This window comes from Bubalus bubalis, chromosome 15 (genome assembly GCF_019923935.1).
Source record: "Bubalus bubalis isolate 160015118507 breed Murrah chromosome 15, NDDB_SH_1, whole genome shotgun sequence".
Classification (NCBI taxonomy): domain Eukaryota; kingdom Metazoa; phylum Chordata; class Mammalia; order Artiodactyla; family Bovidae; genus Bubalus; species Bubalus bubalis.
The window spans coordinates 37102958-37175046 of NC_059171.1; the positions used below are offsets into that span (position 1 = coordinate 37102958).

At 41.6% G+C, this 72089-nt stretch overlaps 1 protein-coding gene and 1 long non-coding RNA gene across 3 annotated transcripts; one reads left to right on the forward strand and one right to left on the reverse strand.

The window, feature by feature from the left end:
- Positions 1-24204: 24204 nt before the first annotated feature.
- On the reverse strand, positions 24205-27016 carry LOC112579150. The gene is made up of 2 exons (XR_006544922.2): positions 26564-27016; positions 24205-25292 (listed from the first exon to the last, which is right to left on the reverse strand). It is a non-coding gene; the product is annotated as an uncharacterized LOC112579150 (long non-coding RNA).
- Positions 27017-27154: 138 nt separating this feature from the next.
- Positions 27155-60533, forward strand: MAL2 (mal, T cell differentiation protein 2). Of its 2 annotated transcripts, XM_044928644.2 has the most exons (5): positions 27155-27414; positions 43323-43493; positions 55471-55626; positions 57807-57898; positions 58251-60533. In XM_044928644.2, the coding sequence occupies exons 1-5, from the start codon at positions 27283-27285 to the stop codon at positions 58264-58266; spliced, it is 567 nt and encodes a 188-aa protein (XP_044784579.1). In that variant the 5' UTR covers positions 27155-27282; the 3' UTR covers positions 58267-60533. The 2 variants fall into 2 exon arrangements, with proteins under 2 accessions (XP_044784579.1, XP_006068114.3); XM_006068052.4 differs by lacking the exon at positions 57807-57898 and having other exon boundaries at positions 27161-27414.
- Positions 60534-72089: the final 11556 nt, after the last annotated feature.

Sequence of the window (72089 nt, forward strand, 5' to 3'; positions counted from 1 at the left end):
GAAAAGACATTCAAGAACTAAACGGAATTTCTAGAGATGAAAGATACAAATTAAAAATTCACCAAAACCCAAGAGAATTAAAAAAATATATTCACATGAAAAACTGCATATAAATCATCACAGGAACATTATTCTTAATAGATTCATTCATAATACACTCATTGAGTAGAAACAACTCAAATGCTTATCATCTAATAAATAAATGCACAATATGTGGTATATTTCCATTCAATGGAATAGCAACCAGTTATATAAACAAATGAAGCACTGATACTATGGGCTTCCCAGGTGGTGCTAGTGGTTAAGAATCTGCATGCCAATGAAGGAGACACAAGAAATGCAGTTTCAATCCCTGGGTCAAAAAGATCTCCTGGAGTAGGAAATGGCCCCCTGCTCCAGTATTCTTGCCTGGAAAATCCCATGGACAGAGGAGCCTGGCGGACTACAGTCCATGAGGCTGCAAAGAGCCAGACACAACTGAGTACTCACACGCACGCACACACACACACACTGATTCTATATACTACTACATGTTTGAAACTTGGCTATGTTATGCTAAATTAAAGAAGCCAGTTGCAAAGCTCATATTGATGATTCCATTTTCATCCAGTGTTCAGAATCAGTAAATATATACAGATGAGAAAATATAGATTAGTGGTTGTCTGAGGCTGGGCAGGAAGTGGGGTGGAAGCTTACGGGTATGAAATTTCTTTTTGAGACAATGGAAATGGTCTAAAAGTGATTGTGGTAATGATTGAAGGATTCTTTGAGTATCCTAAGAACAATTCCATGGTATACTTTAGGTAAAATGTGAGAGATACGATTTATATCTTAAGAAAGGTATTATATTAAAAATAGAGGAGCTTCCCTGGTGGCTCAGTGGTAAAGAATCCATCTGTCAATGAAGGAGACATGGGTTCGATCCCTGATCCTGGTAGATCCCAGCTGTGGGGCAACTAAGCTCATGCACCACAGCTTTTGAGTCTGTGCTCTAGAGCCTGGGAGCCACAACTAGTGAAGCCCAAGTGCCCAAGAGTCTGTGCTGAGCAACAAAAAAGTCCGCTGCAATGAGGAGCCTGCACACTGCAACTAGAGAGTAGCCCCCATTTGCTGCAACTAGACAAAAGCCCATGCAGCAAAGAAGACCCAGCACAATAAAAAATAAGCACAAAAATAAATACAATTTGAAAAAAAAATGGAAAGGAAAACAGCATTAGATTTCACACCTAGGAGGTAACTAGTGACCTTGGCTTGAACAACTTCAATCTGAGTTGGCAGAGAGCCAACATAAGGAATGTGTAAACAATGAGTATAGATCTCTCTCTTAAAAAGTCTAGCTGTGAAGAGAAAAAAAAAAAAAAGAAAACCCACAATATAACTCAGAGGAGTTTGAGCTAAAGGAAATGAAATAATAGGAGGGGAAAATACAAAAAAATGGGTTGTGGTTAAAAAAAAATTGACTGGGGAAGGTGTAAGAGGAGGTGGAATCTAGAGAAATAAAAGGGATTATCCTTCCATAAGAGACCACCACTCTATAGGAAGGAAGAATAAAAACTAATGCTCTGCCTTTGGATTTCCCTTAATCTAAGGGCAGCAGTTGTTGGGCTGTCTAGCTGAAAAGACATTGCTCAGAGATCCCCAACTCTCTCCAGTATTGTAGTACTATCTATCTTGACACCTGGTGTGGTGGTGGTGGTAGTGTGTGTGTATGTCTGTCTGTGGGTGACAAGGAAGATCACCTTTCTCAAGGAGGTTCTACTGAGAAGAAAGTGAAAATTCCCACAAGGAAATCTTCATTCTGTTTTGAACGTACTGCATCAGTGAGGGATGCTCAAGCCAGATTTAGAGATTCTAAAACAAGGTTACAGACTCAACCGCTACAGGACCAGGCAGTTAATAATGACACCCAATGTGTCTTAAGCAGCTATTATGTGCAGGCAACAGTCTAAACGTTTTAAAAAAATGTGGACTCAGTGTTCCCAGATCATAAGAATTTTTTTTTTTTTGAAGAGGAAGCTGAAATATGAACTTGTAAATAAAATCTCACACTTTTTAAACGTTGGTGATTTGCTTTTGTTTACATATTTCATGGCAAACATGTCTATGGGCCTTTATAACTCATGATAAGCTAATGTGTGACCCCTGCTTTAAAGAGACCAATACACTTCTAAGGTATCCAGTACATCCCTTCCTTAGCTTCATATAAAATATGAAGCTTGGTAAGGTCAGAAGTTCGATATGCCTACAAGTGGCATTTTAAATGTACAATGTAAAGGGGAAATGTACACACATTAAGAAACAAGCAGCCAATAAAATATGCATCAACAAGAAAATCAAGTAATGCCACCCACGATGCAAAGAAAAGAGGAAGCCACTTTGCAATAACAAACAAGAGCAGCAAAGACGCTGGGCTACCGTTACTGACAAGGGTGTTGGGATGAGACATTATCTTCCAGAAAAGATAAATGTGACCTGGAAGAATAAATCTCTGGCTGTAAAAATCCTGTCCCACTTATATCAGGCATGCTGTCTGCAAGTAAGGGACAAATCCATCACTACTTTCCAAGGTCACTGGAAGAAGAAAAAGTTAAGAGCAGTTATGTTTGGGCTGAATACATCTGATACAAATAGGTGCAGCCCTAAATACATGCCTTCTTTAGCTTAAATAATCACTTAAAAACGGTGTCAAACTTTCTCATAAGCAGATACAGCCTGAAATGTAAATATTTCTAAAAACCTTGATCTCCAAGTAGTTTAAAAATCAGTATAATTTTAATTTTTGCTACTTAGTAATAAGGGTGAATATTTTTCATCTGCTTTTTGTCCTTATTTTAGAAATCATCTCTCTTTACCCCTTCATCTATTATGCAATTCATCTATTTAAAATACCATTTTGACGATCAAGTTAGCAATTTGAAAAAATGGCATCATATAATACCAGTTAGCATACAATGAAACTGGTATTCTCATCTAAGACTGGTGAGAGTACATAACTCTTACGGAAGAAATCTGATTAACATATCAAGACAGTTTCATATCCTTTTGCTTAATCAATATCACTTTTAAGAATACATGCTAAGAAATTCACCTGAAACATAAAAATGTTTTATGAACAAAGATATTCAAAACATGAGGTATTTATAATAATGCAATACTGAAAACAGCCTACAGAGCCACAATAGGCAAAGTAACCTCCAGTGAGTTTTCTAAATAATATGAAAAATGGTTATATTTTATAAAAGGAAAAAGAAGCTCTTGAGATACTATTATCAGTACTGTGAAAATAAGCATCAAAAAGTGACTGCAATAAGCAAAAGAACTTTGCAAAATCTCAAACAGCGTAGAAAAATGCTGGAGAATAAGTCAAAGTAGCTGTTCTTGTTAAGAAATACAAACGCAATTATGAGTGTTAAAAAATTGCTATAGCCTCTATGTGGTATGTAATTCAAAGGAAACATTAAATTTCCTTGATTGGTATGAAAAAAAGTGATTGGAAAGAAAAAATAAAAATATTGCCTGATAGGATTATGAATGCTTTTTTCTTCTGCTCTAATATGTGTTCCGTAATGTATGCTCCATCTGCCTCCAAGTGAATGTGCATCATTTTTAGTCAAACACAACTTCAATCTTGAAACCTGAGATGCCATCACTAGAATTGCATTTCTTTAGATATTGTGGTATTTGATAACCAACTCGCATATTAAGATGGCTTAATGATGGATGGATGGATGGATGGGCTGCTTGAGTAGTATCAACGGAAAGTGGTAGGTGGTAGGTTAGTTGTAGAAATTTTGTGTTAGAGGATGTATCATTTAAGGACCCTATATGCCATTGAGAAAAAATACTTTAACTATTTTAAATATAAAATGGTTTTCTTAAAGGATACTGAGTAATTCACTAAATCTCCAGGAGAGTCCAAAGATAAAGATGGCAAGTGATACATCCAAAATGACAGTGAAAATCATTCTAAATACGTGATGAAGACACTTCTCCTGCCTCCATTGGTCTGGGTCACTGCCCTTTGCTTCCCATGATGAAAGTTTCCACTGCAGTCACTGCAAGTTCAATATTTATGCTATGGAAATGGTGACCCTCATCAGGATAGAGTCTGTGGGGTCTCAGTTTCATTTTGACACTTGTTCTTTGTCAAAGGTGGAAATGAGAACATGTGATAGGTGGATAGATGGTATGTAACTTGCTTAATCCCAACTGCAAAGGACTTTAGAAAGCATCTAACATTGTTAACTTCCGTAATGGGAGATGGGCTCTTTTTCAAGGAGGGAAGAAGTCCTGAACTTTAGGAAGGAGATTCCTGCACTGTAGACAAAAACAAGGACAAGTGTCCAAAACAGAAGATGGACATTTGAGGGAACAGTTCATCCTGGTGCCCTGGACACCTAGCATGCATACACAGAGGCAAAGGCTCAAGTCACGGCTTATCTGAGTCTTGGCAGAAGAACTTGTGCTTCCCCAGGTACACGAGGGGATGAAAGGTCTGTAAGAAACAGCTATGAGGCCATGGACCGCCTGCCTTCCTATCTCCCTCCTTGCCTCCTGGGCTTCAGATGAAGTGTAAGACTTTCGCTCCAGTCTCCTCAGAACTGAGATGCTGCATAGAAAACTCAATAGTTGCCAACTAAAATGGGCTCTTCAGCAACAGTGTATTTCACAACTTGGGTTTCATTCATCTGGCTCCTTTTGTTTCCATGTCATCCTTTCTCATGTGTGGGGCTTCCCTGGTGTCTCAGATGGTAAAGAATCTGCCTGCAATATAGGAGACTTGAATTTGATCTCTGGGTCAGGAAGATCCCCTGGAGAAGGAAATGGCAATCCACTCCAGTATTCTTGCCTGGAGAATCCCATGGACAGAGGAACCTGGTGGGCTGCAGTCCATTGGGTTACAAAAGAGTCAGACACAACTGAGAGTAACATTTTACTTTTTTTTTGGTGTGTGGGACAAAGACCGGTGTAGCTTACTCTTACAGAGACTTTTGGCTTACTCTTCTGATTGCTCTCTGTGTAAGTAATAAGCTGTCTAATTCTAGAAGTGGTTCACTGTGTCTTCACCAGTCAAATCACTTAGGCACCAGGCTTGGCTTTGCCTTGTGTTAAATGTGTGCACAACCAAAACCTACTCGAAGAGGAGGAAATGAATTGACCCTTTTAACTGAAAACTGGACCCAAAAGCTCAAATTATGATGCATTCTCTCTCCTCATTATAGACCACTTACTTCTTTGTTTGATGGTGCTTTCACACCTTCTAGTTCCATAAGATGGTCCCAGGCGCACCCAGGTTCACAGGATCTTTAGAGGTAAATTCACTGAAAGCAGGTTTTCTCTTTCCCATACATTCCAATAGGAATCACAAGACTGAACCTCAAAGGGCTGATTTGAGTTATGAATGAAATATGAAGATTGGCTAAGCTTCCGCCACATTTTTAACATTGGAGGTAAGAATGGTATTATCCTCGCCCAAGCGACATGGACTGAGATTGGAGACATATACCTCATTAAAGAAAATGTAATCACCTAATACCAAAAGGGGAAAAGGCATGCCAAACAGTCAAAAGTGGGGCTGTTCCAGGACTTCCCTCACAGTCCAGTGGATAGGATTCCATGCTTCCACTGCAGGGGGCATGAGTTCAATCCCTGGTCAAGGAACTAAGATCCTACAAGTCATGCAGCGAAAAAAAAAAAAAAAGTACAGGTGGTGTTATTTGGCCATTCAGTTCAGTTCAGTCACTCAGTCGTGTCCAACTCTTCGACCCCATGGACTGTAGCATGCCAGGCTTCCACATGGCCATTAAAAAGAGTGAAGTAATGACTTTTGCAGCACCATGAATGGACCCAGAGATTATCATACTAAGTGAGGTAACTCACACAGAGGAAGAGAAATATCACATGGTATCCCTTATAAGTGGAATCTGAGATACAAATCAACACATCCATTAAACAAAAACAGCCTCAGAGCTTCCCTGATGGTCTGGTGGTTGAGAATCCACCTGCCAAGGCAGGAGACACAGGTTCAATTCCTGCTTCAGGAAGATCCCACATGCCTTGAGGTAACTAAGCCTGTGAGCAACGACTACTGAGCCCACATCCTTAGAGCCCATGCTTTGCAACAAGAGAAGCAACTGCAATGAGAAGACTGCACGCTGCTGCATAGCAGCAAACACCCAGTGCAATTTAAAAAATTAAATAAATAAAATTTTAAACAGACAAACAAAAAACAGCAGCCTCATAGAGAACAGACCCATGGTTGCAGTAGGGGAGGGAAGGAATTGGGAGTTTTGGATAAGCAGAGGCAAACTATTATATATAAGATGGGTAAACAACAGGTCATACTGTATAGCACAGGGAACAATTTTCTATGACAAAGCATAATGGGAAAGAATATGAAAAAGAAGATACATTACTTTGCCTACAAAGGTCTGTATATTCAAAGCTATGGTTTTTCCAGTAGTCATCACATATGGATGTGATAGTTGGACCATAAAGGCTGAGCACTGAAAAACTGATATTTTTGAACTGTGGTGCTAGAAAAGACTCTTGAGAGTTCCTTGGACAGTAAGGAGATCAAACCAGTCAATCCTAAAGGAAATCAACCCTGAAAATTCATTGGCAGAACTGATGCTGAAACTGGAACTCCAATACTTTGGCCACCTGATAAGAAGAATAGACTCACTGGAAAAGACCTTGATGCTGGAAAAGACTGAAGGCAGGAAAAGGTGGCAACAGAGAAAGAGATGGTTGGGTGGCCTCACCGACTCAATGGACGTGAGTTTGAGCAAACTCTGGGAGATAGGGAAGAACAGGGAAGCCTAGCGAGCTGTAGTCCAGAGTCTCAAAGAGTCAGACACAACTTAGCAACTGAACAAAAACAGCAGTGTATAACTGAGTGACTTTGTGAAGAAATTAACACAACATTGTAAATTAAATATACTTCAATAATTTTTTTTTTAAAAAGGATCTAGGTGGCAGAAAATTATGATGGTCTAGTCATAGTTTTGTTGATGGTGAAAATCAAATCCTGCTTTCTGTTGTTACTGGTGATGGTCTTTATGCCAGGAAGCACACATCAGGTTGGGCAATTGTGGATCACATGGTCACTCCTGAGCCAAGGAACGTCAGTCTTTATATGGATGACTGAAAGGCAGCTCCTTAAAAGCAAAATTAGGCTGCTGATACTAGAAAGAGGGACAATGGATGCCAAATGGTCCTGCAAGGACCTAGGTAGTAAGGTGCTCAGGTAGCATCTGTCTCTTGCCCAGCTGCCAGGAGTCCCCATGTCTAGGAGCATGTATGTAAAACAGTGCTGCATGACCTCTTCACAGTCCATTTTCAAACACTTCTGTCTGCACTGAAAGGATTATAAGGCACCACCAAGGTTAAAGTATCCAGTTATCATTACAACAGCAATCATCAAGATAGGACCAAAGGCACCAGTGGCCAAGAGCCCAAGGTTATCATACTCTTCCCTGGCCTGTCCTTTAGGCTCTGGGCCATCTGGGAGAAGCTGTCTACTGCCTGGAAAGAGTTCCTTTTTATCCTCATAAGGCAGTTGTCTTTTGTCTCAGTAAAGAAACTTTTTGTGGGTTGATAGTAAGCTCCACATCTTCCTTCTTATTCACAGCTCTTCACCAAATTCCATGTCCCTTCTCAGCCCAAGGTGCCATCTGGCAGACTTGCTAAGACAACAGCACCTGTAAGAATGCCTCCTGGTAATCTTTGTGTGTATTATGCATAGGCGCTGCCCTGAGAATTCATTTACTCTACAATGTGGAATTTTGGTCAATTTTAGCTAAGCTGGAAATTGATTTCCTGGAGTCCCTCCCTTGTATAGTACCAGGTCAAAATTGGTTACAGGAAAGATCTGGGTGAGATTTGGAGAGACTGAAGTGAAGCAGCAGCCACTGTGCTCTGTCATCATTGGTTAGAGGTGATGAGAGGCAGGGGCACAGGTGTTGGTAGTTTCCAGTTTATTCTTGATTCCCCCTCTTCCATGTCCAGCTCTCCATCCCAACTGCTGCCCCTGCTGACCAAAAGTGACCTAAGCCTAAGGTTACCAGATTCAGCAAATAAAGATACAGAGACATTGAGCTGAATTTGGATTTCATATAAGCAGCAATTTTTAAAAGGTGTTTAAGTATGTCCCATGCAGTATTTGGGACATACTTGTACCCCCCAAATTATTTGTTGTTTATCTGAAATTCAAATTTAACTGGGCATTCTGCACTTTATAATTCTTAATATATAGGCCTACCTCCAGGGTCTCTCCTGAGAACTCACAGAGGCAGCCGTCACAGGAGCCAACAACCTCTATAGACTTCTACACAGTTGGAGGTGCCTAGCTTCTGGAAATCTCCTGCTCATTCACCCAGGCCTGGGAAGCTGGTTAAAAACTTTTTCCTGACCTTTACTCCCCAGATTCTTCCCACAGTGTATAAAGTTGAGTTCCTGCAATGTAGCCTTTAATCATCACTCATTGGGTTCTACTCTCTGATTAAACACTAACACTCATTCTGACATCAGGAGGAAGGTGCTATTATTATTCCTTTTCAACAGGAATAGAAACTGACACAAAGAGGTAAAGGTACTTGCTCCAAGTGACGCTCCTGATAAGCAGTGAAAAGTGAAAGTGTGTTAGTCGCTCAGTGGTGTCCAGCTGTTTGCAATCCCATGGACCGGGGCCTGCCAGGCTCCTCTGTCCATGGAATTCTCCAGGCAAGAATACTGGAGTGGGTTGCCATGCTCTCCTCCAGGGGATCTTTCCAACCCAGGGATCGAACCCAGGTCTCCCACATTACAGGTAGATCCATTACCGTCTGAGCCATCAGGGAAGCCCATTATGAACATCTAGTATACATCATATATACATATAAATATAAACTATATAGCTTATATAACATAAAATGTGAATTTCAAACATTATATTTCACATGCATGCAAACTATGTAACTAGTTACATACTAGTTACTAGATACTCAGATACTAGGTACTCAGCTTATATAGAGTAGCTTCAAAACTTCATAGAAATTGATTTTTCAACTCTTTTCACTTGTGGGTATCAAAATGTCACTTGTGTGCAATTGAAAATATATATACATGTGTACATTTTCTCAACAGTATACATTTGGTATTTTGACATCCATTAGTAACAGCAGTTGAAAAATCAGTTTCTATAAAACTGCAGAGCTAAACTGTCATTTATACAAAAAGGAGTGAGTGAAACTGCTTTTAGGGTAATACTGGTGACTACTGGTGACTCCAAAGGAAAAAAAAAAAAAGACTGAGCTCATTAATGTTCAAATGAGGATGCCTTGGAATTGAGGTTAATAAGTTCTTGGCGTGGGAGGATCCCTGAGACAGTTTAAGGCTGTGAAACAAATTCAATGTTTAGAACAAAATGATAGATAATTCTACTTAATGAGTACACAGCAGACTAATTATTGTAATGAAATATGTTTAATTAAAAAGACGTCTGCTTTCTAATGATTATACTGACTGTAAACTATTTAGAAAACCCCGAAGGTTGATAAAGACAATACACATAAAGGCTGCAGGGAACGTTTACACAAGGAGGGTAAATATATGTGTTTATCATTGTAGTTTAAAGTTAACATTATAGCACTCCTAGGTTCTTCTTTATTTTTTTTTCTCTTTTGGCTGCTCTGTGCAGGAATTGAACCCATGCCCCCTGCAATGGAAGCTTGAAGTCTTAACTACTCTATCACCAGGGAAGTCTCCTAGGCTCTTTTAATATAGTATTCTAGATTCTTTAAGGCAATGCTTAGCTCAACAGAGAAGAAAGTACTTGGAAATAAAGAAAGTTGTAGAAAAACCATTTTAATATATTTTAATATGATTTTGGAGAGAATACACTTTCATACACATTTGTAGAAAAATGTGAAATGCTGAGCAGTTTCATTCAGGATGTACATGTGTGCCTGAGTGCATGCTTAGTCACTTCAGTTGTGTCTGACTCTTGTGACCCTATGGACTGTAGCCTGCCAGGCTCTGTCCATGGGATTCTCCAGGCAAGAATACTGGAGTGGGTTACCAGGCCCTCCTCCAAGGGATATTCCTGACCCAGGGATCGAACCCGCATCTCCTGCATTACAGATGGATTCTTTATTGCTGAGCCACTGGGGAAGTCCTCATTCAGGATATCGGCACTAACGTCCATTCACAGAATGAAAAGATCAACCAAGCCCTTACAGCTCCAATTTGTGGTGGGACTTAGGAATAAGGTATAAAGCACATTTTCAGCACCACTGATGGTTCAGTGGACAGGGTGTACTTACTTAAAGCAGCTAGAGGATAGTAGAAATGAGAGTTTCAACCCAGGGCTACAAAAACGTGACCAATTCTGCCTCTTGATTCCTATGAGCATATATTAGTGTGCATGTGAGTATGGGTAGTGTTATCAGACAGACCTTCAAGAAAATTTAAGTGTGGGGGATAATCCATCATGATTCATTCTGAGCATTTCCTGTCCTGAAACCACCTGCTTCTCTTGCCTCTTGCTGAATGGTGGGATAGAAGCAGTATTGTTCTGGAAGTAAGGGTGTCCTGCTCATCAGAGCTGACTCAAATTTTTAAGAAACTGGCAAGCTGCTTATTGTACACAACCATCATTAAAATTTAACTTGTATAAGTGTACAGGTAGATAAATTATACCCAAAATACAGATAACAAGTACTCAATATTACCTAATTATTTGGTAGTCTTTTGTTATCTAAGCTCTTGGGGTTATCTCCACCTATTAGATATGTACCAAGAATATACTACCTACTGCTGTACATCTCTTTATAACTCCACTTTCAGTGATCTCATATTGGTAGTTTGAAATTGACCATGGCAAAAATATTTGCACCATGGAAATCAGCATGCACTATAAATCGAAGCTGCCCTCTGCCCTGGATGGAAATGGAGTCATGTTGAAAAAAGCCCGCTTTTGGAGGGAGGTGCTCAAGCTGTTGTGTGGAGCAGAGCAAAGTGGTAACAGGTGAGTCTGCAGAAGAAACCAGATGTGATCTAAACAGGCTGTCATTCTACAGAAGCTAGGTAGAGAGAAATCAGGATCTTGGCTAGGAGCTATTGAGATGAGAACGTAGAAAAGCAAACAAAGCAAGAATCTGTAAAGAATTGGGGGTGGGGGTGAAACTACAGAAATGGACTGAAGTAAGTAAAGTAGAAGGTTTTATAAGGCAGATCCTAGGCATGGACAGGGAAGATGCGTTTAAACCCAGAACACTGATCTCTGCATTTACCCTACCTCACTTCAAACAAAACCCTGTTTTTTTCTGAAATTCTCTCTTCTTTCTATATTCTTAGTTTTTAAACCTTCAATGTTTGATCTCATATTAAAAAGGAAAGAAACCAAATTTAAAAATTTACATAGAGGTATGATGAAAGTGAAAGTGGAGAGTGACAAAGTTGGCTTAAAGCTCAACATTCAGAAAACGAAGATCATGGCATCCCATCACTTCATGGGAAATAGATGGGGAAACAGTGTCAGACTTTATTTTTCTGGGCTCCAAAATCACTGCATATGGTGACTGCAGCCATGATATTAAAAGACGCTTACTCCTTGGAAGGAAAGTTATGACCAATCTAGACAGCATATTCAAAAGCAGAGACATTACTTTGCCAACAAAGGTTCATCTAGTCAAGGGTATGGTTTTTCCTGTGGTCATGTATGGATGTGAGAGTTGGACTGCGAAGAAGGCTGAGCGCCGAAGAATTGATGCTTTTGAACTGTGGTGTTGGAGAAGACTCTTGAGAGTCCCTTGGACTGCAAGGAGATCCAACCAGTCCATTCTGAAGGAGATCGGCCCTGGGATTTCTTTGGAAGGAATGATGCTGAGGCTGAAACTCCAGTACTTTGGCCACCTCATGCAAAGAGTTGACTCATTGGAAAAGACTCTGATGCTGGGAGGGATTGGGGGCAGGAGGGGAAGGGGATGACAGAGGATGAGATGGCTGGATGGCATCACTGACTCAATGGACGTGAGTCTCAGTGAACTCCGGGAGTTGGTGATTGACAGGGAGGCCTGGCGTGCTGCGATTCATGGGGTCGCAGGGAGTCAGATACGACTGAGCAACTGATCTGATCTGATACTTAACATTTTTAATACTAGAGCAAATGTTATATACACACACGTATACATACATACCTCTCTACTCACATGTACCCCACAAACAGGTGAACTAGAAAGTATCCACTAGGAAAAACTATTAGATATAGAATTAGTAGCAAATATATAGGTTCCCAGTTGTTTTATTCATTTAACAAGTCCAGATACATGACTTTGATGACCCTAAACCATGAGCTTGTAAGCTGCATGGATAGCACTGGCTTTTACACATTTTTAACTTTTAAGTACTGGTTCTTTCCTGGTATGTAGCGTGGCAGAAACTGAACTTCAACTGTATCCTACCCGTTTAGCATTCACAAGATGTTAGATGTTTAGATCACATTTGGTTTCTTCTGCAGACTCACCGGTTACCATTTGCCTTGGTGCTGGGGTTCAGACCTTACGGTTCCAGTTTGATGATACACCAAACTAGCAGTAGGACTTTCAACATCAAGGTTTATGCCTGGAAAAGCATCAGTCCTTCAACCAAAGGTTGAAGTCCAAGCCTTACTTTTGACTAGATTTGCTCACCCAGAGAACTGAGCCATGGCCAGCTACCAGGCAGTTTACAGACAGCCAGATCCTTCTCTGGGAGGCTAGTCTGCAAGGGACTATTCTTGGACTCATTTATCCTTATTTCTCATTTAAGAACTGACTCATTGGAAAAGACCCTGATGCTGGAAAAGATTGAAGGCAGGAGGAGAAGGGGACAACAGAGGATGAGATGGTTGGATGGCATCACTAACTCAATGGAGATGAGTTTGAACAAACTTCAGGAGATGGTGAAGGACAAGGAAACCTGGTATGTTGCAATCCTTGAGGTCACAAAGAGTCAGACAGAACTTAACGACTAAACAACAACAACAACTCATTGACATAAGCCTGGAATGTGAGATATTCTAGGAATGTAGAAGATAAGTTCATCAACACATCAATTAGTCACTGTTAGATGGAAATTCAAGGATATTTTTTTAAAGAAAAAAGGTCTTCAGCTACCTATTTCCTAATCATTCTGGTATATCTCATCCCCTTACCAGAATGATTATTAGCAAATTAATACCCTTTTATCAACACCTAGAACAAGAATAAAAGATTTATTTTTTTCAGAGTGCCAGCTGTTCCAAGGGAAAGAGGGCTGATTTATCATTCATGTCTGTCATGAGTGCTGGGCAGTAAGTACAGTTCAGTTCAGTTCATTTCAGTTGCTCAGTCATGTCCAACTCTTTACAACCCCATGAACTGCAGTACGCCAGGCCTCCCTGTCCATCACCAACTCCCAGAGTTCACCCAGACTCACGTCCATCGAGTCAGTGATGCCATCCAGCCATCTCATCCTCTATCGTCCCTTCTCCTCCTGCCCTCAATCCCTCCCAGCATCAGAGTCTTTTCCAATGAGTCAACTCTTCGCATGAGGTGGCCAAAGTACTGGAGTTTCAGCCTCAGCATCATTCCTTCCAAAGAAATCCCAGGGCTGATCTCCTTCAGAATGGACTGGTTGGACCTCCTTGCAGTCCAAGAGACTCTCAAGAGTCTTCTCCAACACCACAGTTCAAAAGCATCAATTCTTCGGCGCTCAGCCTTCTTCACAGTCCAACTCTCACATCCATACATGACCACAGGAAAAACCATACCCTTGACTAGATGAACCTTTTTTGGCAAATTAATGTCTCTGCTTTTGAATATGCTATCTAGGTTGGTCATAACTTTCCTTCCAAGGAGTAAGCTGTCTTTTAATTTCATGGCTGCAGTCACCATCTGCAGTGATTTTGGAGCCCAGAAAAATAAAGTCTGACACTGTTTCCACTGTTTCCCCATCTATTTCCCAAGTCATGGGACCAGATGCCATGATCTTCATTTTCTGAATGTTGAGCTTTAAGCCAACTTTTTCACTCTCCACTTTCACTTTCATCAAGAGGCTTTTTTTTTTTTTTTAATTTAATGTTATTTTATTTTTAAACTTTACATAATTGTATTAGTTTTGCCAAATATCAAAATGAATCCGCCACAGGTATACATGTGTTCCCCATCCTGAACCCTCCTCCCTCCTCCCTCCCCATTCCATCCTTCTGGGTCGTCTCAGGGCACCAGCCCCAAGCATCCAGTATCGTGCATCGAACCTGGACTGGCAACTCGTTTCATGCATGATATTTTACATGTTTCAATGCCATTCTCCCAAATCTTCCCACCCTCTCCCTCTCTCACAGAGTCCATAAGACTGTTCTATACATCAGTGTCTCTTTTGCTGTCTCGTACACAGGGTTATTGTTACCATCTTTCTAAATTCCATATATATGCATTAGTATACTGTATTGGTGTTTTTCTTTCTGGCTTACTTCACTCTGTATAATAGGCTCCAGTTTCATCCACCTCATTAGAACTGATTCAAATGTATTCTTTTTAATGGCTGAGTAATACTCCATTGTGTGTATGTACCACAGCTTTCTTATCCATTCATCTGCTGATGGACATCTAGGTTGCTTCCATGTCCTGGCTATTATAAACAGTGCTGCGATGAACATTGGGGTACACGTGTCTCTTTCCCTTCTGGTTTCCTCAGTGTGTATGCCCAGCAGTGGGATTGCTGGATCATAAGGCAGTTCTATTTCCAGTTTTTTAAGGAATCTCCACACTGTTCTCCATAGTGGCTGTACTAGTTTGCATTCCCACCAACAGTGTAAGAGGGTTCCCTTTTCTCCACACCCTCTCCAGCATTTATTACTTATAGACTTTTGGATCGCAGCCATTCTGACTGGTGTGAAATGGTACCTCATAGTGGTTTTGATTTGCATTTCTCTGATAATGAGTGATGTTGAGTATCTTTTCATGTGTTTGTTAGCCATCTGTATGTCTTCTTTGGAGAAATGTCTATTTAGTTCTTTGGCCCATTTTTTGATTGGGTCATTTATTTTTCTGGAGTTGAGCTGTAGGAGTTGCTTGTATATTCTCGAGATTAGTTGTTTGTCAGTTGCTTCATTTGCTATTATCTTCTCCCATTCTGAAGGCTGTCTTTTCACCTTGCTAATAGTTTCCTTTGATGTGGAGAAGCTTTTAAGGTTTATTAGGTCCCATTTGTTTATTTTTGCTTTTATTTCCAGTATTCTGGGAGGTGGGTCATAGAGGATCCTGCTGTGATGTATGTCAGAGAGTGTTTTGCCTATGTTCTCCTCTAGGAGTTTTATAGTTTCTGGTCTTACATTTAGATCTTTAATCCATTTTGAGTTTATTTTTGTGTATGGTGTTAGAAAGTGTTCTAGTTTCATTCTTTTACAAGTGGTTGACCAGATTTCCCAGCACCACTTGTTAAAGAGATTGTCTTTAATCCATTGTATATTCTTGCCTCCTTTGTCAAAGATAAGGTGTCCATATGTGCATGGATTTATCTCTGGGCTTTCTATTTTGTTCCATTGATCTATATTTCTGTCTTTGTGCCAGTACCATACTGTCTTGATAACTGTGGCTTTGTAGTATAGCCTGAAGTCAGGTAGGTTGATTCCTCCAGTTCCATTCTTCTTTCTCAAGATCGCTTTGGCTATTCAAGGTTTTTTGTATTTCCATACAAATTGTGAAATTATTTGTTCTAGCCCTGTGAAGAATGCTGTTGGTAGCTTGATAGGGATTGCATTGAATCTATAGATTGCTTTGGGTAGTATACTCATTTTCACTATATTGATTCTTCCAATCCATGAACATGGTATATTTCTCCATCTGTTAGTGTCCTCTTTGATTTCTTTCACCAGTGTTTTATAGTTTTCTATATATAGGTCTTTAGTTTCTTTAGGTAGATATATTCCTAAGTATTTTATTCTTTCCGTTGCAATGGTGAATGGAATTGTTTCCGTAATTTCTCTTTCTGTTTTCTCATTATTAGTGTATAGGAATGCAAGGGATTTCTGTGTGTTGATTTTATATCCTGCAACTTTACTATAGTCATTGATTAGTTCTAGTAATTTTCTGGTGGAGTCTTTAGGGTTTTCTATGTAGAGGATCATGTCATCTGCAAATAGTGAGAGCTTTACTTCTTCTTTTCCAATTTGGATTCCTTTTATTTCTTTTTCTGCTCTGATTGCTGTGGCCAAAACTTCCAAAACTATGTTGAATAGTAATGGTGAAAGTGGGCACCCTTGTCTTGTTCCTGACTTTAGAGGAAATGCTTTCAATTTTTCACCATTGAGGATAATGTTTGCTGTGGGTTTGTCATATATAGCTTTGATTATGTTGAGGTATGTTCCTTCTATTCCTGCTTTCTGGAGAGTTTTGATCATAAATGGATGTTGAATTTTGTCAAAGGCTTTCTCTGCATCTATTGAGATAATCATATGGTTTTTATTTTTCAATTTGTTAATGTGGTGTATTACATTGATTGATTTGCAGATATTGAAGAATCCTTGCATCCCTGGGATAAAGCCCACTTGGTCATGGTGTATGATATTTTTAATGTGTTGTTGGATTCTGATTGCTAGAATTTTGTTAAGGATTTTTGCATCTATGTTCATCAGTGATATTGGCCTGTAGTTTTCTTTTTTTGTGGGATCTTTGTCAGGTTTTGGTATTAGGGTGATGGTGGCCTCAAGAGGCTTTTTAGTTCCTCTTCACTTTCTGCCATAAGGGTGGTGTCATCTGCATATCTGAGGTTATTGATATTTCTCCTGGCAATCTTGATTCCAGCTTGTGCTTCTTCCAGTCCAGTGTTTCTCATGATGTACTCTGCATATAGGTTAAATAAGCAGGGTGACAATATACAGCCTTGACATACTCCTTTTCCTATTTGGAACCAGTCTGTTGTTCCATGTCCAGTTCTAACTGTTGCTTCCTGACCTGCATACAGATTTCTCAAGAGGCAGGTCAGGTGGTCTGGTATTCCCATCTCTTTCAGAATTTTCCACAGTTTATTGTGATCCACACAGTCAAAGGCTTTGGCATAGTCAATAAAGCAGAAATACATGTTTTTCTGGAACTCTCTTGCTTTTTCCATGATCCAGCAGATGTTGGCAATTTGATCTCTGGTTCCTCTGCCTTTTCTAAAACCAGCTTGAACATCAGGAAGTTCACAGTTCACGTATTGCTGAAGCCTGGCTTGGAAAATTTTGAGCATTACTTTACTAGCATGTGAGATGAGTGCAATTGTGTGGTAGTTTGAGCATTCTTTGGCATTGCCTTTCTTTGGGATTGGAATGAAAACTGACCTTTTCCAGTAAGTACAACACATGCCAAATATTTGTCGTGTTATCTAACTTTTCTGTAAATTTTTTTCTCACTTCAAAAAATGTATTTTGGTACATATCTGTTTGCCTCCTTAGAAACCACAAGCTACTGATTTCTACTACGAGCTTTCAAAGGGCTATGCCTTCATATGTGTGGTAACTGGAGGAAAATTAACTTAACAGGTGATATCTATCATTGGATAATTTTTGGTAAAATCAGATCTGATTATGTATAAGATTTGAAGAACATTGAAAGTACAAATTATCTGGGGAAAGATTCCATTCCCTTTCCTGTGTGATGAGGTACTCAATGCAAAATTGGCTATCCAAAATGGTTTATTGGATTTTTTTTTTTTTTTTTTTGGTAAAATACTGGCAACACTACTCTTTTCTGTTTTTATAAATACTGATCCTTTGCTCTGTAGATTGTAAAGTCATTTTCTATTGGATAACTTTAAACAATTATCAAAATGAAGAACCAATATCAAATATATATGTGTGTGTGTGTGTGTGCATTTTAAGTGTTAGTGTTAGTCACTCAGTAGTGTCTCTGAGTCTTTACAACCCCATGACTGTAGCCTGCCAGGCCCCTCTGTCCATGGAATTCTTCAGGCAATAATACTGGAGTGGATAGCCATTCCCTTTTCCAGGGAATCTTCCCAACTCAGGGATCAAACCTGGGACTCCTACACTGCAAGAAGATTCTTAACCATCTGAGCCATGAGGGAAGCCTATATATATATATATATACACACACACACACACACACATACATCCTTTTCAGGAATAATTTCTATGATATATTAGTAATGATGTATTACTAATGATGTTTAATACTTATTAGGTACTTACTTTGTGATAGTTACTACATTAAATGATCCACGTATATTAGCCAATATGCAGAATAATACTGCCTCCCTATAGAAGTGTAGTTAAAAATATAGAGACCAGGGACTAATGATAATAAGAAACATTCTTTAAAATGTAAAATTAAAATGTTTTCCTCTAAGTTTAATAAATTTGAATACCTTCCACCAAGCTTGGCAAAATAATTGAGCACTCACTAAATATTTATCGGAACATCACATTTGTGAGCATTCTACAATTCGAAATCTTATCTTCTATTTCATCTTACCTCACGATAACCTAGAAGGTGGAGAAATACAGGAAAATAACCTCCATTTTATGGATGAGGAGTGAGCCTCAGGAAAGTTAATTGATTTGCTCAAGACAAGCAAGTCTCTGCTCGGAAGTTTCTAATTTTACTCCCTCACCCCACTGCTCTCCCATTCATTGTTGGATGGTTTCAGCACTTGAGTGTCAGTTTATTCTGTACCCGAGTTATCTTTTTAAAGCTTGTGTTTCATAAGTTCAGTCCCACACCCTAACCTTGCACTGTGCTTATCGGGTCATTAGGATAAAGTTCCTAGGCTTGAACATGACGTAGAAGGCTCTAGAAAGAAACCAAACCTTTACCTAACTCCCTGGCTTCATCTCAAAGTCCACTGATTTCACTCCATTTCTGAACACCAAGCTCCTTCTTGAATGAAGGTCACTTTCCCCAACTTCTCTCATTAGAAGACTCTTTGTTATTATCTTACATATGCTCAATATATAGAGAAAGCATTTATCAAGGTCTTTTTGTCTGTGCTGTGGAGGGACCAATTCCTTATTTGGTCAGTTTCCCAAAGTACAAGATATAGTGAGAAAGAAAGCTTACTTCCATGGTGGAGGGCTAAAAGAAGACACGTTCTTAGATTTCCTTTTATCTACAGTGCAGATGAATGTGCTAGGTTTAGCAAATTAGATACACCTTCCAGGTTCAAATGAGAAGCTAATAACTCAAAGAAGCATAAACAAAAGAAGATTTATTCCAGGACTTCCCTAGTGGTCCAGTGGCTAAGAATTCACCTTGCAATGCAAGGGACACCAGTTCCATCCCTGGTCTTGGAAGACTGCACATGCTGCGGACCAACTAGATCGTGGGCCACAACTACTGAGCCTGCGCTTTAGAGTCCAGAAACTGCAACTCCTGAAGGCCTCATGCCTGTGCTTCACAATAAGGGAAGCCACCTCAACAAGAAGCTCATGCACCTCAACCAGAGAGTAGTTCCTGCTCTGCAACTAGAGAAAGTCCCTGTGTAGCAACAAAGACCCAGCACAGCCAATAAACAAATAAATAAATATTTTTTAGAAAGGTTTATTCCAAAGTGGTGAGAGTGGCTGACATTCAGTTTTGAGGGATCACAGAGGCATCAACAGCACTGGGGCTGATATAGAATCCTTGATCCAGTTCTGCCAATGTAAGCAGTGCCAAGTCATGGATTCCAGTGACTGGTGGAGTTGCAAGTAGTGCCCCCTCATTAGACTAGTTTTGTAGCTTAATTTGGGCCATGTGCATGCATGCTAAGTCACTTTAGTCATGTTCAACTCTTTGTGACCCTGTGGACCACAGCCAGACTGTCTTTTCAGTCCATGGGATTCTCCAGGCAAGAATACTGGAGTGGGTTGCCATGCCCTCCTCCAGAGGATCTTCCCAGCCCAGGGATCGGACTGGTCTCCTGCATTGCAGGAGGATTCTTTACCATCTGAGCCACCAGGGAAACCACCCACCGTTATTCCCATCCAGTTTCTAAGCTTGGCTTCCCAAATGTCCTGCCAAATCTATAAACTACCTCCTGTCTTTTCATGTGTAATGTAGTAAATTACATTTCTGTTTAAGTCAGGTTCATTTTCTGCTGCTGCAATTTAGAACCCTGAAAAGACACTTTTGCTTTTAATAACCTTATGATTTAGATCAAAAAAAGAACCGAAGGCATTGTGAAAGATGTGACTTTCAGGAAGAACCTTGAAATATAGATTCAAAGGTTGTAGAGGGATTATTCAAGGGGCTGGACAGTTGGAAGTATGAACAAAGACACAGAGATTGGAATAATCAGAGTTATGAGAAATTTGTGGTTTACCTAGAATCTAATATGTGTGTTAGTCTCTCAGTTGTGTCAGACTCTTTGCAACCCCATGGACTGTCGCCCGTGAGGCTCCTCTGTCTATGGGATTCTCCAGGCAAGAATACTGGAGTGGATTGCCATTTCCTTCTCCAAGAATTTAATGTATCCATCTATTATTGAGAGAGGAGTAATGAGACAGCTGACTCTAATTGTGGATTTCTCTATTTCTCCTTGTATTCTATTATTTTCGCATCACTTATTTTCAAAACTCTGTTATAAAGTGCACAAATACTAGGAGTTTTTAAGTCCTCGTAATAAACTGACTCTTCTATCATTATTAAATAACACTCTGGTAAATAACAGTTCTGGTAAAAAATTTTGGCATTGAAACCTATTTAGTATGATATTAATATAGCCCCCAAGTTGTCTTCTGATTGCTTTTATTATGATGTGCTTATTATATTATTGAAAGGCATTTTTCTGCAAATAGAATTTTAAGTTGACCGTTTTTCCTTTTCTTTTTTTCTCCTAGTAGTTTGTAAGTGCTGTTCTACTCCTTGCTTGCATTGTTTCCAATGAGACGTTTGTTGCATTCTTTGTTTCTCTGCATGTCATGTGTCTTTTATACTGGTTACTTTGAAAATTTTAGTATTGTTTGTAATAAATTTGATTAAGATGGGTCTTTCTTGTGGACTTTTTCATGTTTTTAATTCCTGAGGTTCACTGAATGAATTAGATCTGTGGATATAGTTTAGCTAAAATTTGGGAAAATTTCAGCTATTGTTTCTATAAAATTTTTTTCTCTCTCCTCTTTCTGAAACTGTAATTACAGGTATAGTAAAACATTTACAAATATCCCACTACTCACTATGTTGTTCACTTTTTCAGTCTTTTTTTTTTTTGCTCTATATGTTTCCATTTTATTTTCTGTCTTCATTTTAACTGATATTTTCTTCTGTGTCTAACCCAGTGCTAATCCTCTGCAGAATTTCTTTTTTTTTCATCTCAGACGTTGATACCATGTCTAGAGGTTCAACTTGGGTCCTTTTTACATGACATGCTCAATTTCATTCTATATTTTTAAAAATATGGAATACATTTATAATAACTGCCAATGTTTTTTCCACAATACAGTCATCTATATCATTTCTTGGTCTGTTGATTGTGGTTGATTGCTATCTTCATTATGATTCAAATTTTTTGCTTCTTTGCATGCCTGGTAATTTTTAATTGGATGCCAGACATTGTGAACCTTATCTTATTGGGTACTGGACATTTTGTATTCCTCAATATTTTTGCTTAGTCTGTGATTCAGCTAATTGAAAATGGTCTGAGCATTTTGAGGCTTTTTAAAAATCTTTGTAAGGGAAGACCAGAGCAGCCTGCTGTCTAAAGTTGACTTTGCCCCAGTACTAAGGCAACGCTTATCAGAATACTCTATCCATGCATGCTCAGTCATGCAGTCATGTCCGACTCCGTACAACCCCACTGACTGTAGCCTGTCGGCTCTTCTGTCCATGGGATTCTCCAGGCAAGGATAATGGAGTGGGTTGCCATTTTCTGCTCTAGGGGATCTTCCCAACCCAGGGGTAGAACCTGTATCTCCTGCATTGGCAGGCAGATTCTATACCACTGAGCCATTAATTAGGCAACTTTACACTCTGGATTGTGGACACATAAACTATTCCTGTCCCTGTGTGAATTCCTGAGATTAATCCTCTGCTCCTTTGGAATGCTTCTTCCTTCAACTCAGATAAGTTACTTTTATTTGCTGATAAATATTTGTCTGAAGATTTAAGGGGACCCTTTGCTGACCTTCTAAGCGTTTTCTATATGCAACTCTTTCCTCTTTAGTGCTCTGTGAACTCTAGTTCTCTCTGCACCTCCCTCCCTTCAAATTCTCAGATGTACCAACTCAACTCATAGAGATAATAGAGACAACTGTGCTTCACCGGGGTCTTTCTTCCCCTTTGCTGGAAAGTCAATAAGCTGAGAAAATTACAGGGCTCCTGTCATTTCTTTCCCATCTCTTGGGCTCACTATTCTGCATGACTTTATATGCAATGTCTGAAAACCTGTGTTTCACATATTTTGTTTGGTATTTAGCTGTTTCAGCCAGGAAGGTAAATCCAGTCCTGGTTATTCTTTAAGGGGCAGAAGTCAAGTGTTGCTGTTTTGATGAGGGAAACTTGGATATCTTCATAGATAGAGAAAGATCAAGTGTAAAGTAGAAACTGAAAACTGAAGAGAAAGAAGAGAAAATTAATGGATTAATTCCCTAAATGAACTACAAAGGGGAAATAATGAAAAGCTGTGATAGAGATAGAAATGCTTCTTTTGAAACAGGAAAATAGGGGGGAGAGTAATGGTTATGAAGCAGAGAAATGTAGATGCAGAGTTTACGTGATCAGCTGATATTACTTGAGCCCCTGTTATGTAATGTGAATAAAGCTCACCTACTTCCTGCGTGCTGGGAGAGGTGATGGAGGAGGGATAGAGTGCAGTGCGGCTCCCAGCATGAATTCCCCAAATCACTCTTTCCAAATCCTCATTCCTGAGCTTTCTTATTCTTGATAGAAGTGAGAGATGGGTGCCTTGTCTCTTGGTGCTTCCACTGAACTTTTCAATGTTTTGTATCCTGTTTCATAACACTAGCTAAGGAATATGAGATAAGCAATATCCATTTAGTGAAGCAAGAGTTTTAAGTGCAGTAAGCACTACAGGTTAGGGAAACACAGATGGGAGGTTATCCTACCTAATCTTCAATAGCCAGAGAAATGCTGCCATAATGAATTGGCTCTTAGGACCCAAAGGAACTATCCTGAAAATAGTTATGGAGTAGAGGAGTGATACGGAGAAGGCAATGGCACCCCACTCCAGGACTCTTGCCTGGAAAATCCCATGGATGGAGGAGCCTGGTAGGCTGCAGTCCATGGGGTCGCTAAGAGTCGGATACGACTGAGCAACTTCACTTTCACGTTTCACTTTCATGCATTGGAGAAGGAAATGGCAACCCATTCCAGTGTTCTTGCCTGGAGAATCCCAGGGATGGGGGAGCCTAGTGGGCTGCCATCTATGGGGTCACACAGAGTTGGACACGACTGACATGACTTAGCAGCAGCAGCAGCAGAGGAGTGGTAAGAAGAAAGGCTGTTCCTCTAAAAGGAAAAGAATGTGTAAAGATCTGGTGGCAAGAGAATTTCTGGAACTGTAGGTGGATTAATAAAGCTGGTGGAGGACAGGGAATGCGTCAGAAGCTACATCCCAGAAAAACCTTGAATGCATTCTGGGGTATTTCAAATGGACCCTGAGACAGTAGAGAATCCTGAAGGAGTTTTAAGTAGAGGTATGACTGCAATCAATTTTGTGTTTAGATATGATTCTGAGAGCAGTGTAGAAAATGCAAGAGAGGGAAAGATGACTATTAGAGAATAAGATGGTAGAACTGCCAGACCTTGTAACTGGTTAAATATGTGACTACCAAGGGAAACAAACCCTGCTGTTTGTCTTGGATAACTGGATAGATGGATGGTCCTGCTTCCTGTGAAACAAGTATTACTGGTTAGAGATCCTAAAACTCCTTGTAAAGCAGGATAAAGTAGGGAAGGTTGCAATGGCCTAAATTTGTTTTCATACTTTGAACATATTGTCTACGTGTGCCAAGCACAGAGATGGGAGACAGTGAAAGAAGCCATGGGATAATAAATGAGAGAAGTGGGGGAGGGGCAGTGGAAGAAATTGACACCTCGGAATCCTTGACGAAATAACATGAATTAATAATGGAAACAAAAGTCTTAAGGGTAGAATCTGAGAGCAGATGCAGCTGATAGGTTTAACCTACACAGCAGGATATATGGCCATGTGGATAAATTTATAGTAAAGTACAAAATGGGAGGCAACATGTGAGACGAGCACAAGCATCTCTAAAATACCTTCCCATAAGCACGAGATGGATAGGGAAGCCAGAAATGAGAGAGTTAGGAGGGAGTGAAAGGCCAGAGGTCAATGGACTGAGAAACAAAGAAGACTTAGATGGATGGAAGATGTCAACCTTCAAGAAAACAGAGGAGTGAAATTCCAAGCAATAAGGTGGTCCAGGTGTGATTCAGGTGTGGTTCAGCTCATTGAAGATAGCAAGAAGTTGTAAGGCAAAAAATTGTTGAAAGTGTCATGAATGTGAAGGATAACATCCCAAAACATGGGGTCTAAAAGAAGTCTGTGAGCAAGGTAAAGGTGATGTTGAGGATCAGCAAACCAGGGAAACAGGATGCGGAAAAACAGAAAAGTGAAGGTGTGAAGAGCTCACAGTCAACTGTATGGAGGAAGAGAGTGATGAGGGGCCGGGGTGAGATGAGTGCTTTTCTTTGCTTCCAGAGCTGCTGCCTTCATTAGAAGGAAACTGGTGTCATCAAGAGTAAACAGATCATGGTCGTGGTCATGAGGGAAGAAAACCATTCTAGGGGGGAATCCATTTTTTAACAAATAATATGTCACAGTAATAGAAGAGGTCTCAATGATGTATTTTTCATTCCGCTTGTCATTGAGGAAGCAGGAAGAAAGCAGGTATAGTCCAGGATGGTAGGGGATGCATGGAACAGCAAGGAGGGTGCTAGAAGAGACACAATGATGTTTTCCCCTTGGTGGTAATTTTAAACAAGCACAATCAAGACTCTCTTCTAAGTCACTGAGCATATTGGAAACTTCAAAGTCATTTTATGCTTTGTTGTTGTTCACTCATTTGTGTCCGACTCTGCGACGCCATGGGCTGCAGCACCCCAGGTTTCCCTGTTCTTCACCATCTCCTGGACTTTGCTTAAACTCACATCCACTGAGTCAATGATGCCTTCTCCTCCTGCCCTCAATCTTTCCCAACATCAGACTCTTTTCCAATTTTATGCTTATTCATTGAAATTTTGGGGGTCCATCACTATAGCTGCACATCCTCATGATGAATAATTTGAAGAGGTCTTCCTTTTGGACATACTTGAAGTGTTTACTGAGAGCTGTTTGGCAGTAAATAAAATAAAACAATCATGAAAGATCATTCCCGACAGCCTGAGCCTGAAAACTCAAAGTGGGTTCATTGATCAAACCAATGAAATTTCCTATTAGATAAATGCCACACACTAAGTATCAGGAAGTGATGACATGAAGAGGTGGGAAGATAAAAGATCTACACAAAAGGTTTCACTCACACCCTGTTTTATGGTTTCTACTCTGATGCTGCCACCACACCTATGAGTTTTGCTTATTAGTATAATAAAGAGATAGAATGACTAAAATCTGATGACCAATGCATACAATTAAACACGGTTCCTCAAAGGCTAAACCTGACAGACAAGATTAGTATTCAATTAGTGTCTGATGATCTTGCCTAATACTTTTTCAGCCTGCTCGACATGTGTTTGTATGTTGCTGTGTGTAGCTTTGCTTATCTTCAGCTGATCTTTGAGAAAATTTATCTCCTCTCATTTATTTTACTTATAAAATATTGACACTAAGGCCAAATATAAAATGGGGATAAATTGGGGCAGGGAATTCAAACCATACATAGAATCTTTAAAAAAAAAAAAAAATCCTTCTAAGTGTTTAAAAGAAAACAGCAGGGTCTTCTCTGGCGGTCCAGTGTTTAAGAAGCCACCATGTAACACAGGAGGCCTAGGTTTGATCTCTGGTGGAAGAACTAAGATCCCACATGACTCTGCAGCAAATAAGACCTCCTGGGGCAACTACAGATTTTCTGCAAAACAAGGAAAGTTCCTGCATGATGCAGGAAAGATCCCAGGTGCCCCAACTGGGACCTGCTGCTGCTGCTGCTAAGTCGCTTCAGTCGTGTCCAACTCTGTGCGACCCCAGAGATGGCAGCCCACCAGGCTCCCCCGTCCCTGGGATTCTCCAGGCAAGAACACTGGAGTGGGTTGCCATTTCCTTCTCCAATGCATGAAAGTGAAAAGTGAAAGTGAAGTCACTCAGTCGTGTCCAACTCTTAGCGACCCCATAGACTGCAGCCCACCAGGCTCCCCTGTCCATAGGATTCTCCAGGCAAGAGTACTGGAGCGGGTTGCTACTAGGACCTGGTGCAGCCAAATAAATAAATGAATAGTTTTAAAAAAACAACAATTCATAAGTTTCAGTCAGGTGAAACCAATAAGTAAAGCTTTATGTGGAAAATATAACATGCAATTTCATGTCTACAGAACAGTGTGATGTGTGCATATGTAAAAATTAGAAAAATAGTCATCATCCTACCAGCTACCATTTAAAGAGCGCTTACCTGGGGTTTACTATTTTCATGTTGTACCATGTAATTCAGACATCCATATAGAGCAGATAACCTCAACCCCATTCCACAGATGAGCACACCACTGGCATGCAAAGCAGCTGGTTCCCTGCCCGACATCCACCGCCAACAGATGTTGGCACTGACCCATCTGACTCTGCCAGGCGACAATGTCCTAGTGGTGTTTTTAAAATCCCACGAGAGTCCCATTTAAAATTGATCCACTCCCTTTTTTAGGTGTGACTGATGACCTTGATTTTACCTTGAGTCACAGCTCCAAGACCTGACTTGTAGTTACATTGAGGAAAGTGGGATAGGGAAGCTGTGAGAGTTGGGAGGACAGGTGAAAGAAAACAGGTGGAAACTACGGGGAGGGAGACTAAGGGGAGCAAATAAAGAGTAGGGAAGTGGAGCCAGGAGCGCTGGCCGCTGGGTGGCACAGGGGACCGGGAGAACGGGCGCAGGAAGAATCGGGCCAGGTGGCCTCCGCACCTGTGCACGTGACCCGCGCGGGCGCAGTGGCGGAGGCGCGCTCACCTGGGTCCACGTGACGGGGCGGGCCCGGCCTGGCCGAGGACGGCGCGGCCACGCCCCCCTCCCTCCCGAGCGGCGCGCCAGGACCCGGCGGGCCCGAGCGGCGGCGGCGGCGGGAGCCCGGGAGGCGGAGGCGGGCGGAGGGAGGTGGCGGCGCGCGGAGACGCAGCAGCGGCAGCATGTCGGCCGGCGGAGCACCAGTTCCGCCGCCCCCGAATCCCGCCATGTCCTTCCCCGCGCCGCGGGTCACCCTGCCTGCCGGCCCCGACATCCTGCGGACCTACTCGGGCGCCTTCGTGTGCCTGGAGATTGTAAGTGGGGCACCCTGGGTGAGGGTTGCGCCCTGGGTGGCGAGGACTGGCGGCCGCATCCTGAACCCCGGGAGCTGTCTCCCTCTGCGCGGTACCCCGGCTCCCGTCCCCCCGACGTGGCCTCCTCCGGCGCTCCTACCGGGGTCCTCCCGGTGCCCAGCGCAGCCCGCATCAGGGCGGCGGCGCCACCGCCCGGGCCCTCTCGCCTGGCACCTGTTACGCGGCAACCTGCTCCTCCGCTGGCGACAGAAATGGTCCCGGGAGAGCGATCAGGAGGCCTCGCGGGGCCGAGGATTGGGGACTTGAAGAGTAGACAGGCTATTTGGGTTTGGGGGTACCGTCGGAGACTCCGGGAGGCTTGCCCGGGGTGGGAGGTGCTCGGGGCTGGAGGCCTCGCCTGTTGCTACCTGCCATTTTATTGGGTGGTGCAAGGTGTAGCCGATGACTGAGTGACCAGGAGGCCGCCAGGATGTGGAAAGCGGGGGCGGGAGGTACCAGGAAGAGGAGGAGGAAGGCTAAAGACCTGGGCACTTTTTTTTGGTTTTAGTTTTCTCGTTTTGCCACTCTGAGCGCCCTTTGGATCGGGGAGAGGAGCAGGGCTCAAGAAGCAGAGCAGGGGAAAGGTGAAGCACAGACGGTTGCCCTTGGCAGTAGCTAATCCAGTGAACTGAGGCTGGTAGGGGAAAGGTACAGACGTGGCTGTCAAGTTCCTAGCTGCCTGCCTTTGCGCCTCTCCCTTCCTCGTCTACCTTTGAGACTCAGCCCAGTTCCTTGGGCTTAGGTGACCGTCGAGTTATCCGGCCTGTCGTGCAGGCTTTTGGGCTGCAGACTTGAACTTTTAAAACGTCATTTTATGGAGTTGGGAGGTTTTGAAGCTCGCTAGGAAAAATGTGCAAATATAAATTAGGCAACCTGGGGTTGCATCATGCCCTGAGAACGGCAAATACAGAGGGAAACGTTCGCGAGTCGGCGCCTTTTCTGCAGGCCGGATTTGTTTGCTCGCTTTGGGGAGTTTTCCTTTCGTCCCCTCAACCCCCTCCTTTGCGTTTGCATAACCTGGATTTGGGTCGCTTCGGTTTCACTTTTGTGCTTGCGGGGCTGGGACGCCTGGTGAGCATTGGTTTTCCGCCCTATTGTGCTAAGGCACCCTAAGTTAGGTTTTAGCTCAGATTTGAATCTGAAAAAGGAGACAAGTTCCAGGCTTTAACATCAGTAATCGGATCGTGACTGCGAGGCTGGAAGAGGCCGATTTGAGTCTGTGCCCAGTTTGGAAGTATCTGAATACCTTGGGATGAGGGACGAGCATCCAGGTGAGAAGAGCCGGGAGAGGGTGGCTTTGTGCGGTCTGCACCGCTAGGCCAAGGGAGACAGTGTAGACCAGTGAAGGCTGGCAAGAAATAATTCACAGGTTTTGGGCCAATTGAGTTTGCTGTTCTTCAAACTCCAGTTGTTTGCATACCTCTGTCAGAAATTTTTGCCATATCCACTTGTTCTAGAATTTACAGATTGTGCACTTAAATGCATTTACCTTCTGCACTTCAGCACCTTATCTTAGCCTCATCCTAAGCATTAAAAACATGAATTCTCAAATCTGATATGCTGGTTATATTTTTCTAATATTTATTCAAATAGATACTTGTATATATATACATATGTATGTATATATGGGCTTCCCAGGTGGTGCTAGTGGTAAAGAACCTGCCTGCCAATGTAGGAGATGCGAATTCAATCCCTGGCTTGGGAGCATCCCCTGGAGGAGGGCACGGCAACCCATTACAGTATTCTTGCCAAAGAATCCTGTCAACAGGGGAACCTGGCAGGCTACAGTCCATGGGGTCACAAAGGATTGGACATGAATGAAATGACTTAGCAGAGCACAGCAGGTACATGTATATGTAGCCATATGTGTCATAACATATATGTATATATATGCAAAGAAGGCTTATCCCTGTGCTATCAAATCACATGCCATCTCAAGAACCACCCGAGTTTATGTGCCACTTTCTGGAAACTCTGCTTAATTCTGAGGGAAAAAAGTGAAAAATGATTTATTCTATTTCCTCTCTCCCACCCCAGTATCCTCTTTATTTATCTAACCCAGTGGTTCTCAACTCCCGCCATACTTAATTGCTCAGGCAGATTTTCAAAATAGTCCCTAGGCCAGACTAATTAAATCAGACTCTCTAGGGGAGCACCTCAAGTCCATGAGGTTTTTCAAAATCTCCTCAGAGGTACTAATGCAGTCTTGGCTGAGAACCACCAAGGGAGACCTTTATGGGACTCTGTTGACAAGAAGCCTCTCTCCCTGCTAGAACTTTTGCCTCACTCCATTCCAGGAGAAGTCCCAGACTTGTGGATATTTCAATCCAAGAAATATCCAGTCTCTTTCCTCATGTCTCTTCATTTCCCCTGGCTTCTTACCCCACAAGCACTTCTAGGGTCCTTATCTAGATAGAATGCCATCACTTCCGAAAGCCACTTTCATTTAATTTTCACTTGTTATGGCCGAATATCTTGATAGGTTTAAATCTGAGCCCCCCATTACCTTTCACGTGATATTACCACCCCTCCTTCCCAACCCAACCCACAAAAAATAAAAGAACTAAAATATTTCAGTGGAATTGGTGACCTTAGAGAAAGCAGAGACCACATTGAAACCAAAGTATAACTCCTTCTTGACCCTCGTCATGTACCACGTAGTGCTGTTGGATTATGTGCTTTAAGAGAGCTGAGATGGAGACCACCTTGGTCCCGTTTTCCTATCTAGAAAGTCCACACTGAGAAGGTGTGGACAGATATGAGCAAAGGAGACATTTTTAAAGCACCTTTGGTCCTTGATTTCTTAATTTCCCTCTAATGTTCTGATCCCTTGAAATTGTTGAGTCTCCCGTGGCTCCTCTTCAGAAATTTCTCTGTAAATTAATGTGAGAAGTAGTTCTAAACACTGATGATCTCCTTTCTGGGGAGCCCTTATTTGAGCTCCTGCAAGGTTTCTAAATATGCCCAGACCCCTTAATTTTGACCTTCTATCAGATCTACTTGTCCTTGCAATTTCTTTATGTCCAGTGCTGTCAAAACTGAACACTTGAAAACCAAACCTGAAAAAGATGGGCTGGACTATCAATCGTTGATGAAACCATGATCTTGGAGTTCATGTCTCACAGTAAGCAGTAACTTTGCTCCGATAATTTTATTTCAATTCACCTTATTATACCATATTCACAGTCTGTCAAGTGTAAGGCAGTTGTTGGGGAGATAACTCAAAAGATATAGGTATTGTCAGCCTCCAAACACCAGGTAAAATAGTTTATAGTGCTGGGTTCCCAGGTGGAGATAGTGCAACTCTTAGACACCTAAGTTGTCCTCCTCTGGCATTTTGCACTCAGCTGTACTTACCAACATGTGCTTGCTATGAAGAGTTTAATACTAAGTTAGTTTTGCAAAGCAAAGCTTTTTAGTTTAAGATGGGAACCCTTCAAAAGTTATCATTTTCAAAATCTAATGCTTTGATTCAGTGGTTCCTGAATTAATGTTTTCCAAATTATTCACCAGGTAATTAGTGAATATCTATTGTGTACAAGACATCATTCTAGGAACAAAGATGTTTAGACCCTGCCTCACCTGAAAGAGCTTGTAACCTAGTTGAGAGGATATGTCCCCAAATAACTACCATTCAGGGAATAAAGACTCAACCATGGAAAGTGAACTATAGGCAAAACACTCTAGGCAGGTCTGTTTAGGAAGATGCCATTGGAGCATCTGAACTTTTGGGCTGAGCAAGCTGTTTTCGGTTCTTGTCCTTAATGAGCTTGTCTTGTATTAATATAATGCACAAGAAGATCAGAAGTACGAATGTATTACACATGGAAAATAGTGAAGGTCATTATTGTACTCAGTGTGTTTCACAGTTTCAGTTCAGTTCAGTCACTCAGTCATGTCCGACTCTTTGCAACCCCATGAATCGCAGCACGCCAGGCCTCCCTGTCCATCACCAACTCCTGGAGTTCACTCAGACTCACGTCCATCAAATCAGTGATGCCATCCATCGTCATCCACTGAAACTCACAGTTTCAGTGTTTAGGAAACCATCTGCATTCCCCCAGGATAATCCTGAACATCTCTCTTTATGTGAGATAGTCTAGGACTCTTATTCATAGGCTTCCAACTGCAGTGTTTAGGATGCCACAATAATTTTCATGCATTCCACAAATGATTAAGAACTAGCTATGTATCACACCTTCTTTTATGCCCTGAAAATAGGACAATTAACATAACTCCTGCTCTTAAAAGAAATTCCTATACAGTGAAGTAAAAGCCAGGAAAGAATTATAATGCTATGTTTGAAGTGATAAAATTGATTTATGAAAAGTACTGTTTAAAAACAGGGTGGAGTACATCTGGCCACTGGGAAGGTCATATAAGGCAGCTTCAATGGGACGGTGACATTTGAGTTTAACCTGAAAGTATGCGTAGAGGTTCAATAGACAGAAAAAAAATGGGAAAGAGAATTCCAGATAGAAACGAGAATATGTGCAAACCCCAGAGACAAGAAAGACCATGGCATAGAGGTCCTGGCAACGATTAGTGTTTTTCAATGTTTGTTTTTTTACATGACTCATGGGAAGGTGGCAGGGAAGGAAAAAGGGCAGGTAGAGTTCAAGGTGTGGTTTGCTGAGAAATGATCAGCCAAGGCATAACATTTATTCTGTCTGTGATGGGGAGCTGCTGAAGGACAGAGATAAACTTGATCAGACTTGTGTTGTAGAAATCTTTGAGTAGTGAAGGTTGGTCATAATGCAGAGAGATTGAAGGCAGGGGTGATAGCTAAGGGGCTTACTGCAGTAGTTTGGATGAGGGATAATGCAAACCAGAAGTATGACAAAGAAAAGAAGCAGAGAAGAGACACAGACTTGATGTTTAGAAGGTCAACCATGATGTAAAGTTGTGACGTGGCCTGAAATGATCCTAGACCAAACTTGAGTATAATATATAACACAGAGGAATTATACCAGAAAAACAAAATGTTAATGAAAGGATGATGGGGAGGGATGGGCTATGCAGCAGGCATGTGCAGTCACGCAGATAAATTTATGGCAAGGATTTCAGGTTATTTTCAACCCACAGCTTTGACTGTAGATGGACTAACACATAAATGTTTCACTGTGTAGAGTTTTCCTCTCTTGCCCAGAAAATAGATAATGGTTGCAAAGGGACGTTGTGTGTCTGCAGTGGTGAAGATGGGGCTATCTGTGAGTATATTTCCCTGTGTGGGTGCTAAGTCACTTCAGTAGTGTCCGACTCTGTGCGACCCCATAGATGGCAGCCCACCAGGCTTCCCTTTCCCTGGGATTCTCCAGGCAAGAGCACTGGAGTGGGTTGCCATTTCCTTCTCCAGTGCATGAAAGTGAAAAGTGAAAGTGAAGTCACTCAGCCATGTCCGACCCTCAAGGACCCCATGGACTGCAGCCTCCCAGACTCCTCCATCCGTGGGATTTTCCAGGCAAGAGTGCTGGAGTGGGGTGCCATTGTGTTAAAAGGATTTTAATTCTTAGGTAAGATTTTTCCTTTGCCTCTGAGTTGAGAATCTCTATCCATGAGAAAGGAGTCTTTAAAACTTCATAAGAGAAAAAAAAAAGCCCCTGCCAAAGATTATTTTCAGCAGTCATTTGCCCTGATTGGCAGCTCCCTAAGAAATATGAAGAACTGAAATATGGGAAACTTTAAACCAAGTTGCTGAAAACCTTGACCTTGAGCTCCAAAGGAAAAGGTAAAGGAGAGATTTGTCTTGTGGAGTCCGATAGAAATGTTGTACCTAGTGGCAGGAGCCGGGGATGGAGTGTATCTGCATTGATACAACTGAATAGGAAAGACTGTGTAATGACAGAGGACAGGAGCCAGGCTGGTGTACCCAATACCATGCATGTACAGTACTTAACAAACGCTGTATGATTGTTCTGTAGGACACATTGAAGAGTGTGTGAAAATATTTCAGAGAAACTGACTGGAGCTGGGAAGGGCAGCTTTGAAGTATGCCTGCTTAAAGTCTTGTCCAATTTCTTTTTTTTTTTTTTTTTATAACAAGTTAGTAGTTTTTATTTTTTTTAATTTTATTTTATTTTTAAACTTTACAATATTGTATTGGTTTTGCCAAATATCGAAATGAATCCGCCACAGGTATACATGTGTTCCCCATCCTGAGCCCTCCTCCCTCCTCCCTCCCCATACCATCCCTCTGGGTCATCCCAGTGCACCAGCCCCAACAGCAGATGAATGGGTAAGAAAGCCATGGTACATATACACAATGGAATATTACTCAGCCATTAAAAAGAATTCATTTGAATCAGTTCTAATGAGATGGATGAAACTGGAGCCTATTATACAGATTGAAGTAAGCCAGAAAGAAAAACACCAATACAGTATACTAACACATATATATGGAATTTAGAAAGATGGTAACAATAACCCTGTATACGAGACAGCAAAAGAGACACTGATGTATAGAACAGTCTTATGAACTCTGTGGGAGAGGGAGAGGGTGGGAAGATTTGGGAGAATGGCATTGAAACATGTAAATATCATGTATGAAACGAGTTGCCAGTCCAGGTTCGATGCACAATACTGGATGCTTGGGGCTTGTCCAATTTCTTTCTAGAAGAAAGGAAACATTTTATTTAAAAAAATTTTATTTATATTGTTGTGTGAAAATTGTATAACTCTTCATATAGAATTCATTCATAGTGCTTTTCAGGTCTGTTATATTCTTCTGCTTCTCTGTATATTCTTGCTATTAATTTTTGAGAGTTTGATATTGAAATTCCAACTAAAAATCTTAATTTATCTACTTAAAAAATAATCGTGATATATATATATAGTGGAACTATATGTAACCTTGTTCTGTATCTTCCAAGTCTCCTGTAAATGTGTTATCATACTTTCATAATTAAAAAAAAAATAAAATAAGAAAAGAGAATAGTAAAACCTAAATGGAAAATCTAGGTGCTGTAAGTATTCACTGTAAAATTCAGTCTTCTTTTCTTTATGATTTTTTTTTATAATAAAACATTGGAGAGGAAACAAAAAATTTTTTATTGAAATATAGATAGTTGATTTACAGTGTTGTGTTAGTTTCATATAAACAGAAAAGTGATTCAGTTATACATATATATAAGTATTGTTGCTGTTGTTTGCTCACTAAGTCATAGCCAGCTCTTTGTGACCCCATGGACTGTAGCCCATCAGGCTTCTCTGTCCATGGGATTTCCCAGGCAAGAATTGTGGAGTGTGTTGCCATGTCCTTCTCCATATATAAGTGTACATATTTTTTTTACATTCTCTTTCATTATAGGTTATTACAAGATATTGAGTATAGTTCCCTGTGCTATGCAGTAGGTCCTTATTGATGCTCTATGTTTTGTATAGTAGTATATATATTTTAATCCCAATCTCCTAATTTATCCCTCCACACCTTCCCATTTGGTAACCATAAGTTTGTTTTCTACATCTGTGAGTCTATTTCTGTTTTGTAAGTAAGTTCATTTTTAGCATTTTTTAGATTCCACATATAAGCAGTATCATATGATACTTATCTTTCTCTTTCGTCACTTAGTATGATCATCTCTAGGTCCATCCATGTTGCTGCAAATGGCATTATTTTATTCTTTTTATGGCTGAGTCCATTGTGTGTATTAACCACATCTTTATCCATTCGTCTGTCAATGAACACAGATTCCATGTCTTAGCGATTGTTGATAATACTGCAATGAATATTCGGGTGCATTTATCTTTTCAAAATATGGTTTTCTCAGGATATTTGTCCAGGAGTAGGATGGCTAGATTCTATGGTATCACTATTTTTAGTTTTTTAAGGAACCTCCATTCTGTTCTCCATGGTGGATGTACCAATTTACATTCCCAGCAACAGGGTAGGAGTGTTCCTTTTTCTCCACACCTTCTCCAGCACTTATTACTGCCCAACATCTAAAATGTCATGACTCTTCTTCAGGAGCTTATAGTTTACTTGACTTTCCTGTGTCCTATTTTATATGAAAAGGGCCATGCTCTTGAATAGTCACCAGAGACGACATTCCTAACTTTTGTATAATAGCTTTCAGAAGAAGGGGGATAAAAAGAAAGATAAGAGGCAATGACTTGTACAGTCCTTGTTGATGCTGAAGCATTGGTATTTCTGCATGAACATTTTAACCTGGAGGATAACTTGCTACCTATAAACATATGAAAAACAGATTTTAAAAATCAAGGGAAATTATAAATAAGAATAAAAAAGAGCCAGAACATACATCTTCCCTATAATATGGCCTTTCCATTTTAGGGTTAGTAAATGGCAACCCACTCCAGTATTTTTGCCTGGAGAATCTCAGGGATGGCGGAGCCTGGTGGGCTGCCGTCTATGGGGTTGCACAGAGTCGGACACCACTGGGGCGACTTAGCAGCAGCAGCAGCAGCAACAGCTATTTGAGAAACCAAAATGGAAGTTTAGGTCAGATGGACAAGGAAAAAGTCTAATTCTTTATGACACTGTCAAATGTATTTTTAAATCTTTCAAATGTAAATTGAAATAGCAAATCCTCATTTGCATTAGGTCTTTTCTGTAGATGTCATTTCTTGTTGCTTCTCAGAATTTGTCCTTTTTTTCCCCGATTAAAAACAAAACAAACAAAACACCTTGACAATGTTTGCTTCTGAGAACTGTACCAGGGCTAGTCCAGGACCAGTTTGAATGGAAATCAGCATGGTGAGAAGGCAGATGGTGACTGATGGAGAGGATCCAGGGTGGATGGGGCAAGGCACAAGACAGGCACTACTTTGGTCACTAGTCCCATGGCCATTGCAGTAGAATAGGTAAACTGAATAACATCTTGGGCTCAAATGAAGAATTAGAAAGAAGATTGAAAGAGGTATCATGAGCTAGATTTCAAAAGGTACCAGCTTCCCCATAACTTGCCACCCTAGGCTCCTAAGATCTTGTACCAGGCTGTGGGTGTTGCCAATAATAACTTAAAATTTGAGAAGGACATGTTCCTGCTTCCCAAGTCTTCATGCCTATTTTTGAACACCCACCATGTACCAAGGAATGAGCCAGGCTCCAGACAGCAGTGTGTTCCCAGCGTCTCAAGCTGCTCCTCAAGAGCAATGTCCTCTAGAACCATCTATTACACACACTGGTGAGTTTCCATTCATTTCAAAGAGAATGCAATTGAGCATCTTCAGTATAAAGTGCTGGCCTGGGTTCTGAGCATACAGAGATGTTTAGGCAATGTGGCCGACTCTGACCTCACAATCCAGTGGACAAAACGTGCATGCGAGCCTCTGATTTCAACCAGTCAGGGAAGTCTTTCTGTTAAGACTTGGTAGCAGAGTTTTGTTATCCAACAAAAAGTCTCAAGGCAGCATGCTGGGCAGAAGCATGGACCAGTGTGATGGCCTCTTTGTATGCAGGGGGAGAGGGGCAGAGGCTGCAGTGCAGAGAGAGCGCGGCAGGGAAAGGAGCACCGCAGGGGAGAGGGCGAGCTTGGAGAGGCTGACAGCAGTCTCCCCCGTGCTGTCTCCACTGGACTGCAGTCATGTCGTGAATGACTTGGCACTTTTATGGGCTGCCTTGTAAATACATCTATTAGTTATTGTATATGTTGACTGAAGTATATTCCACTTAAAAACATTCTTTGGAACACATGTTGTATATAAAACGGAGTTATAGGTGATCTAGTCACTAGAAGATAAATAGTCTTAACATGTTAAACGTCCTTTAACCATATTGTTTCATGTGCAGGAACCCGATTGGTTGGCATCCATTGAAATAGGAGAGATTATCAAGAAGATAAGGTGTTCTGAACTTTTGGAGGGCCTCAAACCCCTTTGTGATTCTGATGGACATTGAAGACTATATATGACTGTATACAGAAGACTGTATACATAAAAAATGTATATGCACTTACCTACACAATTTGATATGATTTTGGAGAATCAGTCTGGCCCTTTCCCCCAAGCCAATCCATGGCCAAATTACAAAAACTCTGCTCTGGAATAAACATTAGACTTTTGGGGGCTGGAATAGAATAATGTTAAGAGTATAAGTTCAGATCCCAGGACTAACATTTATTAACTGTATGATTTAGAGAAAGTTATTAATGACTCTATCTTGAACAGCTTATCTATAAAATTGGAATAATAATAGTGCTTATCTCTCAGTGTGTGTAAGGCTTAAGTTGGTACAAATAAAACCCTCAGAACAGTGCTTGGAACCCAAGAGCTAGGTAAATACTAGCTCATATTTCTCTTAGCCTCATCAGCTTTAACCTCATATGTAAGCCAGGTTGGGAGACGTTTTTTTCCTCTAGGCATTCTGTTTTTTTCATTCCACTGATATACAGTGATGAAATGTCCAATATGTAAATAGTAGGGAAATTGGAAAGAGAGGGTTATGCATTACCTACAGAAAGTTCGCAGTATTGAAGTGTTTCTCCTTAGGGGCAGTCTGACCAGCCCTTCATACCTTCGGCTTCACTTACCTTTTCCTGGTCTCATTCCAAATATTGACTGAAAATAGGTCAGCATAGAAATTGGCCTGTTTATTTAGTGAATAATAAGAGTATACTAAGATGAAGGTGTCAAAGTGGTTTGGAAATTATTAGCTAAGTTGTCAGAGGGCATGTTTAAAAGCACGCTGTTAGGAAATAAGTGACATTTGAAAAGAAAAAGGGTGTTTGCAAAAGGCATCCTTTGGGGACATAGGAAGGCCATCCAAATAGGAGCCAAGTTGAGAAGCTTGTAATCCATGAAGCCAGAATTATCAGTTACTCGAGACCATGGTTTCCCGTGGGGTTACGTATTTTTGTCCATCCACAGTTTCTAGTGAAAACGTGTTTTAGCTCCAGCTGTGAGGGTTCAGTTTGGTGTGATGTGTGGATGAATGCTTGCCTGGTTTTCTTATGGCAAGGCTTCAGCCAGGTCACACCCTCTGGCCTGCAGGAGCCAATCTGAAGTGATGAGCACACACTAAGCCACAAAGGAGACCCCTGGGTTTAGGAATAGTAGCAAACCCTGCAACTCGGGGTGTATTTGAGCACTTGAGGTGCATGCCAAGTACACTTAAATTTGAGCTCAGGAGGCGAGGGGTAAGAGGGGAAGACTGATACCTGCTTGAAGAGGTTATTTACTTTTGCATTACCTGGAAGTCGGATTGTCTTCTTGTCAGGGCTGAGATTCAAAGTCATGAGCCCTGACTTTATTCCTGGAAGAAATTTCAAAAGGTGGTGCCTGAAGGAGTCTTGTATGCAATTATCAGACTTTTTAGGACACCAGAGAGTGGTGGAAGGCCATAATAGACAAGAGGTCAGAAGTGGACTCAGATCCAAGGCACACACACCACCAGTGAACTGGCATTCCCCGCTTCTTCAGGCCGCGTGCACGCTCCAGTTGCTGCAAAATATTATCGACTGTCCTCCCTCGGATTTTAACCATTTTTGTGTTCTGCTTTTCACTTCTAAAAACAAAGCTCCCTCCAGAGTCACGTCTTCTGAACAAGGATGCTGATAATTAATGTGGCTGGTAAAAACTCTGAACTTAGGAATGCCTAGAATCAGGTGAAGAGAATATACTCAACATTGGTAATGTTAGTAAAGGCTCAGTTTTTTTTAAAGTTGGAGCCAGATTTGGATGCTCAGGAGAAAAGTAGCTTTTGGCAAAAAGAAGAGGTAGTGTATTGTGGAGTAAGGAGAGATACTGTGTCAAGGCCCTACGGACCTGTTCACCAATGTGACAGTCTTGTAACGAGAAAGGTGGATCTCCAGAGTGGCTTAATTCTCTTCTCTGGCCCATCCTCTATCTACTGCAGTGAGCAAGACTTAAATCTGGGTTTCACAGAATCTCTGATCTATAGAGTGTGGGTGTGTGTGCACGCGCATGCGTGCAAAACCATTTGTGGGGGCAGAGGGGAAGGCATTCATACACCTTCCTGCCTCCCCTCCCCTCTTTCCAGCCATACCCACATCACAGACAGGAACGCAAGTGTGTTCTCTTCTCATATACAGACTTAGTTCCCTTTCCAATGCCTTTAAGGTATGGGAAGGACAGTAGTTTCGGGTCTAACAAGGACAGTTCATCTCTACTGTGTCATGTTAGCATCTCCAGTCACAGCCCTCATCTGCCTTGAAAGCCTGCTTCAGAGCCTGCCTCCCCGGCCTGCGTTCTGCAGTCCTCCCCTTCTGCTCCTTCTCCCCTCTCCCCATCTCCTGGAGCACACAGCGTTGAGCTCTTTTTATAGCACTCACAATCTGCTCCTGAATCAGATTTGATGGTGTCTATTTCTCCCTTATTGAGTGCTCCTGGAGACAGAACCTTGCCTTTTTTTTTTTCCACCTTTTTTCTCAGTGTCCTTCTACAGTGCTTGGCAGCAGATTTGAGGCTGGCCAGTTTGAGGTCCAGTCCAGGTTTATTACATGTTATGCTTAATTCCAAGAGATCATATAGCATCTTCTTTAGAGGTGTCACGTGATCATAACCTCTGTGTCGTATAATGATGCTTATCCTTCTGAGTCTGCCTGTCCCCAGTGGACAGTGGCAGGTTGTTCTTTATTATTCTTTATTTTGGCACCTGGAGTCTCAAAAATGATTCTTGAATTAATAGATATTTAGTAGTGATGTATATTTCTTAAGCAGTATTTAAAATAATGTTGCTTATTTGTTGGGGGGAGAGTAAGAACAATGTACCAAGAAGAAGAGGCTGAGAAAAAAGAAAAAATGGAAGATCTTATCACCTTCAAATATGTATTAAACAGTAAGAAAGAGCAGAGAATCTTTTACCAGGAACACTGTTTCTTTCATAGCTACTGAGGTTATGGTTATATTTTTTTTAATATATATTAATATTCATGACTTAGATTTACTTCATAAAACTTTCCGGGTTGATTGTTCATGTTTCGTTTGGAATTAGGACTTGAGATATAACAACATTATTATCAATTTATTAGACTGGCTCTTTCATTATTGTTGTTCAAGTGATAACTTAGGCTTTCCAAAATATTTTTCAAAGTACTAATGAATTGTGTGGGCCTCTTTTTTTTTTTTTTTTTTTAAAGAAACTTGAATTAATACTTGTATTTTTAACTTCTAATGAGCAAGTTGGATATTATCTAGCAAGATACACATGATTATTGTTTTTTTAATATTTGGTGCTCCGATTGTTCTCCCATGGGAAATAAGAGCTTGTTTGTTCACAAAGCAAATATCTAACAGCCTTCCATACGCCAGACATAACCTGCTTCTATGACGTCACCTATATTGTTGTATTGTGTGTGGAGCTGGGGATTGATTCCCACTTACCTATTTGTGTCTCCAGGATACTTCTATAACCTAGGTTTTCATTGCCAGATATGGCACAATGCCTGACCGAGAGTTAGGAAAGAATTAAGCTAAGCTAAGCTAAGTCACTTCAGTCGTGTCCGACTTTGTGTGACCCCATAGACGGCAGCCCACCAGGCTCCCCCGTCCCTGGGATTCTCCAGGCAAGAACACTGGAGTGGGTTGCCATTTCCTTCTCCAGTGCATGAAAGTGAAAAGTGAAAGTGAAGTCACTCAGTCGTGTCCAACTCCTAGCAACCCCATGGACTGCAGCTTACCAGGCTCCTCCGTCCATGGGATTTTCCAGGCAAGAGTACTGGAGTGGGGTGCCATTGCCTTCTCCAGGAAAGAATTAACTTGTAGATAAATAAATGATATTAGATACAGAGGCATATAAGACAGCCTGCTGCCAAGAAGGTCTAGTAGTAAAGTTGGACTGAAAGCCAGGGGCATTAATTATTAATACATGTTTCTCATCCATGTAACAAATCCACAATAGGGAGTTTGCCCAGAGGGCTGGAAGATGGCCTGAGTGTGGGATGGAACTCAGGAAAGGCCTGCTGGTTGATGTGCTATCCATGGTGAGCTATGCATGGGAGTTTCTCAGAAACACATAGGGAAGGAACAATATTCTGGGCCAAGATAAGTCAGGCCACTCAACTGTGAAAGAGCTTTGTCCCTGGACTGTTCATTTCTTTTTCTATAATGTAAGATGTGAGGGGCTTAGTGGGAAGAGACAAGTATGGAAAAGACAGGTTAGCTCATAAAGGGCCTGGAATACCCTGTAAAGGATGTGTAGCCTTTATCTCACACTCTGTCTTTTTGTTGGCTGCATGACATGTGGGATCTTAGGTCCCCAACCAGGGAGGAGTTTTAACCACTGGACCACCAGGTGAGTCCCTAGCCTTTATCTCTTTGGTGGTAGCATGGAGGAGACTGTTGCTGTCAGATTCATAAAACTGCCTTCACCTGCTAACTCCTCCTCCTCTGTTTTCTCACTCACTGCTACCTGCCCCAGCCTAAATCTGCGTATTTTCTTCATCCGTTCTTTTGCTGTCATGTCCCAGCCTGCTGCTCCATCACCCTGAGCTCTGCCTTTCAGCTCTGCCAGGCTGTTTCTCAGCCCCTCTGCCCCCCTGCCCCAAATCATCTCAAGATTTACCTCCTGCCCTGAAACAGCCTCCTTTGCCCTCTGCCCTTCTCCCTAGCACTGTCCTTTGAGTTGTTGCTTCTAGGCAGTGTTTTCTGACTTTTCACATCTGGATTTAGCACCCAGCATTTGCCCAATTGTGCCACACATGAAGCAGCATTTGAGAGACTTACTTAATTTCCTTTCCTATAAGACACTATGACCTCTGTGATGGCTGAGACCATCGTTTACCGTTTTATGCCTTTCACCCAGCACAGTGCCAGACAGTAGGTATTTATTGAATATTAGGTGTATAAATACCTAAAGTACTTATTCTTATGTCCAACACATAGAAGAACATCAATAAATGATGAAAGATTTTATCGTTTTCTATCATGTACAGCGGTGGTGGTTTAGTTGCTGAGTCATGTCCACCTCTTTCGACCCCATGGACTGTAGCCCACCACGCTCCTCTGTCCATGGGATTCTTCAGGCAAGAATACTGGAGTGGGTTGTCATTTCCTTCTCCAATCATGTACAGTAGCTACAGCTATTCAGTTAGCGTTAGTCACTCAGTTGTGTCCAACTCTTTGTGATGCTATGGACTGACTATAGCCCACCAGGCTCCTCTGTCCATGGAATTCTCCAGGCAGGACTGTTGGAGTGGGTAGCTGTTCCCTCCCAGGGGATCTTCCCAACCCAGGGATCAAACCCAGGTCTCCTGCATTGTAGGCAGGTTCTTTACCATCTGAGTCACCACGTGTTGGCAAATCTTACCTATGTGAATAGGTCATGATAAGGACTGAAGCATGGCCATGAGAAGTGACAGGTTGGAAATTTATGGCTGATCTTTGCTAATAGACTCTCTGAGAAGGTGGCAAGAGCAGAAGCCAGTAGATGGTAATAAGGAAAGGAGGTAGAGAGATAAATTTGTAAAAACGGTGAACTGAAAAGAAATCCTTAGAGAGGAAACTAGAGAGGCAGCAAGGTCAAAGGGAAATACTTAATTTTTTTTTGTTGTTTTTTTTGAGCATAGTTGATTAACAGTGTTGTGTTAGTTTCAGTGTATAGCAAAGTGATTCAGTTATATAATACACATACATATATTTATTCTTTTTCAAATTCTTTTAAAGGAAAACACTTTTAGATGGTGAAAGCATGCAAACCTGGTCATAGACTGAGGATAAGAGTCCAGCAGAAAGGCAGGTTCAGAAATAGGTGTGGAGTCAGATCAGGCCCCAGAGCAGAAGCTCTTGCTTGCAGCTGAGAGAAGGCATCTCCAGTAATGATGGAGACAAGTCACTGGCGGGGTTGCAGGAACACATGCAGGGGTCTGGGGAGGAACTAAGACAGCGAGGAAGCCTGATGCAGGCATGTCCAGTTCTGTGCCCAAGTCTGTCACTGTGTTTCTTTTCCCCTGCAGGTGTTCGGAGGACTCGTGTGGATCCTAGTCGCCTCCTCCAATGTTCCTCTACCTCTGTTGCAAGGATGGGTCATGTTCGTGTCTGTGACAGCTTTTGTCTGTTCCCTTCTCTTCCTGGGCGTGTTCCTCTCTGGCGTGGTGACTCAGATTAATGCCAATTGGAATTTCCTGGTAAGGGATCTTTATGTCTCTTTCTGGAAAATGCGAGAAACTTATGAGTAACTTATTTTGTCCTGAGATGTCAGATCTCTGGTTCTATCCATTGCCTCTAGTGGGAGAGAAGAGGCCAGAGCACAGGGGCTGCTGTGTTGCCGTGCAGCTGGCCCAACTGGACAGCAGGGTCCCAGTTTGTGCAGTTCCAGTGTTGACATAACTCAACCATCTCTCTGTTACTCCCTTATGAGTTAGATGACCTTTATGCAAAGACTGTTTTATTTCACACAACAAATGAATCACATTACAGTTACTGAACTATCGAACAGATGCATTTGGGAGATGGATGCTGTGCCATATATCTTAAAGTTTTCCATTGATTCCTGCTTCAGATACCAAATACATATATTCTTTTCAGAAAACAAGTAGCTCTGTATTCTACTCTTCAGATAACTTAGAAAAGTCAAGGGGATATTTTACATTTATTTTCAATGTCTGTCCTAGATTAGCAAGAGTAGATACATTTTAAGAAATGAATTTGCAATTGACACCATTTTAAAAATTATGATACCATTATATTGGGTCAACTTACATTTCCTTTTTCTCGTATCATGTAGTCAAATCTCTTTCATGCTTGTGGTCATTCATTCTCTGGGGTTATCTGTCCATGGCCCAGTGGAGCATGAAAGGCAGTCCATCGGTGATCAGTTTAATAAGGTTCATGAAGAACCCCCACTAGGTTCTTTCACACTTTGGCAGTTAGAAACTTAAATCAGATCTTCAGTCAGGCTTTATATATGTTTCTTTCACATGTGGTAGTGTTTTATTCAGCAGCAAGAAAAAATATCTGTTCTTGTCTTATTTATAGACCATACTGAGGAGCATCATCTCAGATGTTATCAGCAGTGAAGTCTAGCAAATGTGACTGCCCATTCAGTCAGCCAGGGCCAGCTAAGGAGGACGTGTAGTGCACTGGTTATAATCCTGCCCAGGCTTTGAGATTAGTCGGGTCTGCTTACTAACCAAGCAGCCTTGGGTAAAAATGCTGAGCCTCATTTCTTCTTCTGTAAAATGATAATAATAATACCAGCCTCACCAGATGTTGTTAGGGAACAATGGAATCCGTGTATTGTTAAGTGTTCACCTTTGTGTCTGATTTATAGTAAGTGGTCAGAAAATCATCGAACTCCTTAAATGGGTTGAGGCTTGCAGTTTGAAACTTACGAAGTCCTATTTCTTAGGTTGCTGACACAATGTATTTCTCATGTTTGCCTCCATTCTCATTAATGATGAGAAAAGATTTCTAATTATTGTTCAAGTGATGAAGATCAAAAATCCCCATTTAAGTTATAAATATTATAGATGTTTATTGCCTTTTTCTAAATGCCTGACTTTCTTTCAATAACACATGAATGAATCAGTCAATCCTTCATGTTGGAGAGTGCTACCAAGCTCTTTTAATATCAGACTTGAAGATAGTACTTGGCCAGTATGTACCAGCAGAACAGCTCTACTGGTACTTTGGTACTAAATTAATATATAGATTTTGCCCCAACCTACTGCCTCTTCCTAATCCCCATAACCTGACCCTTTCTTTGGGACCTTCCTGGACCTCCTAATAGCCCTGCAAGTAAAGAGTCAATATCTGGAAAAGTAGTGAGTCTCCAGGATCCTGTAATGCTCAGCATTCGCTCTAACTGGTTGAGGCACATGTCTTACCAATGTTTAAATATGTTTCTGATATCACTCCTGGTTTTATTAGATGTACGTTCATATCCTCTTTTTCTCTTTTGCTCATATTGAGCCTTATTTTTGGTATTGAGCCCAAGCATTAATATTTTTTCTAAATTTATTAGGTTTAATTAGCTTTTCTAAACTTGTATTTCTTCCCAGTTTTTGTTGCATTGTATCTGATGTTCATACAATAAAGCCTTTTTTGGGTTTTTTGTTTTTTTTTTAATTATGCCCACTTTATTAAAGGGGCAGTTGAAATGACCAGTCTGTTCCATAGGTCACCTGCAGAGTTTATCCTATGGGTTTTTAGTTAGAGTAGTCCACTTTTACTGAGAGAAAGCTGGGGACAGCAACACGCAGTCCACTTTATGGAGCTTATTAGTACTGTCTTGTCATATAGTGGGTATAGTTTCAAAAAGCCAACTCTTTCCTTCAAGAAATTTGCTTATATGCTTACATAGTATTTAGAAAGGGCACCCTTTCCCCTTCTTTTGTGATTTTCTGCGTTCTTAGTCATGTCTGACCACATGGTCGCTTTTGACAGGTTTGTGATTTATTTTGTACGCTCAGCCAGGAGCATGTTGAGCCATGCGTATCATGCAGTTGTCACCAGATGGTAACAATCTTTAATTGCTGCCTTCTGGAGTTGTTAAACATTAATTGCTTAAAAAATTATTGCTTCCCCCCATGATAATTGTTTAATGTCTGTCACCTGTATGCCATGCATGAAGGAAGTAGGAATGCATTTTGATCAATTATTTTCTAGAACTGTTCATTGTGGGATGTTACCTACAATATGTATAGCTTCTAGTTTTTACTGATATGAGATTTAATTAGCATTCGTGACTGATGTCTTCAGTCATGAATTTTTTTCTCAGTATTTTTTCTAGTGTTGGTATAAATGGTGAAATAAAAATATAATATGTAATAACGTATGTTGGGCTTCCCAGGTGGTGCTAGTGGTAAAGAATCTGCCTGCCAATGCAGGAGATGCAGGTTCAATCCCTGAGTCAGGAAGATCCCTGGGAGGAAATTTCAATCCATTCCAGTATTCCTGCCTGGAAAATCCCATGGACAAAGGAGCCTGGCAGGCTATAGTCCATGGGGTCACAAAGAGTCAGACATGACAGAGAACACACACACACACACACACACACACACAATAACATATAGTAAGTGCTAAAAACTTGCCCCCTTGTAACTTGGGGAAAGAAGCAGATTTTAATTTTGAGATGGTTTTTCTTATTGTGTTTGATGGAGAAGTAATAATACCATTTCAGTGCAGTTCAGATCAGTCACTCAGTCATGTCCGACTCTTTGCAACCCTGTGGACTGCACATCAGGCTTCCTTGTCCTGGTGTGCAGTCCACAGGGACTTGCTCAAACTCATGTCCATCAAGTTGGTGATGCCATCCAACCATGTCATCCTCTGTCATCCCCTTCTCCTCCTGCCTTCAATCCTTCCCAGCATCAGGGCTTTTTCCAAGGAGTCAGTTCTTCACATCAGTTAGCCAAAATATTGGAGCTTCAGCATCAGTCCTTCCAATGAATATTCATGACTGATTTCCTGGAGGATTGACTGGTTGGATCTCCTTGCAGTCCAAGGGACTCTCCAGAGTCTTCTCCAACACCACAGTTCAAAAACATCAATTCTTTGGTGCTCAGCTTTCTTTATAGTCCAACTCTCACACCCATACATGATTACTGGAAAAACCATAGCTTCAACTAGACGGACCTTTGTTGGTAAAGTAATGTGTCTGCTTTGTAACATGCTGTCTAAGTTGGTCATAGCTTTTCTTCCAAGGAGCAAATATCTTTTAATTTCATGGCTGCAGTCACCATCTGCCGTGATTTTGGAGCCCAAGAAAACAAAGTCTCTCACTGTTTCCATTGTTTCCCCATCTATTTGTCGTGAAGTGATGGGACCAGATGCCATGATCTTAGTTTTCTGAATGTTGAGTTTTAAGCCAGCTTTTTCTCTCTCCTCTTTCACTTCCATCAAGAGGCTCTTTAGTTCCTCTTCAGTTTCTGCCATAAGGGTAGTATCATTTCACCTAGCTTTAAACAGGAGATATCACATTTATTTTCCCTTTTTTGAGAGGTGGAGTTGTAAGGAAAGATGTATGTTAGAGAAATAAAAGATATCCCCCGAAAAAAAGGTCCTGTACAGTTTTAAAGGGGTTTCCCTTTATTCCTCAATATGTAGCTGGCACACGTGATCATTTGCCTAGTGTGGAAATCACTTGATGTCTTAAAGTGTCCTGAGCTTTGTTTTCTGTTGTCACATTCATTTGCCTGTTTGACCTTATGGGAAGCTAGCATTGTCCTCATTTTTACAAATGAGGAAATTAAAGCTCAGAGTGACTATTATCCTTTTTTCATGCTGCCATTGTGTAAAAGAAGATCCCTCTATATACAGTGTAGTTTTTTCTTTTTTAATAGTTAGTGAAAGTTTGATCCTGAGCCAAGAAGCAAAACATGGTCTAGAGATAAGACTGTAGGAGAGAATAACTTGCTGCTGAAAAGATTCAGGCTGTAGCTGAGCCTGAGTTTACTGGTGGTGAAGGCAGATGAGCTACATTTTGTGGTGTGTGAGCGTTGGGAAGATTGGCAGAGAAGCAAAAGTATGTGAAGAAAACTCAGAAAGGGGATGGGCTCCTCCGCTAATGGAGGAGTACTAAGGGCTTCGGGCAGGTGGTCCTCAAAGGGTGGTCCCTGCCCCACAGCACTGTCTTCACCTGGGAACTTATTAGGAATGCAGATTCTCAGCTTCCACCCAGACATCTAAGTCAGAAATTCTGGGGTTGGGGCCCAGTAGTCTGTGTTTTAACAAACTTTTCAAGTGCTTCTGATGCACACTCACTTTTGAGACCCTCTGGCTTAGAATAAATAAGCTTCATTGTCCAAACAATGAGTGAAATTGTGGAAGACCTTCGTGCACACATCCCACACAGAGCAGGAACTGGAATAAGATATCCAGAGTGACCAAATATAAACACAGGTGTGGCTCTCCAGGCAAGGGTGGAGGGAGATATACTGAGCACCTAGGATGTGCCTGATCCTTCCTAAGTCTCTTGAACTATGGGAAACAAGATAGGACTGGGAGCGGCTCTCAGAGTTTGTTGGAGTGGACAGTAGCAGTGAGGAAATGATTATACAACTGATGCAAGAATTGTATCTGTACTCAGTTGCTCAGTCACGTCCAACTCTTTTGTGACCCCATAGACTGCAGCCTGGAAAATCCCATGGACAGAGGAGCCTGGTAGGCTCCTGTCCATGGGGTCGCTAAGAGTCGGGCATGACTGAGCGACTTCACTTTCACTTTTCACTTTCATTGGAGAAGGAAATGGCAACCCACTCCAGTATTCTTGCCTGGAGAATCCCAGGGACAGAGGAGCCTAGTGGGCTGCTGTCTATGGGGTCGCACAGAGTCGGACACGACTGAAGCGACTTAGCAGCAGCAGCAGCAGCTGACTGCAGCCTGCCAGGCTCCTCTGTCCATGAAATTTTTCCTAGCTATAATACTGAAAAATGAAAGTCACTCAGCAGTGTCCAACTCTTTGTGACCCTAGGGACTGTACAGTCCATGGACCTCTCCAGGCCAGAATACTGGAGTGGGTAGCCTTTCCCGTCTCCAAGGGATCTTCCCAACCCAGGGATCGAACCTGCATCTCTTGCATTGGCAAGCGGAGTCTTTACCACTGAGCCACCTGGAATCCTGATGCAATAATTATAATTATGTTAATGGCCAAGAAGGGAATGAGAATAGTGCATATATATATATATATATATATATATATATATATGTCATCTCCAAGCCACCAGGACATGGATTCTAAGATGGATTTTGAAGTATAAGAGTTTTTTTGTGTGGGGTTTTTTTTGTGTGTGGTTTTTTTTTTTTTTTTTTTTTTTGAGGGAAAGGGGAGGAGGCAACACCTTTAAAAGAAGGAAGTAAGATAAAGCAAAGAAGTCTTAGAGTGTGCCAAAGTCCTCGCCAGCCTAGTGTGAAGCTTCAGAGCACAGCCTTCCGTTCAGACTCTTGTGTTGGGTGAAAGTGGCCAGGTATCAGTGTCCACGCTGCACCATCACTGGCTGTGGGCTGCCAAAGAACGTGGGCTTAGCCCAGTCTCAGCAGTAGATCCCAAATCCACTGAAGCCAAAGCTGTCAGCTGACTATGGTCCTCACAGTGGAACGTCAGGTTATGTCTAAAAGGGACGCACATGCATCTGAAGATGCCCCAGACTTCTTGCACCCCGTGGATCCACTCCACCATATATGTGTGGGGCATTGCTCCCCCAAGGTCCCAGTGTACCTCTCTTCCTGAAGCAGAACTTAGAGAGGCTACAGAGACAAACTGCAGCCCCTCTGACTGAGTTGGTCTCAGAGCCACAACTGGTCTCGGTCACCTCCCCGGCTCTGCTGACCATTTTAAACTCCTCTTGCTCACCACTTCACACCTGCTGGTCTCTGCGGTTTACCTGGTGGTATAATCCAATCCCTTCTGCCTGAAGGACTGTAACCCCTCTGGTAACTATATCCTTTTCAGCCCAGTGTTGCTCCATTTCACTCACAGTTGGGCAAGAGGGTTCTAATAGGACCCTGAGTAGAGCGCCCAAGTTCCACACAGACTCCTTCCCGCCCTCCTGGGTATCAGCAGCCACACCTTCTCTTGTCAAGATGGTGACCCCTCCTCTCTCACCTTTTGACCCCTGAGCACAAAGAACCAAAGCACACAGGCAGCAGTCATAGCTCACAGTCAATGGGCTGCCTGCTGGATCCTCTAGCAAGAGTACACCCCCCGGGGTGGGACCTCTGATCATGCAGAGTCCAGAGTGCAGGGACAGCAGTTAAAAAAGTCTTTCACGAGGTCACTGGGAGTGATGACAGTAAGAGGAGAAACTCCTTCCATCCTTGGTTCCCACTCTTCCAATGGGGATACGATGCCATGTTGAAAACTCTTCTTCATTGTATCTACTGCATCCTGAAGTACGGCCACACATCCTCACAGGGTGGTTCCTCCAGGCTGTGCCTTCAGCCAGCCATCCCAGCATGCTGTCAGGCCAGCGGGTCCTAGATGGTGCAGGACAGGAGACAACTCAGGGTTGTGGGCCCATTCCCACTCATCCTCTGGGGAGAAGTTAATCCCTTGGTCAGATGTATTGAGTGGATGCTGATAAATCAGGCATATTCTGTAAGTCCCTGGACAGTGGTAGTGGCAGAGGTTCTGCAGAGAGGAAAAGCAAATCCATACTCACAGTGAGTGTCCATTTTGTGAGAATGAAACTTTATGCCTCCCAGGAAGATGGGAACTGAGTTTCATCAGTTTGATATCAGGTAAGAAAAGCACCATGTCAGGGTCTCAGAATCAGTCTCTGTTGCTGGCACATTCAACATTCAGAAAAGGCAAGAGGTAGGTCAGCTTTTCATACTGTTCATGGGGTTCTCAAGGAAAGAATGCTAAAGTGGCGTTCCATTCCCTTCTCCAGTGGACCACGTTTTGTCAGAACTCTCCATTGTGACCCATCTGTCTTGAGTGGCCCTACATGGCATGGCTCATAGTTTCATTGAGTTAGACAAGGCTGTGATCCTTGTAATCAGTTTGGTTAGTTTTCTGTGATTTTGGTTTTCATTCTTTCTGGCCTCTGAAGTATACGGATAAGAGGCTTGTAAGCTTTGGCTGTTGGGAGTCCGCACTATTGGGCCATGACATAGATGCGCCTCCCCAGCCATGGCTACTCTGTTCATGTACCCAAAATGCCAGGAACCAGATCAGTGAGTTCAGTCGCTCAGTTGTGTCCAACTCTTTGCGATCCCATGGACTGCAGCACACTAGGACTCCATCACCAACTCCTTGAGCTTGTTCAAGCTCATGTCCATCGAGTCGGTGATGCATCCAACCATCTCATCCTCTGTCATCCCCTTCTCCTGCCTTCAGTCTTCCCCAGCAGGGTCTTTTCTAAGGAGTCGGTTCTTCCCATCAGTATGGGAGTTTCAGCTTCAGCATCAGCCCTTCCAAAGAATATTCAGGACTAATTTCCTTGAGGATTGACTGGTTTGATCTCCTTACAGTCCAAGGGATTCTCAAAAGTCTTCTCCAACACCACAGTTCAAAAGCATCAATTCTTTGGCACTTAGCTTTCTTTATAGTCCAACTCTCACATCCATATGTGACTACTAGAAAACCATAGCTTTGACTAGATGGATGTTTGTTGGCTAAGTAATGTCCCTTGCTTTTTAATTGGTTGCATCAAATGGCCAGGTCATCTTCCATATGGATGCTTCTAGTGGGTGTGACCACATAAAAGAAAGGTCACACTTCATATTTCATGCCTAATCCCATATGTCCATCTCGCTGCTCCATACTTCCTTGTCTCTGAACTTTTATTTTCCAGGGCCCTGACCAGCTTGCCAGACCTTTCCCCACTGTGGATGAGTCTCTGTGGGTTCTCACCTTGGGCCACTTTGCTTTCTTAACAAAGTGTATGACGTGCTGCACCACTCAGAGTTCCATCCATTAGGAAGATGTTCCCTAACTGCTCTTTCACAGCCAGCTCTGAACATGTCTCTAAAGCATATTGTCACCCTGCTTATTTAACTTATATGCAGAGTATATCATGAGAAACGCTGGGCTGGAGGAAGCACAAGCTGGAATCAAGATTGCCGGGAGAAATATCAATAACCTCAGATATGCAGATGACACCACCTTTATGGCAGAAAGTGAAGAAGAACTAAAAAGCCTCTTGATGAAAGTGAAAGAGGAGAGTGAAAAAGTTGGCTTAAAGGTCAACATTCAGAAAACGAAGATCATGGCATCTGGTCCCATCACTCCATGGCAAATAGATGGGGAAACAGTGGAAACAGTGTCAGACTTTATTTTTTGGGCTCCAAAATCACTGCAGATGGTGATTGCAGCCATGAAATTAAAAGACACTTACTACTTGGAAGAAAAGTTATGTCCAACCTAGATAGCATATTGAAAAGCAGAGACATTACTTTGCCAACAAAGGTCCGTCTAGTCAAGGCTATGGTTTTTTCCAGTGGTCATGTATGGATGCAAGAGTTGGACTGTGAAGAAGGCTGAGTGCCGAAGAATTGATGCTTTGAACTGCGGTATTGGAGAAAACTCGTGAGAGTCCCTTGGACTGCAAGGAGATCCAACCAGTCCATTCTAGAGGAGATCAGTCCTCTTTGGAAGGACTGATGTTCTTTGGAAGGAATGATGCTGAAGCTGAAACTCCAGTACCTTGGCCATCTTATGCAAAGAGTTGACTCATTGGAAAAGACTCTGATGCTGGGAGGGATTGGGAGCAGGAGGAGAAGGGGGCGACAGAAGATGAGATGGCTGGATGGCATCACCAACTCGATGGACGTGAGTTTGAGTGAACTCTGGGAGATGGTGATGGACAGGGAGGCCTGGCATACTGTGATTCACGGGGTCACAAAGAGTCAGACACGACTGAGCGACTGAACTGAACTGAATACAGCTGCTATCCCTTTTCGCCTTGTGACAGCCCATCATGAGAAACAAGCTTGGGTGTTTTTCTTCCCCTTCATCTGGACCCTGGGGATCTCCTCCCCTATGTGCCTATAGGCTTGGGCTGAGGGAGGAGGGCAGTCCCATCCTGGTGGGTGACTTGGGGGCCTGGGCCACATGCTCACACAACAGACTCAGGCCCACTAGCCCAGCTCAGTTTGAACTCTGATGTCCCCTTCCCAACTGAAGAAGCAGTGTTGTGACTATGAGTTAGTGGCTTTGAGAGAACATCATTCATAATGGGCAGTTCTGGATACTTCATCTTTTGTTGTCTCAAGATCAAGTGTTCCTTCCCTACACGGGCCCAGGGGGACACCAGGAGATGCTTTTCCAAGATGTGTGATTCCCCAATACAGGTGACATGCCTGATTCTATAACTCCGGGAGCCGACATAGTGATTTTCTCACCACTGTTGCCATGAGTTCCTCTTACATTTTAGGGTACTTTCATGCTGAGTCACTTCAGTCATGTCCAGCTCTTTGTGACCCCATGGATTGTAGCCCACTAGGCTCCTCTGTCCATGGGATTCTCTAAGCAAGAATCCTGGAATGGGTTGCCATTTCCTTCTCCAGGGGATCTTCCCCACCCAGGGATTGGACCCATGTCTCTTAAGTTTCCTGCATTGGCAGACAGGTTCTTTATCCTTAGCACCACCTGGGAAACCCATACTTTGCGGTACATGGGACCCTAAGGCTAATGTGAAGGATGGGATGGTATGACCCAAGCCATACACAGCTGAACGTGCAGGAAGTTTATTGGATGATAACACCTATGAAAGATGCGGGGGGAGGATACAGGATTGGATCTGAAAGCCTTTGCCACAACTCGGTTCTGATGCTCCTGTAAAGGAGTGTATGTGCCATGTGCTCAGTTGTATCCAACTATTTGCAACCCCATGGACTCCTGCCAGGCTCCTCTGATCATGGAATTTTCCAGACGAGAATATTGGAGTGGGTTACCATGCCCTTCTCCAGGGGATCTTTCCGCCCCAGGGAATGAATCTGTGCCTCCTGCATTGCAGGTGGATTCTTTACTTGCTGAGCCATCAGGGAAGCCCAAGGAGGGAGGAGGCAAAATTAGGCAGGAATAGAATGGTGGTGTGTGTGTGTGTGTGTCTGTGTGTGTGTGTGTGTGTGTATGTAGAGGGCTGGAGGGTAGGGGCACGTGGTCATTGGTTGTGGGAAGACTCAGTCAGAGAGATTGCCACATGTAAAGAGTATCAATCTTGAGGTATAGAGTGATTCCTTGGGACCAAAATGAGACCAGCATGGCTGATGTTCAAAGGGGAAAGATGGTGACATCAGATGAGGCTGGCAAAGACCACATCATCCCAAGAGTTTCAGGCCATGTCACCCAACTCTTCCCATTCCTTCTGGGATGAAATGAGCCATTTCTGAGAGTCCCCTTTGATAAATTAGATGAGTCTGAATGGTCTGAAATGTATTTTTCTCTCAGTCTTTATTACTACCTTAAGTAAGACCCAACTATTGCATTTTATCTCTCAAAGTAGTGACATTGGATTTTGACCTTCATCAGTGAACATTTATATATGTAAATGTTTAAGCATTTTTCCTATAGATTAGACATGTGGCTAGTATATTATATAACTTTTTTCTTACATCTTTTGAAGGCATTGGTGGGTCAATTTATAAATTAGAAGTGTTAAGTAGAAAGCATTTTTAGCATTGTACTTTGGTTATTCTCACTCCTAGTTAGTTAACTTCGTCCTTATTATTCTAGGGAGAATAAAAACAATTTCTCTGGACAGTTTTGCTTGCTGAATGGGCATTTACATAAAAGCCATGCAGTGTTCTTTTTTTTTTTTTTTGTACTATAGTTGTATCAAGAACAGTTTGATAGAGAAGAAAGCAAATGGACTTTGGAATCAGACAGACTGGTGTAGGTTTGAGGTCTCCCTTCAAAAGTTCAGCTTTGTGGGGCTTTGGGACAGTCATTTCATCACTTCACCAAAAAAAGAAGAGGAAATTCCTTGTTTGTTAAATGGAAATAATAAATGGTGGTTGTTAGGGTGATTAATAATAAATGTGAAGTGTCTGCTATAGAAATTGTTAATAAAAATACACAGCAGTGTGTTGATGGTACATTGAGTCAGGTTAGACAATGTGAATTTTAATAGTTACGTGTCACATTAATGCCAGTGACAGATAAAATAACTTAATAACTGTTGAGTTTTGCATGAAAACTTCCTCTACTTTTTGTAGAAGTATATATTTATTTTGTTTTTTAAAATGTCTAGAGATATGGTATTGAATTCAATGATTTCATAGGTATTCTATATCTTTCAGTGTATGGAATGGCAATCTAATGAATAAAAATAAAAACTGCTCAAAAATAAAAACTTAATTATGAAATCTGTGTATATGTTATTGTATATAGTTATATAATTACTCTAACAAGATATAATTTAATGCTGTTTTACTTGAATTTTAAGGACAGGAATTCTGTGGTGCCTTATCTAAACTGAATTATGTATTTTATAAAATTCAGTCTATCCAAAGGTTTGCCACTGTGCCAATTACAACGAGCTGGTTGATTTTCCTTGGGATTCTAACAGCTTGACATTGCTAAGGGAGCCAAAAGAAATGGCCAATGTGGTTCAAGACTGTTTCAAGACTGAACCTAAACTTGGTTCGAAATAAGAAACTCTTGGAAAAGCTTATTGTCTTTACTGGCAGATGACTTTCTTTTCCATCCTCTTTCAGGACTTCGCATACCATTTTACAGTCTTTGTATTCTACTTTGGAGCCTTTTTGCTGGAGGCAGCCACCACGTCGCTGCACGACCTACGCTGCAACAGAACCATGACCGTGCAGCCACTCCTGAGCGATAACCAGTATAACATAAACGTGGCGGCCACAGTAAGTGTGGGGTGAACACGGTTTACCCACGCTTCCCCTCCCCCATCAAGGTCTCTAAGAAACTCCTCTGGCAACAATAGTTTTCTTTAATAATAGCCAGCAGCATTAAACATATAATAGCTGTTTATGTGTACAGTTAACCTTATGAACCAAGCCAAGTACTGTCATTACCCCAGTGCTGTGGATGATGAAACTGAAGCACCAGGAGGTTGACATTTATATAAGACCGTACCTACATGAGTGCTAGTGGTTGGCCTTGCGCAACAAAGTCTGCTTTGTGAAAAGAATTAATTGTGCTTTCTACTCCATGTAGCTTCAGACGTGGTCTTTGTGACAGACACAGATTTGTCATTCCCTTTTTCTGCCTAAGTGAAGCTGCCTTAGTAAACTTCTCCATGCTTTAAGTTCTGCATTAGCCCCCATTTTACCCATACACGTAAATCTTTAGTTTCTGAGTTTTAATAACACTTAAATGTATGAGCCATTCATTTGTGACGTTCTATTGAGTCCCTCACTTTTCATTTCAGTATACCTTAGAGCAGCAGTCAGTCTCCAGCCTTTCTGGCACTAGGGACTAGTTCTGTGGAAGACAATATTTTCACGGCCCAGGGGTGCAGGGGGATGGTCTCAGGATGATTCAAGCACATCACATTCATTGTGCACTTTATTTCTATTATTTCTATTATCATCAGTTCCACCTCAGATCATCAGGCATTAGATCCTGGAGGTTGGTGGCCTCTGCCTTAGAGAGAGAACTCCTTTTCACTAGTAATAGATATCAAAAGTAGTCATTCATGCAGGGACCAGTCAGCCCAGAGTGGCAAGGGAAATCCACTGAGCTGATGAGCGGACTCACAACAAGGGGAAGCACCTTGCAGATCAGATCAACTGATGCACAAAAATGTAAGTGGACTCCCGGTCAAAACAGAAACTCCCTCCTGGCAGTTGTATACTTGACATAAAATAAAAAATGCACCAGGCTTTTTTTTTTTTATGAGAATCATTTGAAATAGAACTTATCAGAAATTCCGTGCAAACATTAGAGCAGTATTATAAATAGAACTAAGGGAACCACATGCATAAAGGCCCCCAGAATTCAATGGGGGTAATGTAAATTTCATCATCTGCCAGTACTAGGAAGACATGGAGGACAATTGTAACTACACGTGAGCAATTCAAAGTGCAGTTAAGATTTACACTTTGAGATTTATGGTTTAAGAGTATCATTCCTCAAGAAATTTTGAAATATCATGAAATTTTATAAATCATGTATGAAATATGATAGTTTCCCAAATTTGACAAACCTGCACAGTTTGCATGTTACTACAAATATGTATAAAACCGAAAGAAACTTTTGTTGTTATCGAAACAAAACAAAACAAATTTTAATCAGTCATCAAAGAAGAAACAGTGGATTTTATCCAAGATTACAAAATCTCTCTCATGCTATTGTCTTCTGAAATAGTCTTGTGAAAGGATAGCAAAGAAAGTGGGTCCTCAGAAGTAAGATGTTATCAGGCAGATAGTAAAACAAAGTTGTTGTTGTTTTAGATTTGGAATGTTTGTGACATTGGTCAGCTTTTCAGAATTCGTGGCGGTTGTGATTTCTTTTCATGTTCTAATTAAATATTCACATTTGTACTTTAAAATAAAGTCTTTCTCTTTCAACAGAAAAGAAATGTCTAGATGAGAGATGTAAGATATGTATGTGAATGTATTCCTGATTCACTTTGCTGTGCGCTAGAAACTAACACAGCATTGGAAAGCAACTGCATGCTAGGAAAGTTTCCTTAAAAAAGAAAGCTGTATCTGAGAGACAACCAGTGGAAGAAGGGTGGGGAAAGTAGCAGCATGGTAATTACACTGTAAAAATGTTTCGTAGGTGGATCTGATATTCCTTCTCAGAGCTCTGGTTTCCTGGTAAAAGGATTCCTGTGCTACATCATAATGTTTTAACATATTTGATGGTTTGGGGAGTTTTCTGTGGATTATAAACCCCAGAAGGATGAGGACAATACCTGTTACTTGTTTGTATGTACCAAACGTACCAACGCACACATAGTTGATGCTAAAAAAATCCTTTTTGAATACGAAGGACAGTAATTCAGAACTCATGCACATTTGAGAACTATCTCCCACGCCAACCTGATGATTCATTCCTGTGGGTTTTCTCTGTTTAGCTCTACAGTCACTTCCATTGTCACAGAAATAATCTGCTCCATCCTCGGGCCCTGAGAGCTGCACTGTGTGTGGCTGTGAGATCACTGTGCAGGTAGACATCTCATCATGAAGTTTTGAATATGCACCATGTTAGGGGTCTCACCAGTGCCTAACAAGTGAGTCCACTGTGTGAACAAAAGCTCAACCTAAGGCTGTCCACAAATGATGTCCCATTATTAGGGGCTAGAATGTTTAAAAGAAGGGGTTAATGGTATGAGGGCATAAAGTCACCCAAGGAAAAAAAAAAAAAGATGAATCTAAATCATCTTAGTGATTTAGTTTTCTTAAGTGTTAAAGTATCTTTAAGGACGCTGATCAGTTTTCAGACAGTTGTTCCTTTGGACAAATGATTTCTTGAAGTCAGTGTTATAAATCTGATAAGAATTTTGTTTCTTCTTTCTTAGATTTTTGCCTTTGTGACGACAGCTTGTTATGGTTGCAGTTTGGGGCTGGCTTTACGAAGATGGCGACCATAACACTCCTTAAAGATGAACTGCTTGTGTGTTAGTTTCATTTGTGTACTTTTTATGTCTTGATCAATTTGGGTACCGTTTTGTTCAGATATAGCAATATCCCCAAAATAATTTGTTTGGTATATGGAGAGAATCTAAGTATAAGTTTGGTTCATTTCATGGATGGAAATTTTATTATGATGTTAAACAGAGAAATGGCCTTTAGTTTTACATTTATCTCTCTTTTTTTTTCTCATTTTAAAAAAAATTTCCCTTTACATCTATAAAATACATAGACGTCATTCATGAAAAAGGGGTATCTCTTGTATTTAGTTGCCAAATCACCTGAACCTTAATTTTAATAGGTAACTAAAACTCCCAAAGAAAAACACATTTAAAATAAGATTCCCACTGAACTCTGTGTTTTAGTGTAAAATGGAGATCAGCATTCTTTTTCTCTAAATGTACAGATAGTAAATATTTTAGGCTTTGTGAGCCACACAGTCTCTGTCACAAGTACTCACCTCTGCTGTTACTATGAAAACAGCCACAGACAATATGAAATGAGTGAGCGTAGCTGTGTGTTCCAATAAATCTTTATTTACAAAAACCAGCAGCCGGCTGGACTTGGCCTGTGGGCTACAGGCTGTTGTTTGCTGACCTCTGGTTTAAAACCTTGGTTATGGGTTTTGTATCTTATTGAACTGATCCTCAAAGGTCTAAAGTGAATTCGACAAGCCGCATAATGTTTAGTCTCATTCAGTAATCACGTTGCCTCTGGGTTAATGGTGAAACACGTACCCTTGACGCGGCTATAGCATCTCAAGCTAATTCAAGCAGAGTCTTGAGTACAAGAAAAAGTAATTTATGAAGTGAACCCTAGTGGCTTAATCCACCTAAGTGTTTTCCTAACAACTGAGCAAAATGCTTACCTGGCATTCTTAAAACGAGAGCCCCAGAGACCCCTAAGCCACTCCTGAAATGGGTATATAGTGCCTGATGTTTTACTTTGGGTTTATTTATGCTTCAAATAGCAGTTGTTTGTCCTGTGCATGAATAGATGAGTATTTTTATGTGGATATCTGAGGCTTTACCCAATAGAGCTCTCCAAAGGGTAAACTTTTTACTTCTAATTCTTTTACATGACTCTAATTCACACAGAACATGAGATGTAACTTAAAGTTGTAGATTCTCATCTAGAGAATAGTCCTATGTTGTTTTGCACTGGTGAGAAATACATAGACTCAGTTTTCAAGCAACAGTGGTCACAAAAGCTATCTCTGGCTGAAGAGCACAGAAAAGTATTTTAACCCACCTCGGAGACCCTGGTCATGGCAAAGTGCCAAAATGGCTTGAGAACAAGTTAGAGTTAGGCCCCAGCTCATACCACCTGTCCAAATGAGATACTTATCTCTTGCCCCAAGAGGGCTACCTCTGGGAAAAGAGGGCTTTTGATTGTTTTATACTTTCAGCCCTTTGTATTTTGGTTGAATCATCCCCTACAAGTGCCATGTGTAAGTTGAGCAGTTAAGAGTTCGTGGAACATGGAACAGTCCTGAATGAGCAGCATAATCAATGCTCAGTGATCAAATGCTGTTTATGTAATAATCCCTTAGGAAGAGGAATCTTATTAGGGTTTGGTTTGTGATGTAACTGTAAAGATAAAAGGTATATTTAATATGTGGCAAGAGGAAACCAGTCTTATGACTTTATCATAGCTTTTCTATAAAAATCCAACTTCCTTGGTTTTTCCAGTTCCATACCACACACTTAAACCTGTATTATAAATGGTCTATTACAAAGTCATAAATGTGCCATAAGGATATATCATCCATTCCGGCTGGAATTGTTAAAAGTCTGCTAGATTTAGTTGTGAGATTCTATTTTTATTTCCAAGGTACAACAGGTCCATGCTGCTTGGTGGCATTAAATTAAATGATTTCATGAAACTGCCTTGGTGGCACTTTTATAAATGGATTGCTTCTCGATCATAAAGAACCAAGCCTAGAAGTCATTTAACTGTGAATACTTAGAATTGTAGATTAATCATGATCTAGATTTGGGAGTTGACTGACAAAGCACTGAACAAAAATTATAGCATTTGAGAATTTCTTTGTATACCTTAGCCGTAAAAATGAGAAAGTGTTGGTTGGTCTTAAAATCTGGTAACTCCATGATGAAAATAAATTTATTTTATAAGTGTTATGACTCTAATAAAGTATTCATTTGATAATCTTTGGGGGTCATCTATTTTTTATACAATTCACTTTGAAATTCAGTTAAAGATTTGATATAAACTTGACAGATTTGGAGCTTCTAGACTCATAATATATCCGAGTTCTGCTTTAAACATTTCTATGTAAAAGACAGTCTTTGCCAGCAAGTCTTTTTTATTTTTATTTTTGGTGAAGATTTAAGAAGTAACTCTTGAAAGTATTATAAGTGAAGTGAAGTGAAGTCGCTCAGTTGTGTCCAACTCTTTGCAACCCTGTGGACTGTAGCCTACCAGGCTCCTCCATCCATGGGATTTTCCAAGCAAGAGTACTGGAGTGGGTTGCCATTTCCTTCTCCAGGGGATCTTCCCGACCCAGGGATCAAACCCAGGTCTCCTGCATTGTAGACAGACACTTTACTGTCTGACCCACTAGGGAAGTATTATAAAGGAAGCTTAAATTATACTTTATTTTATTTTAAAAGCATTTATATAGGCTTAATATATGCCAGGCAGTGTTCTGAACATTTTTTTCAAATATTAACTAATTTAATCCTCATTGTAACAACTCTATGGAGTAGATATTATTGTCACATTTCAAAGACAAGGGAGCCAAAACGCAGACCGTAAGAAACACCCAGGGTCATGTACCTATCAAGTGGGAAAGCTGATATGTAAACCTCAGTCTGGCTGCAAAGTCCAGGTTTGTCATGGTTGTTGATCCCTTAGTCCTCCCAGATTTTACAAATTTTGTATAACCAAAAATATTACTCTTTCCCCTCAGATTCATATGTTCACATGTTCTAATACCCAGTATATCAAAATATCGGAGAAGGCAATGGCACCCCACTCCAGTACTCTTGCCTGGAAAATCCCGTGGACGGAGGAACCTGGTAGGCTGCAGTCCCTGGGGTCGCTGCAAGTCAGACACGACTGAGCGGCTTCACTTTCACTTTTCACTTTCATGCATTGGAGAAGGAAATGGCAACCCACTCCAGTGTTCTTGCCTGGAGAATCCCAGGGATAGGGGAGCCTGGTGGGCTGCTGTCTATGGGGTCGCACAGAATGGGACACGACTAGAGCGACTTAGCAGCAGTAGCAGCAGCCTTTCAAAGATTTTAGAATGCTTAACACACAAAACTGCTTATTTTAGATGTTACCTTCTAGAACTTTTTTTTTTTTTTTTTGTCACAACCAAGGGCTCACGAGTTTAGCTGTAAGAACTTAGACCAAAGTTACATAGTGGGGGAAAAAGGGAAGCAACTGTGGTCTGCAAAGTTATCCAGACTACCTGAATATTGCTCTGGTCCATTCATTCTGGTTCTGGACTCGGGGCTTCAGTCATTCCATTGCCTTATATCAGTTTAGCCCTCATTCATCAAGTCCTAAATTGACCTGGCTTATATCAGTTTAGCCCTCATTCATCAAGTCCTAAATTGACCTGGCTTTTTGATCACCCCTGGAACTGACATTAGAAAGGTTTTCTAGTCTGAGATACACCATTCAGCCTTTACACATGAAGTATGAATATGCATCTCTGCATATGCCAGAATCTGGAATTCTAAGTCATCATCATGGAAGGTTCTATCCTCAACATCATGCTTCAAGTTTGTTACTAAGTGATCCAGCTTTTCAGGTGGCAGCTGAATGTATTCATGGGAGAAGGGTCCAGGGTTTTGGAGACAGGTGATTATCTTTAGAATATATATATATATATATATATATATATATATATATATATATATAGTATTTTGAAATTTCAGCTTTTTTGAGTGAGCATGTATTAGGCTGTACCCTGAGAAACAGGTAAATAAAAGTTCCTCTCTCTGGAGCCTTCTTTTGTCAAGTCTTCATGGCTTGCTTTCTCACCCTCTTTGGGTCTCAAGTCAGTTGTCACCTTTGCAGGCCCTCCCTGAGAACTGAGTTTAAGCTTGAATCTCACACCAGCACTCCTGTTCTTTCCTGCATTTTCTCCATGGCACTTATGATACAGATTTTCAATATATAGCACATATTTTGTTTATTTTGTTTCTCCTCTTCTCCACTAGAGTGTAAGGCTTATGGAGAGGAATATTTTTGTATAGAGCTTTATCTCTGGTGCCTAGAATAGAGCATAGCAAAGAGCAGGTACTTGGTAATTATATACTGAGTTAGAGAATGAATATTAATGACAACAACTTACTCTTGTATTCTATCAATATGTTCTATAAAAATTGATCTTACCAGCATTTGAAAATTTCTGGTATGTTTTTCACCTAGTTCTGGATGTATTTCGGGTGAAGCCTAACTTTACAGGTCATGTACTAATTAAATGTATGTATATAACCAAAATGTTGTATAATCAGTCTTCAATAGCAGAGAAACTGTAATAATAAAAATTTTGCATTTCATATAAACTCATTAAATTTTTATTCAAACATTTTCATGACTAAAGATATAACTGTACACTCAACTGACTTAGATAATCCTGAAAGTATCATGAGAACTAAGAATTAATTGTTAAAAAGACTGTCATTTTTCTATAGATGATTGGAGTGGAGGGCTCTGGCTAGTAGTTTTGGCAAGAAATTATGAGAGTTACTGTTGTAAACCTAACAAGAGGTAGAGGTATCTATAATGTGGCATTTTGATTTTTCATGTCTCCCAACTCCAAGCTTTATCCTTGGGCATATATTTATGAGAGGTATTCTAGATGAAGGATGTTGTTGAATTCCCTGTATTCAGTTTAATGCGCCATCCTAAGTAGGCCTGATATCCTGAGTCAAGGTACAGTTTAGCTGACACAATGATGTTCTGATGCATCAGTATCCTGGGCTGCGTTGCCTTTTTATGAAATTCTACTTGCTATTGATTTTTAAGTATGCCATCTTGCTGAATACACTGCAGTTTTTGTATGGAAATTTTTTAAAGTGCAGTAAACTCATTCACTTCATGGGAAATAGATGGGGGAAACAGTGGAAACAGTGTCAGACTTTATTTTCCTGGGCTCCAAAATCACTGCAGATGGTGACTGCAGCCATGAAATTAAAAGACGCTTACTCCTTGGAAGGAAAGTTATGACCAACCTAGATAGCATATTCAAAAGCAGAGACATTACTTTGCCAACAAAGGTCCGTCTAGTCAAGGCTATGGTTTTTCCTGTGGTCATGTATGGATGTGAGAGTTGGACTGTGAAGAAGGCTGAGCACCGAAGAATTGATGTTTTTGAACTGTGGTATTGGAGAAGACTCTTGAGAATTCCTTAGACTGCAAGGAGATTCAACCAGTCCATTCTGAAGGAGATCAGCCCTGGGATTTCTTTGGAAGGAATGATGCTAAAGCTGAAACTCCAGTACTTTGGCCACCTCGTGCGAAGAGTTGACTCATTGGAAAAGACTCTGATGCTGGGAGGTATTGGGGGCAAGAAGAGAAGGGGACAACAGAGGATGAGATGGCTGGATGGCATCACTGACTCGATGGCTGAGTGTCTCAGTGAACTCCGGGAGTTGGTGTTGGACAGGGATGCCTGGCGTGCTGTGATTCATGGGGTCGCAAAGAGTCGGACGCAACTGAGTGACTGATCTCTATCTCTAAACTCATTTATTTACATACATAAATATATAAAATATTTAACAGCAATTGAATAAAGATTTGATACTTTTAGGCTGTTTAACAGTTGTCTCAATTTTTGAACATACATACCCTTGGAAGAAAAGTTATGACCAACCTAGATAGCATATTGAAAGCAGAGACATTACTTTGCCAACCAAGGTCCATCTAGTCAAGGCTATGGTTTTTCCAGTGGTTGTGTATGGATGAGAGAGTTGGACTGTGAAGAAAGCTGAGCACTGAAGAATTGATGCTTTTGAACTGTGGTGCTGGAGAAGACTCTTGAGAGTCCCTTGGACTGCAAGGAGATCCAACCAGTCCATTCTAAAGGAGATCAGCCCTGGGTGTTCTTGGGAAGGAATGATGCTGGAGCTGAAACTCCAGTACTTTGGTCACCTCATGCGAAGAGTTGACTCATTGGAAAAGACTCTGATGCTGGGAGGGATTGGGGCAAGAGGAAAAGGGGATGACAGAGGATGAGATGGCTGGATGGCATCACCGACTCAATGGACTTGAGTCTGGGTGAACTCCGGGAGTTGGTGATAGAAAGGGAGGCCTGGCGTGCTGCAATTCATGGGGTCGCAAAGAGTAGGACACAACTGAGCAACTGAACTGAACCCTATTTAGCATATAAAATGTATGAACTAGTGTCAACCTATTTTAAGTATTAGTAAAGCATTTTAATTTTTTTCTTTTTTGGCTGCCTCATGACTTCTGAGACCTTAGTTCCCTGACCAGAGATCAAACACTGGCCCTCAGCAGTGAAAGCACAGAGTCCTAATCACTAGACCCCTAGGAAATTCCCAAAGCATTTTAATTTTAAATTTAAAAAAATAGTTAAAATATTATCTTTTGTTTGACAGAAGTGTTAAATTATTGTCTTATTTAGACACATTTTGGTAAGAGAAGATGTCTATTTTAGGGTCTGGTGGCCACAGGCTTTGACTTTAACAATACCTTGGCTTTAGATTCCTGGTGAGATGATAGCTCCTCCATTTCTTTTGAGTGAAAAAGTTGTCTAAATCTCAGAAATCAACTCTTGGCCAAACAAACTTTTAAGAACAAATAAATTCTCAGCACATGGATATATTAGGGCTCTTTTCCAATGTAAGATGAGTAAGAGTTGCCTCAGTTTTTTGTTTTTGTTTTTTTAATATATAGTTATACTTTCAACATGGATTATGCATGCGTCTTAAGTTGCTTCAGTTGTGTCAGCCTCTACGACCCCGTGGACTATAGCCTGCCAGGCTCCTCTGTCCAGGAGATTCTCCAGGCAAGAATACTGGAGTGGATAGCCATTCCCTTCTCCAGGGGATCTTCCCAAACCAGGGATCAAATCCACATCTCTCATGTTTCCTGTATTGTAGGCAGAAGTTGAACCACCAGGGAAGCCCTCAGTGTGAATTAGGAAAATATAATTTGCATATAAAAGGTATGGTTTCATGGATATTATTCAGCATGAAACTAAATAAACATTTAAATAGGAAATAATATTCCATTAAGAGCTGTATGATTTGAGGTGAGTCCATTTATCCAAGCCTATATCCTCATCTGTCAATGGTGAGCACAGTTACAAACCTGTGGCGGTAGGTCCTTGGGAATCAAGAACCCAAGGTAGAGTTAAAAGTTCAAGCAATTTATTGGAAGTAATGCCTATGAAAGGTCAAGAGGAAAGGGGGAAAAAAATAGGCAGGAAGAGTTCCAGGCTGTGTTTGAGCTCTGAGAAAGACTCAACCAACTCAGCAGGGAGCTCCAGCACCATAGAGGTATCCCACACTAGCTCGAAGAGATGAGCCCTTGTGCCTACACCATGCTCAATCACTGGCTGTGGGTTGCCCAGAAAGACTATGACCTCAGCTCGCTGACTGAAAAGATAAAGGAAGATTGAAGGCACCTGTACCCGGAGGTTGTCAGGTACCTGCAGTCCCGAAGGGTGGGTCCTTGTTGGAGCTCTGCATAGCACTCTTGGTTACTGCCACTTGCTGCTCTGTATGTCATATAAGTCCACTTCTCCACGTGTGTCATGGGAGCCACTCCTCCAGGGTTCCTGTGAGAGAAGAATTAGAACAGGGATGTTACACCAAACTACTAGTCTCATCACTGTAGGTGGACTTGAAGCCATAACTGACACTCGTAATCTCTCTGTGATTATCTACCCTGAATTCTGCACCTTCCTTTCCATGTCTTTCACGTCTCCCGTGTTGTGACCCAAACCCTCATCTCGGAGGGGTCTGCACTGTCCCCTGGAGTTAAGGAATTTTCTTATTCACTCTTATGTTCTTCTTTTCTTGATCAAGCATCCTTAAGATCCAATTCCATTGGTACTCCCCTGCTCCTGTGAATAAAATGCTAGTTAATTTTTGCAACTGTCTTGGAGTATAATCTCTTTCTTTCTTTTTTTTTTTTATCAGACCCAACATGAATTCAGCAGGGCTATTCTGAGGGAGGCATTCAGTAGAAAGGTGGGGACATGTCCTGGGGAAGAGTTTCTTTCCCCTCTCTTTTCTTTCTGCAGGGGAAAGTACTAACTTTTAATAAGGAGGATGAGGGATGAACTACCTCTAAAGCTCCAAGTGTTTCAGGGAATTCTAGAGAGCCACAGTCTTCGACAATATCTGGGCTTCCCAGGTGGCACAGTGGTAAAGAATCCTCCTGTCGATGCAGGAGAAGCTGGAGACTGGGTTTGATCCCTGGGTCAGGAAGATCCCCTGGAGTAGGAAATGGCAACCCACTCCAGTATTCTTGCCTGGAGAATCCCCATGGATAGAGGAGACTCGTGGGTTACAGTCCGTGGGTTTGCAAAGAGTTGGACATGACTACGCATGCACACATATTCCATCCCCATCCCATGTTTCACGGGCCCAGGCTTCCCTCCTCAGGATGCTGAATTTAGCATTGCAGATTTGCCTTGGTACAGAATCCTTTGCGATTCAGTAAACCCCCCAGATCTTGAGTGTGCTCTTTAGCTGTGTTATTCTCACTATGTTTATAATTTCATATGTTATTTCCTCTGTGTTTTCAAAGGCCTGAGTTATCACATCACCCAGAGTATTCCTCTCCATGGAGACATCCTCCTATGTTAGGGAGATTATATTTACCTAGTAAGGAATCTACTGGAGAAGGCAATGGCACCCCACTCCAGTACTCTTGCCTGGAAAATCCCATGGATGGAGGAGCCTGGAAGGCTGCAGTCCCTGGGGTCGCTGCAAGTTGGACATGACTGAGCAGCTTCACTTTCACTTTTCACTTTCATGCATTGGAGAAGGAAATGGCAACCCACTCCAGTGTTCTTGCCTGGAGAATCCCAGGGACGGGGGAGCCTGGTGGGCTGCCATCTATGGGGTCGCACAGAGTCAGACACGACTGAAGTGACTTAGCAGCAGCAAGGAATCTACGGTTTTTATTTTATCGGCACCATTTACTATTCTTATAAAATGTAATATGTGCTTGCCACTAATCCAAAAAAGGCACTATTTCACTCTAAAGTATCACTGCCAAATTTGTTTAGATTCCAATAACTAATCATAGCATGTTTTTTATCCAAAGATTTGAATAGATCTGGTTTCCAAACAGAAAAGAAATCCAGATGACTCACTAAAACAGAGTAGAGGAAAGATGTAAAGTGAAAGTGAAAGTCGCTCAGTCAGTCTCTTTGGGAATTCTCCAGGCCAGAATACTGGAGTGGGTAGCCTATCCCTTCTCCAGTGGATCTTCCCAACCCAGGAATGGAACTGGGGTCTCCTGCATTGCAGGAAGATTCTTTACCAACTGAGTTATCGGGGAAGCCCAGAAAGATGTAAGAGCTTCCCTAAATTAGCCTCAATCTCCTTCAGCCAATTCTATGTCACCAAAACCATTCAGTTTTAAAACTACTAATAGTATTCATTCTTTTTGTTTTGATAGTGAACACTCTTATCTTGATAAACTATAAAAGTCCTCCTCCTGCCTCTTTCTTATCTCTTTTCTTTCTCCTCCTCCACTTTTGAATCTATTGGCCATTTCAGGTAAGTCTGACAAGGTATTTAAATTGTTTAAATATTTTATGGTGGTTCATTCAGGGGAATGCAAATAAATTGTTAGTGTGTTGAGTATATTCACTAGTTTTATAAAAGCTAATCTAGCTTAGTCATTTATGTCACTGACACTGGATTTCTTTTTCTGTCATTTGAATAAATGGGAAAAGTAGCAGACTGACTTAAGAGACTTTATTATCCATTTATTCAACAAACATTTATTGAATTCCTTTACATGTCAGCTATGATTCTAGATGCTACAGAGACAAGGAAGAAAGCAATGCTATTATCCTCATAGGGTTTACATTGTACTGTGAGGAGAGAGACAGTAAACAGATGCAAAGCATGTGTATGAAAGGTTAGATATTCGTCAGTGCTAATGAGATAGATGAAACAAGGTAAAGGGTATAGGAAAATCGTTGGACATACAGTTATTTTAAATAAATTGGGTAGGAGAGCTTAGAGGCAAGGAGCAGAATCCTGAAGTTGGGTGACGGATGCAAGCAGGTGACTAAGAGAAAAGCCTTTAGGGACTTGGACAATCTCTCCAGAGGACTGAGTTCAGAGCATGCCTGTTGTGATCCAGGATCAAGCTAGTGGCTAGCAGAGCCAGAGAAAAGTGGATAGGAGGAGTCTGGTGACATGAAGCAGGAAGCAGTGCCGGCAGATGCAGCTCATATGCTGCTGCTGCTAAGTCGCTTCAGTCATGTCCGACTCTGTGCGACCCCATAGACGGCAGTCCACCAGGCTCCGCCATCCCTGGGATTCTCCAGGCAAGGACACTGGAGTGGGTTGCTATTTCCCTCTCCAATGCATGAAAGTGAAAGTTGAAAGTGAAGTCGCTCAGTCGTGTCCGACTCTTAGCGACCTCATGGACTGCAGCCTACCAGTCTCCTCCATCCATGGGATTTTCCAAGCAAGAGTACTGGAGTGGGGTGCCTTTGCCTTCTCCAGCAGCTCATATAGTGTCTTGTATTTACATGAAAGAATTCTACCTTTTTATGTGTTTGTTGGGAAGCCATTGAAGGGTTGTGAGCAGAAGGTGGTATGATTTGACTTAGGTTTTAGCAAGACCATGCTGGTTGCTGGGCTGAGAACAGGCTGTAGAGGAACAAAGGTGGAAGAATGTGTACATTAAGAGGCTGTTGCAATAAACCAGGTGAGAGAGATCAGAACCAGGTGGTCAGATCAGAGGGGCAGCAGAGGAGGTGGTGATAAGTGGTTGGACTCTAGGCATGCTGTGAAGGTAAAGCCAGCAGAGTGTGTGGATGGACTGGGTTTGGAGTGTGAGCAAGAGGAAAACAACAGAGATAAAATATGGAGTTGCCATTTACTGCTTTGCAAGAAACTGTAGGAGGAAGTTGGACTATAAAAAAAAGCTGAGTGCCAGAGAACTGATGCTTTTGAACTGTGGTGTTGGAGAAGACTCTTGAGAGTCCCTTGGACAGCAGGGATATCCAACCAGTCCATCCTAAAGAAAATCAGTCCTGAATATTCACTGGAAGGACTGATGTTGAAGCTGAAACTCCAATACTTTGGCCACCTGATGCAAAGAACTGACTCAATGGAAAAGACCCTGATGTTGGGAAAGATTGAAGGTGGGAGGACAAGGGGACGACAGAGGATGAGACAGTTGCATGGCATCACTGATGTGATGGACATGAGTTTGAGTAGGCTTCAGGAATTGGCAATGGACAGGGAAGCCTGGCATGCTGCAGTCTATGGCGTTGCAGAGTCAGACATGACTGAGCGGCTGAACTGAACTGAACTGATGGGAGGAAGTGGTTTAGAAAAGATTCAAAAGTTAGGCTTTTGATATTGTATTAGTTTTTTAAGGCTGCTGTATTAGAGTACCACAAAGTGGTGACTTAAAACAGCAGAAACATATTTGCTTCCACATTCTGGAAGCTTGATATCAAGGTGTTGGCAGGACCCTGCTCTCTCTCAGACTCCGATAGAGTTCTTTCTTGCCTCTCCCTAGTTTCGGGCGGTGACTGGCAATCCTTGCGGTTCCTTGCCTTACAACTGCATCACTCCAGTCTCTGCGTCTGTCATTTCATGGCATTCTCTCTGAGTTTGTCTCTTAAAAAGACACAATCACATTGGATTAGGACCCACTTTAATGACCTTGCTTCAGTGATTGCATCTGCAAAGAGTCTATTTGCAAATAAGGTCACATTCAAGGTACTGGAGGTTAGAACTTGAATATAATCTTTTTCGGCGAGGGGACACAATTTAACGCATACAGACATGTGAAGTTTGCTTTGTTTGTTTAAATTTTAATTAATTAGTTTGACTGCACCAGGTCTTAGTTGCAGCACTTGGGATCTTTATTTGCAGTATACAAACTCTTAGTTGCGGCATGTGGGATCCACTTCCCCAACCAGGAATCGAACCTGGGTCCCTTGCATTGGAAGTATGGAATCTTAATCACCACCAAGGAAAGTCCTTCAAATTTGTTTTTGAGTTTAAGATTCCTTAGGTGTCCATGTTGAGAAGCGATTGCATATACAAATCTAGAGTTCAGATGCAAGCTCCAAGTTAGAAATGGTAAGGACTGTCAACTCTGGAATCCACCTGTTTACTGAATAAACCTGGGAAAACTATACAGCGATCATAATTTCCTTCTCTAGAAGATTGGAAATTGCAGTCTGGGCCTGTAAGGGACTGTTGTAAGAGTCTAATTGGACAATGAGTGTGAAGGCCTCCAAGATATTTTAAGCACCACCAGGCAAATCAGTCAAACCCCTTCATGTTGCAGATAGTTCTGCATTCAGTCGTCATGTATTTGGACCACATATTTTCAGAATATAACATGCTTTAGTATATCACTGCTGCTGCTGCTGTTGCTGCTGCTAAGTCACTTCAGTCGTGTCCGACTCTGTGCGACCCCATAGACGGCAGCCAACCAGGCTCCACCGCCCCTGGGATTCTCCAGGCAAGAACACTGGAGTGGGTTGCCATTGCCTTCTCCAATGCGTGAAAGTGAAGTTGCTGAGTCTTGTCCGACTCTTAGTGACCCCATGGACTGCAGCCCACCAGGCTCCTCCGTCCATGGGACTTTCCAGGCAAGAGTACTGGAGTGGGGTGCCATTGCCTGGTTGCATTTAAAGCTAAAATGTCAGCTTGCTTCAGGACAGTTGTTGTACACAAATAATGATAAATTATACTTTGGTGGAGATTCTTAAAAGTAAAAGAAAAGAATTCTAGAGTGGTTGCTGATTTCAGGGCTTTTAAAGTCTTGCCATGTCCTTAAGCAATGCCCTAAGGGTGACCTCACGACTAAGGTAAAATCAGCCACTGAGTGAGAACTTCTCAAGTAGAAATTCTGGATTGTTCCTAAGGAAAGTAAGAGAGTCTTTTCAATTATTCAAAATATGTACTGATAACCTATTTTAGGACAAGAATTGTGGAAGAGATGAAACCACGATGATGAATAAGACCCAGTAACTGTCCATAAGGAGGGGATCTATAAATTAATGTACAGTTCTCTCTCTCTCTCTCTTTAGCCACTAAGTTGTGTCCAAGTCTTGCCACCCCATGGACTGTAGCCTGCCAGGCTCCTCTGTCCATGGGATTCTTTGGGCAATAACACTGGAGTGGGTTGCCATTTCCTTCTCCAGGGGATCTTCCCACCCAGGAATCAAACCCGGGTCTCCTGCATTGCAGGCAGATTCTTTACTGACTGACTGAGCTAATAAAGATAGAAAAAGCTGATTTTAGAGATAAGCCTAGAATGCTATGGAAGCATGAGGGAAGGTTGTAGAGGGGAGAAGTGTGCTTCTTGGTAGAACTGATATATATAAGGGATCTATAGGATGAATTAGAGCCGGTTAGCAAGATCCCCTGGAGAAGGAAAAGGCTACCCACTCCAGTATTCTTGCCTGGAGAATTCCATGCACAGAGGAGCCTGACGGGCTACAGTCCATTGGGTTGCAGAGTTGGACAGGACTGAGTGACTAACACACACACAGGAAA

What these genes read in the sequence shown, in the direction of transcription:
- MAL2 (XM_044928644.2), top strand. Translation starts at nt 27,283, where the DNA reads ATGTCGGCCGGCGGAGCACCAGTTCCGCCGCCCCCGAATCCCGCCATG. An exon ending in ATGCCAATTGGAATTTCCTG is followed by an intron (nt 43,494 to 55,470) that starts GTAAGGGATCTT and finishes ATCCTCTTTCAG; the next exon opens with GACTTCGCATACCATTTTAC. An exon ending in ACATAAACGTGGCGGCCACA is followed by an intron (nt 55,627 to 57,806) that starts GTAAGTGTGGGG and finishes TTCTCTGTTTAG; the next exon opens with CTCTACAGTCACTTCCATTG.